Source organism: Oculina patagonica, chromosome 1, assembly GCF_052425735.1.
Source record: "Oculina patagonica isolate OP01 chromosome 1, crgOcupat, whole genome shotgun sequence".
NCBI classification, from domain to species: domain Eukaryota; kingdom Metazoa; phylum Cnidaria; class Anthozoa; order Scleractinia; family Oculinidae; genus Oculina; species Oculina patagonica.
In genome coordinates this window covers 39,349,899-39,410,846 of record NC_135758.1, presented here as the reverse complement: position 1 = coordinate 39,410,846, position 60,948 = coordinate 39,349,899, and the positions used below count along the sequence as shown (strand labels likewise).

General features: G+C 39.1%; 4 protein-coding genes across 4 annotated transcripts in view; 2 read left to right on the top strand and 2 right to left on the bottom strand.

Annotated features, from left to right (window-relative positions):
* The first annotated feature begins 11,114 nt into the window (after positions 1-11,114).
* Positions 11,115-24,226, top strand: LOC144629977 (melanocyte-stimulating hormone receptor-like). Its single transcript, XM_078488240.1, has 2 exons — positions 11,115-11,698; positions 23,205-24,226. The coding sequence occupies exons 1-2, from the start codon at positions 11,172-11,174 to the stop codon at positions 23,599-23,601; spliced, it is 924 nt and encodes a 307-aa protein (XP_078344366.1). The 5' UTR covers positions 11,115-11,171; the 3' UTR covers positions 23,602-24,226.
* LOC144629968 (ZZ-type zinc finger-containing protein 3-like) lies at positions 19,451-43,298 on the bottom strand. Its single transcript, XM_078488229.1, has 13 exons — positions 42,325-43,298; positions 40,974-41,034; positions 40,065-40,142; positions 38,888-39,035; positions 36,122-36,254; positions 35,521-35,641; positions 35,028-35,129; positions 34,436-34,531; positions 33,259-33,399; positions 31,904-32,002; positions 20,528-20,563; positions 20,324-20,424; positions 19,451-20,041 (listed from the first exon to the last, which is right to left on the bottom strand). The coding sequence occupies exons 1-13, from the start codon at positions 42,906-42,908 to the stop codon at positions 19,879-19,881; spliced, it is 1,863 nt and encodes a 620-aa protein (XP_078344355.1). The 5' UTR covers positions 42,909-43,298; the 3' UTR covers positions 19,451-19,878.
* Positions 43,299-52,979: 9,681 nt separating this feature from the next.
* Positions 52,980-57,411, bottom strand: LOC144629958 (uncharacterized). The gene is made up of 4 exons (XM_078488219.1): positions 57,268-57,411; positions 55,967-56,037; positions 55,393-55,544; positions 52,980-54,625 (listed from the first exon to the last, which is right to left on the bottom strand). The coding sequence occupies exons 1-4, from the start codon at positions 57,281-57,283 to the stop codon at positions 53,284-53,286; spliced, it is 1,581 nt and encodes a 526-aa protein (XP_078344345.1). The 5' UTR covers positions 57,284-57,411; the 3' UTR covers positions 52,980-53,283.
* The window catches only part of LOC144629948 (meiosis inhibitor protein 1-like), a 4,631-nt gene continuing 1,022 nt past the window's right edge, over positions 57,340-60,948 (top strand). Inside the window, exons 1-2 of the mRNA XM_078488209.1 lie at positions 57,340-58,878; positions 59,298-60,948. The exon at positions 59,298-60,948 is cut by the window's right edge and continues 1,022 nt beyond it. Coding sequence (XP_078344335.1) covers positions 57,495-58,878; positions 59,298-60,948 — 3,035 coding nt within the window. The 5' untranslated portion in view covers positions 57,340-57,494. The remainder of the gene's footprint in view (positions 58,879-59,297) is intronic.

The following is a 60,948-nucleotide window of genomic DNA, read 5'->3' as shown; positions in this document are numbered from 1 at the left end:
CTGATATATAGTACAGCCTTTCCTAAACTATACGGATCTCAAATAATGATAAACTTTTATGCGATAACTCTGGTATATTTAAACTCTTCGCTGAATCCCTTTCTGTATTGTTGGAAGATCAGAGAGGTGAGACATGCCGTTAAGGATATACTCAGTAATTCAGGCTTTTGTAAGTTATGTCGAGACTGAAGGACAATAACTCAGGTGAAATTGTGAAAAGGGAACGGTTGAGGAGGCAATCCAAGTCCATTTAAGTCAAGACATGACAAATAAATTACAGTGAAACCCTATGTACGGTCACCAGAGACTGAAAAACAAAATAACTCAATTCCAAGAAAAGTGAAAATTGACCTCGAAAAGGCAAGTCAGGTAATTTAAATCAAGACACAAATCGTTTTAAAGTAAGAGTCGTTACTAAAATCAGAATTAATTGTCGTTTTAAAACAATTGCTATTGCCTTTTTGTCTCTCTCTCTCTTTCGAACATAGCCGTGACAAAAAAAAAAACAATATTCAGTTTGATATATAAATTATTCCAATATTCAGTATATTTGGCTGACTGGGTCTGGAAGCCACAATGGCTGGTCGGCCAGTACTACGTATTTTATTTCTTATAAGTATATTCAACTGTAATTTGTAAAGGCAAGAAGAATACAAATAAAAGATTGTTGTTGATTGTTGTTGATGACTAGTCACTTTTAGAAGGACAAATTAATAGTAATGCAAGAGGACTATGGAGGAGTATTGCTGGTTCGGCATCTTTAAAATAGCTCGCAAAACATTTTTCCCCACAGAGTAGGGAACAAAATTCTCAAACATCAGACAGTATATTTTATATCTCAAGCCAGTGTTGGTAAATATAACGAATTCTGGGCCGACCCAAATGTTTCCTCAAAATTCCTTTCGAAAGTTGTGCAAGAAAACCCTGTGATTCTCTTTGGTCTATTTTAAAATTAAGTAAAACGAACTAAAATCTTTTCAACTTAGCTTTGCTTGTAGTTTTTGTGACCATCTGTGAATAAGTTTGTTCTAAAATACGTTTATACTAATACTCATACGAACACCATTTTCATTTTTCTTTCACAAAGAGCACTCGAGTCATCAATTTTATTCTACCACCCAAGAGTTGTGCCTTTCCTAAACCTTTATTCATTTTTTTGAATTATTATTTATACAAACAACAAAAAGTACTTTCCAATTTCCAGAATATGTCAAGAAAAGCGCAACCGAAATGTACATAATCATAACTCTTTCCTTTGAAACAACAATGCGCTTTCTTACTTACCATTTGTCATCTTCAGAATAACAATACAAGACCAACCATAAAAAGTAAACATGTAATTTTTCGCTTCGTGACTAATTTTTGTTTTTTTGTTAAAAGTGAGCTTTCCTTTGTAGACGAAGGAAATTTTACAAATGAGACTAGTGAAAAGCATCAGTGATTCGGGCAACATAAGCGCTGTTTCCTATATACCAATTGAACATAAGATTCGTTTATCTTCTTAATGGTTTCTGAAATGCCAAAATTTAAACTTTCAAGACAATTCGATGAAGACAACAATGAATCACAAATTATTAAAAACACCACAATTGAGGGATCCTCTAAAATATATGTCAAATCAACATTGGCGACTTCGCTTAATTGACTTTTAATATTTTTTTCATTTCCCGAGTAAAGTAATATTCAAGTTACTCAAGTCAACGTTCATCTATTTTTATCCGCTGGTCCTATTGGCTGTAAGCTGTACAGCAGATGTCATACGTTTCTTAAAATATTAACAGCAGCTTTCCTTCGGCACTTTAATACAAGACCTTGAAGCCGAGAAATCTAGTGTTTCACGCGTCTTTTGTTGAATCCAGCAGATTGAGGTCTTGTAATTGCAGTTGCATCATGTTCAACTGGTACCCACTGCAAGCTGGCTTTCTGACCTCTGTGTTGGACTTATTGTACAGCCAGCGGCAGTGGTTTCATTTTTATCTGCCGTCTACCATCGCTGGAATCTTTGTCGAGTTGGTGAGCTTCTATGGCATTCCTTTGGCACACTGATGGCAGGGTTTACAGTTGCAACTATAATTGCAATCAGCGTAGACAGACTTCTTGCACTGCTGTTGGGCATCAGGTACCGACAAGTGGTAACCATGAAGCGAGCTCGCTTGCTTGCTGCACTGTCTTTACTTGTTTCCATTGTAAAATGCGTGCTGCAACAAATTAACATTTTCCCTTTCCTCGTTTACAGCGCTGTATTGTGGTTTTTGTGGCTAACAACATCGAGTTACTGTTATGTGCAAATCTATCTCGTTCTTCGAAATCACATCCAGGCTCAGGTTACACTGCAAGGGCAGCCAAATGCAATTTCAGCGTTAAACTTGTCGCGATACAAAAAGACAGTGTCCACTACTAAGTGGGTGTTTGCTACAATGATGATTTGCTATTTTCCGTTTGGTTTGGTTATGATTTTTACTGCAGCCTTTGATAGTCTACACGAATCTCTAGTAATCATAACCTTTGTTGCAATAACGCTGCTTTATTTAAATTCATCGCTGAACCCCATACCGTATTGTTGGAAGATGAGAGAGCTGAGATATGTAATTAAGGAAATTCTCAGAAATTCTGGGTTTTGTAAGTGATGTCGAGACTGAAGGAATAAGCAACTGAGAAAAACATTGTGAACAGTGACTCAAACAAGTCATTAAAATCAAGTCAAATTATGAAACGTCGAGTTAATTCAAGTGAAGCCTTTTGAACCAAATCAAGCCAAATCATGTGACTTCGAGTCGACTTAAATTGCGTGACGTCAAATCAAGACAATCACGTGACCTCGAGACAATGCAAGTCAAACAGTCACGATACAGTGAACTCCCATGTAGCGGATATATCGTCTATTATGAGCACATGAAGTAACACAGACAGAAGCTTAAGATCCCACCCAAAACTTCAACTATTACGTTTGTCAGCGAGATTTTCATTTGAGTGTTGAAAGTGATTTGCATTTTCTTTGGTTGTGCGTTATAATGCATTGTGATTGGTTTAAAAAACTCGCGCCACTTTCTCATCCCATCAGAAGTTAAACCAAAACCAACCGTGACTCCCACACGTTTTCCTGCCCATCACACCAGCTTCATGTATTTGCTTCGAGTTTTGCGAGATTGGTTTACTTGTTTGTCTGTGTCCTTTGTGATTGGTCAGAGTGATTGCTTCGGTTTTGGGTTTACGACACTCAATCGAAAATCTCGCTCTATGGTTTCAAAACCAATTCATCTCACTTCAGCTTAAGAAGACTTCTTTATTCTGTTTGTTTATAGAGGCCGATGAGCGATAAAAGTCGACACAAACCCCGAATATGAACCTGCTGGATATGAATCTTGCGATAGTTGACGTCCAACTTTCAAATGACTCTTGTTTTGTTTGATTTGGAAACTTCCCCAAACTGCTAATACTAGTCCGAAAAAATAGCCTAGTTAATGCAAACAACACAACGTCCTTGCGAATACCAAAAATTTGATCTGGTTTGACAAGAATTGATGTATAGCCAAACGAAACTAGTGAATTAGCAAAAACAACGACCAAAAGAGACTGAATTAATGGATTAACATCATAGTTTAGCAGTCAGCAAAAAATAACATGGCTGCACTCTAACAGCGAGTACTTAAAATAGCGATAGTAAACAAAGCGAAGAGGTTTATTTTCCTAGTGATTCTTAGTTTTTTGTTGTTGTTTGTTGGTTTGTTTTATCCAATAGCTTACCCGCAAACGGCAATATTCAGCTTAATCACTGGTCACTTTTGGTGGGGATACGTAATTTGTAAATACCCTTTAAAGCGATAGGAATACCGAAGAAAAGCTATAATCCGAAAAACTGAAAAAATGATAATCAAAAATAAATCTATTTTACAATTGTACCATTGTTGCCGCGGAAACTAAATGTGAAAACATGAATTCGATCCAATTTTTAACAAAACATTTTTGTAATAATTATCTTTTAGGGGGCGTTACTAAACACCGGAACGGAACGGAATGGACCGGAATGAGGCGAAATGAACCGGAATGAGCCGGAATGGACCGGAACGAGACCGGAATGGACCGGAATGAGACCGGAATGAGACCGGAATGCACCGGAATGAGCCGGAATGGACCGGAATGAACTGGAATGAACCGAAATGGACTGGAATGAACCGGAATGAGACCGGAATGGTCCGGAATGGACAGGAACAAGACAGAATGAGACCGGAATTGGCTGGAATAGAACTAAATTAGACTCGAATATGCCAGCAAATGTTCTTTATACATGTATGCTAAATATAGCTAAAGGATTTCAAAAACAATTCTTTTTTCTATTTTTTTTGTTGTGGGTTAGGGGGATTAAGCTGCTTTTGCCAGGATGTTTCTGATTATTTCCCAGTCACTACTTCCTGAGTATCCGTTCGATGGGTAAGTAACCACTTCATTGAGGAAGTGTCCGCGGTGGGCCTGGGTATAATGAAATTATGGTGCATAATGTTACAGAAGTAGTTAGCGATTCTATAAAATCGATAATTCTTTAGGTAAACTCGATAATCTAAATAATTGACCTTATAACAAGCTTTTTAAACTTCTGATCTTGGAAAACACGGCTGTTCGGCATCGGCACCTTTCTCCTTATGTCCAGTGTTCCGAAACAAACAAAAAGAAATTAAGTCATTTAAATAAGTTTAGTCTCCAAATTTCCCTCAGTTTCTCTTTTTTTCGCGGTGACGAGCTAAGTTTTTGTTAGCTGAGCTTCATTTTCAAGTTTTTCACGCTCAAAGTTTATGTCGTCTGTCACAGACGGCATCGACAATTTTTTTGGAAGACAATATGCCCGTTCTATTTTTAAAAAAAAGCGTTAAAAAAGTAATGAATATACTCTTACTAGGGGAAATGTTCGGAACGTCAAAGGCTCAAAGTCAGCTTCAAAAAACTCGAAGCTACGATTTTTTTGGCCTGAATACCGCAACTGTCACGCTAGAACGCGAAACTATTTTGAAGTAGTTCGCTGGCCAATAACACCGCATGTAGATTTTGGTGTCAAACAATATCCTTGTAAAAGCGACTTAATCCCTCCCAACCCACAACAAAGAATTTAGAAAAAAGTGAAAACGTAGAACTGTTTGAAACTGAAATTGTGAGTCTCATTTAGTTCTATTCCGGCCCATTCTGGACTCATTAAGTCTCATTCCTGTCCATTCTGGATCAGTCCGGTCTCATTCCGGTCCAGTCAGGTCTTATTCCGGCTTATTCTGGTCTATTCCGGCTCATTCCGGTCCATTCCGGTTCATTCCAGTCCATTTCGGCTCATTCCGGTTCATTCCGGTCAATTCTGGCTCATTCCGGTTCATTCCGGTCTCATTCCGGTCTTATTCCGGTCTATTCCGGTCTCATTCCGGTCCATTCCGGTCTCATTCCGGTCCATTCCGGCTCATTCCGGTTCATTTCGCCTCATTCCGGTCCATTCCGTCTCGTTCCTGTGTTTAGTAACGCCCTCTTTTAGGCCATGCAACAAAAATCTCTGATTCTGTTGTCTATTAATGAAAGAAAGACGAAAACGAGCCTAAAAAATTCCAATCCTCTCCTTAAGATGCTGTGACTGACCATCAGTAAATGTGTTTTTTCACTAATGCGTGTTGATTACGATAACCATTTTCATTTTCTTTAACAAAAGCAGTTGAATTTTCAATCTAATTGTACACTGGAGTTTTTTTCTTGTCAATACCGTGACGTGAATATATTTTTATTAATGCAAACAACACAACTTCCTTGCGAATACCAAAAATTTGAACATTAATTTTTCAACAGTGACATGAGCATGAGACAAAGAAAAATTCTGAGTCCCCGACGGAAATCGAACCCATGGTCTCCCAGATACCGGTTGGGCGCTCTAACCAACTGAGCTTCGAGAGACTCGTGGTCAGCTGGGCCATGTAAAATTTGTTGTGAAAAGCGCAAACGAAAGGAAGATTATCATAAAATTTTCTTCTGAGACCAGAATACCTTTTCAAACTTAACGTGAAACGTGTTATTTAGCTCAAACTGAGCTTACATTTGCTGGGAAAATTAAATTATGAAATTCCGTAGTGATTGAATTTAAGAACCTCGGTACCTTTTGTTAATGATTTCAATACTGTCAAAACTCAAACTGTGATGAAAAATTGCAAAAGACAATTATGATAAACTGCGAGTTAATAACCAAAACAATAGCCTGAAGTGTTGGGGTTTTTGGAGAGCGAGCACCCAAATTAAAAAATGCCAGATAACTGTGTTAGTAATGGTAATGGTAATCTTTGTTTATCCACGGGTAAAATTCGACAGCAAGATACAGAGTTGCGAAAAAAAGTAAAATATAACAAAAACAAAAAGCTGCTTTCCACAAATGCTGTGCCTTAGAGTGTTTGTTTTATCAAGCCCTGAAATTGTCCAAGGGACTCTGCTTGTGTTACATTGCAGGGAAGACTGTTCCATAACACCGCGCCACTCTAGTTAAAGCCACTTTTGTAATAGTTAGTGCGCGGTAACGGAACATTTAGTTTATATCCAGAGTCCCTCAGGTCGTATGCGGTTTCACGTTCGTTCTTCTTATGCCCTTATGCCCCTGATGATTGTGCTTGTGCGTATCCCCAGCAAACACCAGCCTTTGTGGAATGTAGTTAAGTACAGTACTTACCCACTTATAAGAACCCATTTTTCCAAATTTAGCCTAAACGGGTTCTTATGTAAATGGTGCTTAGTGGAATTTTAGGCTACGCAGGTTCTTAAATAGGTTCTTATTTAATGAGAAATATATTATACACCTGTGAATGGTAGAAAGGTGGCATGTATATTAATTTAATGCCAAAACAGGCCTGGCCTTTAGACAGTACAGTATGTGGCCATGACCCATTTTAGTAGATATTTTAATTCTCAGTATCAGGCTAAAAGTTGATTTAATGATATATATCTAATGAAATATATACATATAGAGCGATTTTACTTCAACCGTGAAATAGCTTCTACTCAAATAGACACTATTAAACACTAATTTCATTGTTTCTTTTGTTTAGTTTTGACTATTTAGCACTAATTGATAGATTTTGTTTCACGGTTGAAGTAAAATCGCTCTTTGAAGATTTTTTTAGGTTAATTTCTATAAGAACCTTTCTATAAGTACCTGTTTCAAATTTTAGGCTAAATAGGTTCTTATGTAAATGGGGTCTAAATTGATATTTTTAGGCTAACAGGTCAGTCTTAAATTGCAGGTTCTTATAAGCGGGTAAATACTGTATATACAACTCCATCACAACTGTGGAAAGTACTTATTCTCCCGAAGGGTGATTGTTCAGATCATGAAAAACATATACTCTGCATTTCACTTTGAGAATATAACAGAGAACCAATAAAATAATTAATTTTAGGTTTGGAGTGACAATAATCATCAGTCTTTTGCCTCAGAATTCTATTGGATGTTAAACAGCAGATGTGTTTATACAATTTATAAAATATTGACAGCTGTATTTTCTTTAACTCCAAAGCATAAATTTACCTTGATGCTGAGTAAAGTGGTGTTTAAAACACTTTACGTTGGATCAACCTGGTTATAAACTGATCACCAAAGTACAATAAATAATCTTAGGCGGATCCTGTGGACGGACATACATCATGTTTAATTCCTCACTTTTAACTGGCTTTCTTTGTTACCCAACTTTGGCCGTACACCGAAACTCTTCGCAACTTTCCACTTTGATCCTGGTGGTATCGGGTATAAATATTGCATTATCCATAACAGCAACTCTTGGAAATGCATTGATCCTCGTTGCTCTTCGCAGAGAATCTTCTCTTTATCCGCCTTCCAAACTATTTCTACGTTGCTTGGCATTTTCAGACCTCTGTGTTGGACTTATTGTGCAGCCAGTGGCAGTGGTTTCCCTTTTATCCGCCGTCTACCATCGCTGGGATCTTTGTCGAGTTGGCGAGTTTCTGTGGTATCCATTGGGCATATTGATGGCAGAATTTTCACTTGCAACTTTGACTGCAATTAGCGTGGACAGACTTCTTGCTTTGGTGTTGGGCATGAGGTATAGACAAGTGGTAACAATCAGGCGAGCTCGCTTGCTCATCGCCCTGTTTTTGTTAATGCCCATTGTTAACTGTGCATTGCAATACATAGACTTTTTCGCTTTCCTCTCGTTCGGCGTTGTAATATTGCTGTCATGGCTAATAACGTCGATTTACTGTTATGTGCGAATCTATCTCGTTCTTCGAAATCACATACAAGCCCAAGTTACCCAAGAACAACAGAAAGGAATTTCACAGTTAAACTTATTGCGATACAAGAAGACGGTGTCCACTGTTTTGTGGGTTTTCGCTACAATGATTATCTGCTACGCTCCGTTTGGTTTGATTTTGATTGCTAATACAACCCTATCAGAGCTAAACGGATCTCTGGTAGCCTTGACCTTTTTTTGCAATAACGCTAATTTATTTAAATTCATCGCTGAATCCCATGCTGTATTGTTGGAAGATCAGAGAGGTGAGACATGCAGTTAAGGAAATTACTCAGCAATTTAGGTTTAGGTCGCGACTGAATGACAAAATACCTTTGGTGAAATTACGGAAAATCACTAAAAGAGTAAATAAGTTTTGAAAGTACGAGTCATTAAAGTTAATTGACATCCCTTGTATGGCGCCAAGTCATACCAAGTCAGATTACGTGAAAAAGAAAGTATTAAAGAACGTTAGCGACTTCCTCTATTGTATTTTATTATACATTTTCCATTTTTTGAATAAAGAAATTTTATTCAATGTAGAATGGCAGATTTAAGATTTTCTATTTAAGGTGGCTCCATAGGGTTTCTTGACCGCGCGAAGAATGGGTACGAAAGGGCGAGCTTGAAATGCCGGCAAATCAAAACAAACATGGCGGCTTCACGCGAGCGTGAAATTTTCGGCGAGAAAACGCGAGACTTGCTTCCTGCCAATGAGACAACACCCGTGCTTTCCTGTGTTGAGCAGATAAAAGAGTTTACAACACCCTAAAAAGGTGTTTACAACGTCCGCGGTGCTTCTGGCCGCTTTTGTGAAGTTCGTACGATCGAAAGCAAAAGAGAAAATAAAGAATAGTCTTCGCGATTGTGAGATACTTCTAGCAGAATTTCAGAGATTCTGCTATATAAAGGATTAAGGTATGTCTCTAATTAACCTTGGGGTTAACAGATATTCGCACAAAAACCGACAACAACGGGAAACGCTCGTCTTTACACATCAACTGGTATGGTTCAAAAGTTCGCGCATGCTCAAATAGCGATCTTGGACAATTTCTATTCTGATGACGTAACTGTTATTCGGGCGAAAAATAGAAATTTTCCCCTTGTATTTACTAGAGTTTCCTTCGGTGAAATTCCTTAAAATTTGGCATAGATGTTATACCTTTTCAACTGCCCTTTTTGCCGTTTTTTTAAAAAAATTTATAAGCCAATTTTTTTGCTTAGTCAAAAAAACACAAAATAACCAAAAACGCAAAAACGACCTGGACAACCCCTACTTTTTTTGTTTTTAAAAGTTATTTCTCATTAGATTCAATCCGTTGGGGGAATTTCAAAAATTTTCACCGAAGAAAATTAAAGAAATTTAAGATCAAAGCCATAAAAACACCAAAAAATAGGTCTTTTTGAGTAGATGTAGCTCAAAAACAAAGGCCGTTATTTTTAAAAAGAATAATGCACAACATATTTTAGTCCTTGTTTTTAATATTTCGGCAGCTTTTATTTAACTAGTTAAAAAAATAACGCGAAAATGATATCTTGATGGGTATCACTTGTGCGCGCGCCGTAATATCTCAAAACCCTATGGAGCCACCTTAAAGATATATACCAAATTGAAGAAACGTTGACCCTGTAAAAGGCTTAAGGCGAGAAAAAATCAGTACATTGGAGGCCCAATTTTACTGCCTTAAATGTTTTCAATGAGCTTGAAACTTGCAAGCTTTATCAAATGATGACAAACCTCGAGTTTGTCAAATTTTACAAAAAATTCATCGAGCGGTTTTTAATTTATTATCACTGTTGAAGGCATAGACCAAATTATAAACAAAAATGGCAACAAGAGCACCTGAACGCACGCTCATCAAATTCTTTTTTCTCGCAATCGACCAAAGCAATCCCCACCACTGTTTTACACACGATTTTAAACGAAATCAAACTACCATAAGATGAAATTGCAATTCACAGGCGCGTCGTTTTCTTTAGATATTACCCCATTTTCTTGTATGTATGTTTTTGACTGCTTTTATAGCCCCGAAAACTTCGTCCCCAAATATTTCGAAAACGCTCTCATAGAATTTGTTCAAACTTTGCCAACATCGAGGCAGCTATGTGTGGTATAAGCTCCTTTGAGCGATGTTCGTAAAAATCTCCTGGTGAAGAGTAATACGAGCGAAAGTAAAAGACCTAATGACGTCATTTCGTCGCTATGGCAACTCCGATGTCAATATAACACTGATCATAAAAAAATTTCATCTTTATCTAATACAACTGTGGTGATCGTTTTTCGATAGCATTGTTAATGGCGACGTAGTTAATTCTCAAACTTGAGCAGTGTTACCCCTAAAGAATCCAGTTGAGCCACCTTAACATCAGATGGAAATCGGTCTCCTCTCTAACTTGTGTATGTTTAAATGAACTCAGTTCGTCTCTTTAACTGGGAATGATTCGAAGGTTAAGAATCTACAACTTCATAAAAGAATTTGGAAGTCCATTTTTCCCTAAGGATAATTACTCAGATCACGAAAATCAATATTATCTGCACTTTACTGTGACAATACAGGAGAGAGTCAATATTATAATGAATTTTTAAGAGGTTTGTAGTGCAGAAACCGCCAAGGGTGATTACCCAGATAATGACAATACAGCATAAAAGTCAGTAAAATAATCAGTTTAAGGTTTTAAATAATTACAATCGCGTCAATGTTTTCACTTCTAAATTCTATTGGATGGGAATCAGCAGATGTGTTTATACAGTTAATAAAATATTGACAGCTTTGTTTTCTTCCACTCCAACACACAAATTCACCTAATGCTAAGACAAGTTATGTTTTAAACGTTTTCAGTTGGATCACGCACATTATAAACTGATCATTGAAAAACACTTTATAAGTTTTAAGACGATTCTGTGATCAAAGTTGCAGCATGAGCAACAATTCAATACAACCTGGTCCTCTTTGTGACCCAGCCATGGCCGTGCATCTCAACTCTTCGCAATTTTACACTATGATCTCGGTGGTATCGGGTATAAATATTCCATTAGCCCTAACAGCAACTCTTGGAAATGCGTTGATTCTCGTTGCCCTTTGCAGAGATTCCTCTCTCAATCCGCCTTCCAAACTATTTCTACGTTGCTTGGCACTTTCAGACCTCTGTGTTGGACTTATTGTGCAGCCTGTGACAGTAGTTTTTCTTTTATCCGCCGTCTACCATCGCTGGAGGCTTTGTCGAGTGGCTGAGATTCTGTGGTATTCCATGAGCATATTAATGGGTGGATTTTCACTTGCAGTCCTGACTGCAATCAGCGTAGACAGACTTCTTGCTCTGTTGTTGGGCATCAGGTATAGACACGTAGTTACCATGAAGCGAGCCCGCTTGCTCGTTGCACTGTTTTTGTTAATTTCCATTGTAAGCTGCGTGTTGCAATACACGGACATTTTCGATTTCCTCGTGTACAGCGCTGTAATGTTATTGTTATGGCTAATAACGTCGACTTACTGTTATATGCGAATCTATCTCACTCTTCGAAATCACATACAAGCTCAAGTTACCCCGCAAGGGCAGCAAAATGGAATTTCCCCGTTACACTTGCTGCGATACAAAAAGACAGTATCCACTGCTTTGTGGGTTTTTGTTGCACTGATGATTTGCTATGCTCCGTTGGGTTTGGTTTTAATTGTCAATACAACTCAATCTGAGCAAAACGGATCGCAAGTAATCATTACCTTTTTTGCTTTAACTCTGGTTTATTTAAATTCATCGCTGAACCCCTTTCTGTATTGTTGGAAAATTCGGGAATTGAGACATGCAGTTAAGGAAATACTCAGAAATTTAGGTTTCTGTAAGTTATGTAAAGACTAAAGAACAAAGTGACTTTTGAAAAAATTCCGTGAGGCAACTTTGAAAAAAGAAAGAAGGATTTAAAAAGACAGCTCATATATAATGAGTTTTTAAAGTCAGTTTTCCATTTTGTAAATGAAAAATTATATATTCATCGCAGAATGACATGTAAATATTTCAAAAATTAATCATTTACCTTAAGGAAATGTAGATATTGGCTGTGGTCACATTTAGGCTTCTCACTATAGTTAAGACGGGGATAACTATAGTTAGCTATTTTGGTAATCATCATCATCATCATCATCACTTTGTTTACCCTCGGATTTGAAGAGTAGCTTATACAGCTAATATCTCCGAGCATTTCACAGTAAGCACAGTACAACGGGCAAAGACCAGACCACAACACCGGGAACTCCATGCGGTAAGCGGTAATGTGACCGCTTCTCTGTTCGCCCTAACTATAGTTAGAAAATTTACCCCTCGGTGATCCAAAACAATACAGACTAACTATAGTTATACCCAAGCAGGTTTCATGGGATAGTCTTAAGTTTACAAGCGAATAACTAATCAGAATGAACAGCTTTTGCCAGTCAACTTTATTTACATTTAACGGACCAACAACAAGGGCTGTTATGAACTAATTTTAATTCGAAATTATCCAAAGGCTAATCAGAACTAATTGTAGTTAACTGCATTGGTTGCCCTTCACAGAGAATCCTCTCTCAAACCGCCCTCCAAACTATTTCTACGTTGCTTGGAATTTTCAGACCTCTGTGTTGGACTTATTGTACAGCCAGTGGCAGTGGTATCCCTTTTATCCGCCGTCTACCATGTCCAAAAATATGCTGATCAGATCTCTCAGTAGATCCTACGAATAGCAGCATTATCGTTCGCGGTCCCTTGCAGCTTTAGTCTTACTTTTACATATTTTTGGACCGTAGATCTTTTCAGATCCGATATGCTGTGCTTTTATTTAGCATGGTTTTGTCCATGCGCTTAAATGTTCGGAATGGCTGTGCCTACCACATTTAAGTTATTTTGCTTTGCGAGACTCCATCGTGACACTTTGAATTCCTTGTCCCCCGAAACACGTGATGTGGCAGCGCGTGATTCGGGGGACAAGTAAGTTCAAAGTACGGAACTTGATACAGTGTACGGGTTATTGGGCAATTTATTTGCGTTGGCCTTTGGGCTGGCGTCATTTAGATTCGCTACACCGCGCTGATGAGTTCCAATAAGAACGAAACAGCTGTCCGCGGTTGCAATCCTGCTGTATCGGTTCCAGTCGTGGTGTTGTCTCGCAAAGCCTATTTTCACGTAGTATGATCAGCCTTGCTTGCAGCTGTTTGTTAACTCTTTTAAAAATCGTTAAAATAAGAGAACTTAGTATGGCTGGATGGACTGCTGTCCCTCCAATCCATAGTAAGCTCTCTTATTTTAGCAATTTCTAAAAGTGAACCATACCTATGCGTTTAAACTAATAACTCTCAAATTTGGTTGAGTTACTAATTTTTGGATGCTCTTTCAGATGACGGGCCCAGTTTTTCAGTGCAATCGATATTGAATATTCGTACCCAGTCCCCTGCTCGTTTTGAACATGGCTAATTTCCCGATATTGTGGTACACGTGTTTGTGGGAACAAACGATATTGCCCTTGCAAAACTGCTGTTGTTGTCTTGTTTTTAAAATTAACTTCCAACTGTGTTGTGCACACTTTCGGTTGCGAAATACCAAGCTAGGAAACTAGTAGAATTGTGCTTTAATTCACGATCAATGGCTTCATAGGCCGTTTTACGGATATTGACTTTGCCTCCTTCGCATCCTATAATATATATTTTTTCTTTTATTATGGTAATTGAGAAATTATCACAATAAAAGAATAAATCATTTTAATAAGCATTATAGGATGTGAAGGGGGCAAAATGCCGCATCCGTGAAACGGCCTATGTGGTTTTGCCACACATGTTAGCTTGCAGAACAGGCGGTTTATTTTGCGGGTCGAAGCGCGAAGTGCGAGTTTTTACCCCGCAAAAAATAAACCGCCTGTTCTGCAGGCTACACACTTGTTGGAGGAGCGTGCGGATCCAGTGCCACTAATCCGGCTAATGTTAAATGTGTCGTTGTGGGAAGTTGCAAGAAAAGTATCCAAGGCCACCTGGGTACCTACCGTGTTATTGGAGACTCTATTAGATTGTGAGGCGAAACTCGTACTCTCTCGAGCAGGTAAGCAGCTTAGTATATGTTTTGTATTTTAAAATAATTGGTCAAATTGTTTGTGTGATCGTTGACTTTATTTGCGTATTCCAATTATGAACAGCTTGGTTTTAAAAAGAAGTTCCCTTTAATATCGGGCCTTGTCGCTATGCACAATCTGATTACAAAATCCCGGTACTGTGTCACACATTCTGCATGGTCGTCACGCAAAAAAAAAAAAAAAACAATCAACCCTGTTCCCAAGGGAGGAAAAAGAGAGAGGCACTGGAAACGAGGCTGGTAAAAATTCAGAGAATCTTTACGCATTTGGTGTTTTACAGTTGTCTGTACAGTAGCCTGCGAAGAACGGGGCTATGAAGTTTTTGTATGCGCATTTAGAAAACGAGCGTTTTCCAAATGCGCACCCAAAAACTACGTAGGTTACTATAACCTATGTTGTCTGGTTTGTCACGCTGGTCGTATCCAGAAATGACAGAAATTTTTTAAAACATCCTGCGAAGCGGGTCTGTTGGGTAAAAAGCTGTAGTATATCAATTTTTTCTCGCAGGGGTGTTTGATATCGACGAATCTCACCTTAAACTGACTATCGGCGGTATTTTTCCTACAGTTTGTTAGGTATCTATTTGCCCAAGATGCGAATTAATTTATTGGAGGCAAAGATAACACAATCGTGTCAGGTGGAAAGAAATAAGGAAAACTAAACTAAGGATGATTATCATTATAAATATTATCCTGTGTCGCACCTTTTTAGAGTAAGAAAAGTGACCGAAAGCAAAGAGTTTTTTCATTGTTAAAGCAAAATTTCCACTATAACTTGCTTTATAGCCTTTAAATTTAGCGTTTTCTTTTTTTTTTTTGAGTCGTTTTTCTTTACACATTGTACAAAACCCGTCCCCCACCTCCCAAGTCTTCAAGGGGTGCTTGGGTACCCTGTGTCTGTGGTTAATATGTAACTTGAGAACATTCGCCGACAGTTTATGGATTTGTAGAATGAACGCATTTACGTTACCACTTCTCGGCAAAATAGGCTCGATAAAGGTAGGAAAATGTGCAATTAATTTAGTTTACTATCTATTCTTCGATTTTTAAGGAAGATTTATCTCGCCGTGGTGATTTATAAACTGATATTTTCATTGCGTGCATTGTCGGACCTCGCCAAACCGCCAGATGTAATTTGCAGAATTTGTAACTCAAAATATTAAAACGTGCTAAGAATGTTCATTTGAGGCTTATTTTTACTGTAAAATATAATAAATGATTTCGCTCGGTTATTTGGGAGACTAAAAATACTATTTGACGGGGAATAAGACCCAAAGTCGAACTTTCTAGATCAATCTGTGCGATAACAATCGCAACATGAAAGGTCAAAATGTCAAGTAATTAGCTCAAGTGTCAAGTTTTCAAGCCGCTCTCGATTTTTTCCGTTTTATTTTAATACCCAGGCTAGTTTTTGGATAAAATCGAAGATGAAGTGATACTTTTATTCAGAAAAATAGTTTTGACAGCCTAATCCATGTACCAGATTGACTTTTTGGCTCACGAAGTTGACCTAAATTTAAGCGTGATGCAACATGGCCGAAGCTTATAATTTTGAAAATTTGATAAAAATTCAGATTTAAATTTTATTCGGATCTGAGAGATGATATTTTAATACTATGTACCAGCCTTTTCTGCTACGGATCATATTTTTTTATGCTCGCCTTCGAAAAAAGTGGTATTTTAGAGCCGAATTTGGCGCTTCGAGCGGCCAAATCCGAAGAGTCGTCTCGACGAAAAAAATAAAAATCGAAACAATCTCAGAGATACATTTTTGAAACAAGTTAGTAAAACCCTATATCCTGACAAAGTTTGATAAAATCGATTTTATTTATCTTGCATATGTACAGGCGATCCTAAGAGCAGGACCCTCTTAAGCGCTGGCTCTTAAAATTGTGTAACTTACTGATTAGTTCTAGCAAAAGACTTAGCAAATCTGCTGCTTAATTAGACAAGAAACGGATGTACAGCGGAAAAAATAGCTCGTGCAGTTATTGCCTCTTGCTCGATGGTGTATCAGCAAATACGTCGACCAAAATAGAGGTTGATGTAATAACAATGTAATAACTACCTTTTTACCCTGTATATGTCTTTATTGGTGTGGTATTCTTCCCTTTTTGTAGTCGGCATGGCCGGACTCTAACAGCAAGTATTTACTACAAAGCAATAGTCATAGCAAACTAGCAAAGAGGTTTTCTTTTTATGGTTTGCTTTTTTATTTTATTTCAGAGCTTATACGCAAAAAGAAATATGTACTTGTCGTGGAAAAGAAATAAAAATCCAGCAAAGTTGCAGGTTGGACAAGAATTAATGTTACAGAGTGAAGAAAAATAGATTGGGCAGAACCCCAGTAGACAACCAGCAAAGTTGCCAATGATGCATACAAAAATAAAACAGCTTCTTACGTATACTAAGCGATGAAAAGCGCTAAACGTATTTACTAATTGGTCTGGCCACGATATTCATTTTGCAGTCATTCTTTTAGGCTTATGGGAAATGGAAAAATGTTGTTCGTCCGGCATCTTAACTTTTTATCAAAGAGTGAAAAAACAAAGGAAAAGATAAAACAGTATATTTTATAACTTAAGTTGAAAAAAATGTAATGAATTCCCCCACGGTCCAAAACGTTTCCTAATAACTCCCTTCAAAAGTCACTCACTCACTCACTGCCCATTATGCCCATTGGCACGTAGGGCAGCAACAAAGTTCTTCCACTGCTGTCTGTCTTTGGCCAGCTGTTGGATGGTGTTCCAGCTTTGGTTTAAGGCCGCGGGGGACACCTTGGCTCATCATATGCATTCATTAAGGTATGCGGTCACTGACATCGACCTCGAGATACACATTGGGCGCGTGCGCGTGATTTGACCTGTCTAAATTTACTAACACTTGCGAGCATGTGTAGTGTCTTCCACTAGTATCGGCACACGTCTTTTCGCATTTTCACCTGCGATCATATTCTCTCCTTGGCATCGGTCGGACGTCCAGCGCCGATCGCTCTCCACTTCCGTGTGTGTCGGGGCGAGGTGGAAACCCTCTTGCACTTCCCTTCTCCTCTGGATCAGTGTGCTGTCTCCTTTCCGACTCTCACATCATGTTTTTCCCTGCACTCGGGCATACCCCGTGCACACCAAATAAAAGATAATACAATCTTTTATCATTTCTTTTTCTCTAAGAGCTATCGCACCCATAACAGCTGAGAAATAAACGTTTTAAGATGAGGTCAAGCAAAATTCCTCATGAATTTATTCATTGGTCCCGCGACCTTAAGCCCCTCAATTCTGTCAATTCTGTCTCTACTGTACGTCGCCATGTATTCTTGGGCACCCTTCAAAAGTCATAAAACAAAAAAACCTGTGATTCTGTTTGGAATTTTTAAAAACAAAGTAAAACCAACCAAAAACTTTTCTGTTTACCTTTCCTGTAGTTTTCGTGACCATCTGTGAATATATGTATATTTCAAATGTATTTTGGCAATTCCTTTTACAGCAGCACTTGAATCCCCAATCTCTAACTGCCAACCCAGAGTTTTGCCTTTCCAAACATTTATTCTTATTTTTGAATTGTTATTTATATAAACAACAAAATGTACTTTCCAATTCCCAGAATATGTCATGAAAAGCGCAACCGAAAGGTACACAATTATAACTCTGTCCTTCGAAACATAAATGGGCTTTCTTACCTGTAATAACAATACAAAACTGACAATCAAAAGGAAATAGTAATTTCTGGTATGATATGAAATTTTGCTCTCTTGATCAAAGTGTGCTTTCATTTGTAACCGAAATTAATTTTCCAAAGGCGACTCGCTGGAATCTTTGTCAAGTTGGCGAGCTTCTGTGGTTTTCATTGGGCATATTGATGTCAGCATTTTCCCTTGCAACTTTGACTGGAATCAGCGTAGACAGACTTCTTGCTCTGCTGTTGGGCATCAGGTATAGACAAGTGGTAACTATCAAGCGAGCTCGCTTGATTGTTGCACTGTTTTTGTTAATATGATTATCCATCGTTAACAGCGCGTTGCAATTAACGGACTTTTTGGCTTTCCTCTTGTTTAGCGCTGAAATGATGTTGTTATGGCTGATAACGTCGATTTACTGTTATGTGCGAATATATCTCGTTCTTCGAAATCACATACAAGTTCAAGTTACCCCGCAAGGGCAGCAAAATGGAATTTCACCGTTGAACTTGCTGCGATACAAAAAGACAGTATCCACTGCTTTGTGGGTTTTTGCTGCACTGATAATTTGCTATGCTCCGTTGGGTTTGGTTTTCATTGTCAATGCAACTCAATCTGAGCAAAACAGTTCCCTAAAAATCATTACCTTTTTTGCAATAACGCTGGTTTATCTAAATTCATCGCTGAACCCTTTTCTGTATTGTTGGAAGATAAAAGAGGTGAGACATGCAGTTATGGAAATACTCCGAAATTCAGGTTTCTGTAAGTTATGTCGAGACTAAAGATCAAAGTAACTTTGAAGAAATTGTGTAAAGAAACTTTAAAAAAAGAAATAGGGATTTAAAAGGACAGGTCGTTTCTAATATATAAGGCTATTGACATCACCTGAGCCATGTCAAATCAAGTGAAAAGTAAACTTTCACTTGGTGGTTTTGCTTCTAAACAAATTCTAATTAAAGAAATATTTAAATATAAATATTAAAAAAATGATATTTCCTAAAGGAAATGTAGATATTATTTCGTGTAGCTTGTTATTAAAGAAAATCAATTGTGTTTCCAAATCAGGAGTTTCTCGAATGATCACTTTCCTCATACATTGGATAACATCTACACCATGAAATCAGAAATTCAGGCTCCCAGTAGAATTTAAGGTCATTGGATACATATGGATACCAGACCACTGCATGTTTTGGGCCGCGTGTAACCTGGCTTACTTTGGCTTTTTAAGAAGCCCACGTTTTTTAAAATTGGTGTGTTCTTTGGCCAGCTTTCTTCTTTGTGAGGAGCCACGATTACACATCTGATCATTTTAAAGTTTGACAGAAGCTGTTAAGAACAGTCATATAGTGCAGAGACAGAGAACTGATGGGAGAAACATCAACACGTGACTTGTAATACTGATATAATTCACATCTTTAGTTCCTGAAGCTATTCAGAGTCTCTTCAGATTTGTTTTATTGTTTAATGTCCTTCTTTTTTACAGTAAGACACAGCTCCACAACGATAATATTAAAACAATAAATAAATACGAGTTAAATATGACAGGGTAAAGCTACTGTATTGGAAAAACCTACATTCGAAGCAAACACATGGCTTCTTCTCACCTGACAGTAAAAAGAAATTAAGTGTTTTTTTGGTTTTTCGTTAAACGAGCTCTTTAGGCGATTCAAAAAACCGCTACAAATTCCTCTAGCTAATCAGGACCAACATACTGTATTGTCAACCAATCAGGATGTAGCCAGACCACGTGACTTGGTTTGCCCGCGGTCCTCTTGCGCTTGCACCAGCTGCATGTTTCTTCTACATTGGCAAGGAGCAATTACTTAAATCGCAAATCTTTAGAAATTGAATGATTTTCTCCTTGTGCTAGCTGGCAGAGGGCAGGAAATTAGTATCGAGATAATTATAACCGGCACTCGTGCTTCCTCCACTGAGTCCAAGATAGTCACCGTCCACAAAGAACATGGAATTTCTATTTATTGGTTCCAGCTGATGTTCACTCGTGTGAGAACCTACGTTTATGTTTCCTCTGTAAAGTAAAATAAAATGCTATCAAGACAGTTGCGCTTCCAAAAAGTTATGTACAAACACGACTTAACAATTTCGCACTTTTTCCACATTTAATACGAATACCATTAAAATATCCTGCGAACTACAACCCCCTCCCATCGCTCAAAGTCTTGTTCAGGGCGAAACCGTGTTGGTTGTAACGGTTTTACACTGAAGAAGGGCTATGCCCGAAACATTTGTGTTCGTAAACTACACAAAATGACTTGCCCCTGCATATTATAACTGAGCTGAGAACACTAACCTTTCGGCACACTCGGTACAGAAATCAACACTTGCGTCCTTCGAGCAGTCATTACAGTGCCATCTTGTGCCTGATATCGGACTTATTCCACAGCCATCGCACTGCAAAGTAAAAATACCGCCATTTAGTTTCTTCCCAGCGATGCAGCCGAAATTTCATGGTCTTTCCTTTTAAACTAAAAAAAAATTAACTTCTTTGTCTTACCATGTAGCCATTGTGCTGGACCGCTTCCTCAGTTTTCTGTAAATTAAAAAAATAACTGTCTGAGAAACACACAAAAATTCATGATTTTATTTAGACACTGTTTTCCGCGGGACATATCGCTCTGCAACGTTACGGTAAAGACCGGGTCTTTGAGAGTGGACTAGAGATGACGACAGCTGGAATTCTTGAATTCGGTATTGTACGCTCTTCTCGATTTTTTTTTCTTTTTTTTACTATAAATGACTTCTAACCGTCATATATCGGGCTCCCTTAGTATCCTGGGTTTAGTTTTTGGTCATGTTTGTTCTATTGGAGGATGCCTTCAATTGTCATGACCATATATGGTAAGTCACGTGACCAAAACATTAAAAAAACCAAAACGCACACAGCTTACATTTTTCTCCGTTAAATCAACACCACAGGATGGATTTGTTAAAATTCGCGTTACTGAAAAAACTATGACGACATTAAGTTTTTGTGACGTCATTACTTTTAAAACAATGTAAATTTCAACAAATCTATGCATTGCGTGAATCATGATCTCTATCTCCTTGCTAAACGCTGGAAAACCCTTCTCCTCCAAAGGGCTTGAAAATTGACACAAAACCAAATAATTAATGGCAATTTTGTAGCAATTTCGAGCTACATTTTTTGGTTCAAGAGAAAGATTTATGCAAGTACCGTAAAACCGAATAAATTACACACCAGGCATGAAATGTGTTTGAAACTGACACTTAATGTGAAATGCAATAACAAGCACGTTTAGGTGAAATATCTTTTGTTGAAACGTGTTTATTTTAAATATGTTTCGGATTTAATGTGAACACAGCTTTAGTTTTTAAATGGGTTTTAGAATCTAAAAATCCATATAAAATTGTGGAAAGCACTCATTTTCCCCAGGGGCTATTATTTAGATCATAAAAAACGACATGTTAATTTTTTCACTTCACCTTGTAAAAGCAGCAAAGTAACAGTATTCCTGTGACGCAGGTTTGAAAACTATATTTTATGAAATCATATTTTACAAAGATTGTATCATAAGCACTTTTGACAGCCAAAAGGTTTGCATTTTTTTGAACGCTTATATCTTCTTGAATTTCGCCGAGCTCTTTAATTATATGGAGACACTTTGTTTATAGCATGAGGCCTTCTCTATGCAAAGTTGTATGCTAATAAGGGAAAGTGTAAACAATAATGTTAGCAAAGATCGTCCTATAATAAGTGGTTTTAGGTTTTGAATGACAGTATTTTTCCTCTGGAATCTATTGGATGCGAGAGAGCAGATGTTTTTAAGATGACATCCACCAGCAAGTCGAGTAATATTTATTTTTAAGTTAGACAAAAATTGAGTACCAGAATAATTTATATTCCATTGCGTTATTTCCTGTCATTTACAAATCTTTGGTGTTGTGAGAAAATATGTCTTTTGATAAGATATTTGAAGCAGTAACACAAAAGCTTGCAATAAGGTGTAAATAATTTTGGTACATAATATTATCCAATACTTGCTCAAAGTCCTGGCGGATTCCATCTTAACAATTTATTAATATTGACAGATGCATTTTCGTCAATTTTCGTCAACTCCAAAACACAAATGCACCTTAATATTGAAAACCGTGGTTTTCCGTTGGATCAAGCAGATTCCTTTTTGATCACAAAAGTACAGTTTATAAGTTTTAAGAACAACCTGTGCTCGCAGCTGGTGTCCAATTATTCATTTCAAATTGGCTTTCTTTGTGATCCAACCTTGGCCTTACATCGAAACTTGTCGCAACTTTCCCCTGTAATAACTCTGGTATCAAGTATAAATACTGCGTTATACACAACAGCAGCCCTTTGAAATGCGCTGATCCTCGTTGGTCTTAACAGAGAATTTTCCCTGATTGTTATTATTTAGATCGTGAAAAGGGACATGTTCTGCACTTTACCTTGACAATAAAGCAACATGACTGAATATTAATTGGCTTCAGGTTTTGAATGATAACAATCATCAGTATATTTGCCACTGGATTTTACTGGATGTGATGGAGCACATGTGAAAACGTGGTGTTTGAAACGTTTTCCGTTGGATCAAGCAGATTATAAACCGTTCGTCGAAGTCCATTTAATAGGTTTTAAGAACATCCTATGGTCGAAGTTGCAGCATGTTCAATTTCTCAGTTGAAGCTGCCTTTCTTTGTGACCCATCCTTGGGGGTACATCACAATTCTTCGCAACTCTCCACTTCGATCTTGGTGGTATCAGGTATAAATATTGCAACATCCATAACAGCAACGCTTGGAAATGCGTTGATCCTCGTTGCTTTCAACAGAGTGTCTTCTCTCAGTCCGCCTTCCAAACTATTTCTACGTTGCTTGGCATTTTCAGACCTCTGTGTTGGACTTATTGTGCAGCCATTGTCAGCAGTTTCCCTTTTATCCGTCATCTACCAACGTTGGAATATTTGTCGAGTTGGTGAGCTTTTGTGGTTTTCATTGAGCATACTGATGGCAGGATTTTCACTTGCAACCCTGATGGGAATCAGCGTAGACAGACTTCTTGCTCTGTTGTTAGGCATCAGGTATAGACACGTAGTTACCATGAAGCGTGTCCGCTTGCTCGTTGGACTGTTTTTGTTAAGTTCCATTGTAAGCTGCGCTTTGCAATACACTGACTTTTTTTCTTTCCACGTGTACAGCACTGTAATGTGGTTGTTATGCCTAATAACGTCAACTTTCTGCTATGTGCGAATTTATTTCGCTCTTCGAAATCATATCCAAGTTCACGTTAATTTACAAGGGCAGCCAAATGCAATTTCACCGCTTAACTTGTCACGATACAAAACGACAGTGTCTACTGCTATGTGGCTATTTGCTGCACTGATTATATGCTATGCACCGTTTGGTTTGGTTTTGGTTGTCAGTGCAACCCAATCCGAGCTCAACGAGTCCCTAAATATCACCACCTTTTTTGCATTAACTCTGGTTTATTTAAACTCATCGCTGAACCCCATGCTGTACTGTTGGAAGATCCGGGAACTGAGAAATGCAGTTAAGGAAATACACAGAAATTTAGGTTTCTGTAAGTTATGTTGAAACTAAAGGATTTAACTCTTTCAGTGCTAAAGTCGACTTTTGTCGACATTTGGAGGAGCAGTCAATGAACCACTTGTGACGTCATTAATTTAAAAGTCAGCAGATTTTGGTGATAAGCATCTGATAGAGCTAGGTTTGACCTTTTCAAAGAACTATTCACTTTGCGTATCGGTCGTATCCTAACAGAGCTAATCGAGAAAAAGTCAATCACTTTTTAGTGCAAAATCGGTGCTTGAAAAGGCCAAAACACCTGTAAAAGATCGAGGTCCTCTTGACAGGGTTTACCAATGTTTTTATCAAAACTTTTTTGGTCTAAAGGAAGGACGAATACAGTAGAAAGAAGTGGAAATAACAAAGCCAAGAGAAACGAAAGGAAAAGGAGCAAGAAAAAAAATGGAAACGATTTCGCAAAAAAAAAAAAAAAACAAGTCCAAATTTTGGCTTATGCGCATGCACCAAAGTACATTTTTGTACATTTTTTAATGGAATCTTCCTCAAAATCTTGCTGCATTGTGGAAAAGTGCTTTTTAAGTAAAGTTAAGGGAAATCCAGGATCGTAGCATCAAAAATTCAGTTTAACGGTAAAAAAAAAACCCAGTTTTTGGAGAAATTCAGCACTGAAAGGGTTAAAGGAACTTTTTATGGATTTTAGCCAAATTCAGCATGGCAAATGGCCATCAAATTTGACGAAATATAAAAATAACCGTTTTAAACAGTAAAGGAACATTTCAATAACACAGCAAATACAAAAGAAGATACGGATGGCCAAAAGTGACGAAGATTGAAACGGATTGCGATATGGGTTTTGATATATTGTTGGGCTGAACAGTTTTCAAAGTTAATCTGGTTTGCTTGTAACTTTTATAACGTCTGGGAGACACATTTAGTTGCAATGAAGCTACAGGTTTTGTCATTTTAATAGATCTATAGAAGTACCAAAGGGTCTTGATAGCACAAGTGTTGTAAATTTTCATTGGTTAGTTTAAATAAGTTTGCTTTTCATGTTTATGTTAATTTTTAAAGGCTCAATATTGAATAGGCTGTTACATATATATTAACGATCATTCTGTAAACTTTAGCTGAAACTGTAGCTGATGACCTACATCTATATCTACATTTAATAAGTTGATAATATCTTGTAAGACATCACATCAACTATAAATAAAAGCCAAAATAAATACCAAATATGTACATATGCATAAATTAGAATAGCAGGATAAGTAAATAATAATTCTTAATTACAATTTACTTTACTTATTTCACATGCTTCCCTAAATTTAATTTGGATTTTGGACCCTCTTAGTGAGAAAGGATTCCATCCAGGACAAGAGGTTACCATGGATGCCGTAACGCTCCAGTTTCATTAGTAAGCGTTGGTGTGGGTCAAAGGTTTTCAAAACATCTAACACAGCAGCATGAATAAATTTGTTTTGTTGTTGAGAACTTGCAATGTCATGAATGGTAATTATTAATTGAAGTTCTGTAGGTCTTTTTGATCTGAAGCCATGCTGACAATCTGATATTATGTTATAATGATCAAAATGTTTCAACACGTGGCTGTTAGAGGGGTTATATGGGTCTGTAGTTGGAAGGATCGGACTTTTTCCCTTTTTAAAGACACCGCATAAATTTGCCGATTTCCATATGAAGTAATAGATTTGTAAGTTCTTCTTTAATGCGAGTAGAGTCGGCTTTCTTTCTTGATGATGTTTAAAACATCGAAACTTGTTCCGGAAACTGAACAGCGTTGTTGTCCTTTTAAAAAAATCTATAGAAGTAATTTCCTTGCAAACATCAAGTTTCTTGACTTCTTCTTAACTCAGCAGTGACACAGTCCCTTTAAAGGACAAGTCATTTATAACAATTTTACTGACATAACCTGCGCCACGTCAAATCAAGTGAAAAGAAAACTTTCACTTGGTGGTTTGCTTAATTGTACTTTATAATTCATCGCTGAAACCCATGCTGTACTGTTAGAAGATCCGGGAATTGAGACATGCAGTGAGGGAAATACTCGGAAATTTGGGTTTCTGTAAGTTACGTAGAGACTAAAGGACAAAATAAGGATTTAAAAGGACAGGTCATTTATAACAAGTCTACTGACATCAGCTGCGCCAAGTCAAATCAAGTGAAAAGAAAACGTTCACTTAGTGGTTTTGCTTTATTGCACTTATGTTTTGTTTTCCAAATTGTAAAAGAAGAAATAGTTATTTAGTGTACAGTATGTGGCCCTTGGTCCGGACGAAGTTTCGATTGAGAAGATATATCAAACACTCGAGGAAGTGTTTCATCGGCCATCCAAACACCTCGAATTTCGTCAAAAATACTCCGCTTCGCGCCGTATTATTTTCTTCACGGTGTTTGGATATATCCCGATGAAACACTGTCTCTCGTGTTTGATATATTACATGAAAAAAGACGTGATCTGCACCTTGCCTTGACAATACAGCATAGAGTCAGTAAAATAATTAGTTTTAGGTTTATTAAAACCTAATTTGTTGTCATTTAAAAATGACAACAATCGTCAATATTTTCACCTCTGAATTCTATTGGATGGAAATCAGCAGATATGTTTATACAATTTATAAAATATTGACAGCTGTATTTTCGTTAACTTCAAAACACAAATTCACCTTGCTGCTGAGAAAAGTGTTTTTTTACAAGAAATTAGTTAGATCAAGCAAATAAGACACTGATCTTTGTGGTTTTAATTTGAGAAGTTGTAAGAAGATCCTGAAGTCGAAGTTGCAGCATGAACAATTACTCACTACAAGCCGGCTTTCTTTGTGACCCAACGATGGCCGTGCATCGAAGCTCTTCGCAACTTTCCAATATGATCTTGGTGGTATCGGGTATAAATATTGCAACATCCATAACAGCAACTCTTGGAAATGCGTTGATCCTCGTTGCTCTTAGCAGAGAATCCTCTCTCCATCCGACTTCCAAACTATTTCTCCGTTGCTTGGCATTTTCAGACCTCTGTGTTGGACTTCTTGTACAGCCAGTGGCAGTGGTATCCCTTTTATCCGCCGTCTACCATCGCTGGAAACTTTGTCGAGCTGGTGAGATTCTGTGGCATTCAATGAGCATGATGTTAACAAATTTTTCACTCGGAACTTTGACTGCAATCAGCGCAGACAGACTTTTCGCTCTCTTGTTGGGCATCACGTATAGACAGGTAGTAACCATGAAGCGAGCTCGTTTGCTTGTTGCACTGTTTTCGTTTATCTCCGTCGTAACCTGCGTTCTGCAACACACAAACCTTTTTGCTTTTCTTCTGTATAACGCCGTTTTGTGGTTTTTGTGGCTAATGGCGTCGATTTACTGTTATGTGCGAATCTATCTCGTTCTTCGAAATCTCATTCAAGCTCAGGTTACTCCCCAAGGGCAGCCAAATGCAATTTCACCGTTAAACTTGTCACGATACAAAAAGACAGTATCCACTGCTTTATGGCTTTTTGCGGCAATGATGATTTGTTACGCTCCGTATGGTCTGGTTTTAATTGTCAGCACAACCTTATCTGGGATAAACGCATCTCTAGTAAGCATGAGCTTCTTCACATTAACGCTGCGTTATTTAAATTCTTCGCTGAACCCCTTACTGTATTGTTGGAAGATGAGAGAGTTGAGACATGCAGTGAAGGAAATACTCAGCAATTTAGGTTTGTGTAAGTTATGTCGAGACTGAAAGACAAAATAACTTAGATGAAATTGTGAAATATCATTTAAAAAAGAATCACGGGTTTAAAAGGACAAGTCATTTTAGTCAAGTGACTTCACCTGTGCTACACCAAGTCATGCCAAGTCAGATCACATGAAAAGAAAGGCATTAACGAACGTTAGCGGCTTTACTCCATTGTATTTTAATATATAATTTTCCCATTTTTGAATAAAAAAATTTTATTCAATGTAGAATGCGGATTAATTTTCACTTAAAAACATCATCATCATCATCATCATCACATCCTTTATTTAAACACGATCAGATTTTAAGCACAATGCTTGTGTGGTCGTATAGAATACATAATTGTCCTCAAAGACATGTAGATATTATTTCCTGTAGATAACTACAAAATAAAATGCATTCTGGTTTTATCTAATAGATCAGTTTCTTTGTCGAAAAACAATTACAGTTGGGGTTACACTTTTAAAAAAGCCTTATGTGTCACGAACATGTGTATAACGGAAAGGAATATTAACGCAGAAAAAAATTTCCAAGTTGACCAATTAAGGGTTATTTTCTGGTTTAATCTAAAGGATCATGCATTGTAGGGTGACTTAGTTCTGCTCTTCTTATTGCTTAATGGCACATCCACCTCAGGAAATTAGATCATCACCCTTCCAGTTAAAGCTCGGTTTTCAATAAGGGCCGCTCTTCAAAGGAAAGGCACTGGTATAAGAAAGTGATTACCCATGAAAACAAATATTATCTGTAGTTTACTTTAAAAATACAGGAAAGCATCAATATTATAATTAATTTTTAAAAGGTTTGTGGTGCGGAAACCGCACGCGCCTTATGGCTTTTACAATTATTATATTGATAGCAACAATTCCTTCAATACAATCTAGAGCTTGGAGCAGGAAAAGGTGGTGCTTAAATGGTTTTCTTTGGATTTACCAAAGATTAAAAACTGATAACCGAAGTACATTACTTAGCGAGTTTGAATTTAATTAGTTTATCTATAACAAGGAATGGGGTAAAGGATCTACAACACCATTAAAACTGTGGAAAGTACATATTTTCCCCAAGAGTTAAAAATATATTATCTGTAATTACCGCTGTTAATACGGCAGATATTCACTAAAATAATTAGTTTTAGGATTGGAGTAGCAATCATCAATATTTTTATCTCTCAATTTTATTGGATGGAAATCGGCAGGTGCGTTTACACACACAATTTATTGAATTTTACAGCTGTGTTTTCTTCGACCCCAAAACACAAATTAACCTTAATGCTGAGAAAATTTGGTGTTTTAAACGTCTTTCATTGGATCGAGCAGATTATAAACTGATCACCGAAGTACATTTAAAAAGTCTTAAGAAGATCCTGTGGTCGCAGTTGCATCATGTTCAATTTTTCACATCAAACTGGCATTCTTTGTGACCCAACTTTACATCAAAACATGTCGCAACTTTCCACTACAATCATTCTGGTATCGGGTATAAATATTGCACTATCCATAACAGCAATCCTTGGGAATGCTCTAATCCTCGTTGCCCTTAACAGAGAATCCTCTCTCAATCCGCCTTCCAAACTATTTCTACGTTGCCTGGCATTTTCAGACCTCTGTGTTGGACTAATTGTGCAGCCAGTGTCAGTGGTTTCTCTTTTATCCACCGTCTACCGTCGCTGGAACCTCTGTAGATTTAGCGAGCTTATGTGGTACTCACTGAGTATATTGATGGTAGGATTTTCACTTGCAACTTTGACCGCAATCAGCGTAGACAGACTTCTTGCTCTGTTGTTGGGCATCAGGTACAGACAAGTGGTAACTATGAAGCGAGCTCGCTTGATTGTTGCACTGTCTTTGTTAATGTCCATTGTAAACTGCGCAGTGCTTTTCGCAGGCCTTTTCGTTTTCCTCTTGTACTGCTCTGTGATGTGGTTTTTATGGCTTATAATGCCGATTTATTGTTATGTGCGAATCTTTTTTCTTCTTCGAAATCACATACAAGCTCAAGTTACCCCACAAGGGCAGCAAAATGGAATTTCACCGTTAAACTTGTCGCGATACAAAAAGACAGTGTCCAGTGCTTTGTGGATCTTTGCTACACTAATTATCTGCTACGCCCCATTTGGTTTTATGTTGATTGTCAATGCCAAATTTGACCTAAACGGACATCTAGTAATCCTTCATCTTTTTTGCAACACACTGGTTTATTTAAATTCTTCGCTGAACCCCTTTCTGTATTGTTGGAAGATCACAGAAGTGAGACATGCAGTTAAGGAAATACTCAGCAATTTAGGTTTCTGTAAGTGTAGGTCAAATTAACTTGCATAAAATTGTAATCAAAGTCTCTTCGAGATGTCGACGTTTTTGCATGAAGTATGAATCGAAGGTTTATCCTGTGCATTGTTCTTCGAACTTATCATTACAGTTTCTTTGTAGTTTAGTTTAACAATTTCCTATCTTCGCGGAGGAAATGCAGCCATATAATTTTGTCAAAAATGGCTCGTCCGCGCCGGGTATTTATACACATATTCCTTACCATTACACAAATAAACAGTGCAAATTTCACCGAGATCTGACAATTCTATACTTTAAAATTGCAAGGACCTTTCGAGGCAGTCGATTACGGCAGCGAAATTAGCAAATGAAACAGCAAAATATGCGTTCGACGCTTTGTTTTTGCGACGCCATCAGTTGAATTGTTATAGCCGGGTAGACCGCTGTTCAATGTGTTCAAGGCCGTATCGTTACGATTGCTCCACGAAAAAGCACGAAAAAAATACGGATATTTCCGACTACTGTCGGAGAAAACATTGCGCATATAATTGGGGCGTAAACAAATCGTTACACTCAAGCTGCGTTTTGTCTAGGCTCTGCGAGGGTCGGATATCAAGACCCAGGATTAAACAAAAGCCATATATACAGTGAATGCTTTCGAATTATATTTGAAGATGAAATACGAAAGAATTTTGCTGTCTTTGACTGAAATTCCACTCGAACTGCGTAGATACGATCGCATGTTGTAAAGCCGATTCATGCAACATTGCTGTCATTCACTGTCAACGCGAGGTCACGTCCCTAACGACCTAGGCTGATGACGAAATAGAGTTGCGCTTGCATGTAGCGACCAAATTTGGCCTAATTTTTAACCGCTCCTATAAAGCTAAAAGAAGCCCCCATCTCTTGCATTTGTTTTAACTTCAATAATATCTTTGAAAAGAGCGAGTTTTTTGGTATGGTTTATTTTTGACGTTTGTAATTTTTAAACGATGTAAGTGCTGACTCGTCCCCAGTCGTCTCTTATTATATTCCCTCCGTGTTGAGCAGTCGACTCAAGACCGACTCAAAAGACGACTGGGGACGAGTCAGATGTAAGTGCTAGTGCTAGTTACGCAACCCATTGTTTGTGCGACGCTTTTTATAGATCGCCTTTCATACACACGTGCGTTGAGATAAGAAAGCTGACATGTCACTTTTAAAATTGTTATATAACGTTTGTAAATGTGACAAGTCACGTTTTTTTCACGAGATCGCAAGTGATCACCCACAGCGGAAAGTAATCCCTTGAGAAATTAAAACCGTCCCTTGATAAATTAAAAAAGTCCCTTGAGAGTTTACAAATATGTGGTTCCAAATTTTGTCCACATAACCCCTATTCTACGTTTTTAGCTTGTCAACAAGCAAAAACGTTGTAAAAACTGAATTTTGGAAGGCAAATCAAGTCATTTAATTCAGAATTAACAAATTCTAGTTTAGACAATACAAGACACATTGTTTCGGTACAGCTAGGAACTGAATTTAGGTTCTTGTGGGCAATGTCGAGACTGAAGGACTAAGCCACGAAGAGATTGTTGAAAATAAATGACTTTATAAGAAAGAAATAGCAGGTCATGCCATTTACTCACTCATCACGTGTGTGACATCACATGACTGCAAGACAAGTCCAGTCAATTCAAGCAAGTCAAAGTGGAACTGCTTGTTAAATCCTTATTTTAACTCCTGTGCCGTGAACATCTCGCTCTTGCAAGCAACTCAATATTAAGACACAAGCTGAAGTGCGCGCCAAGAACTTTTGTCTCATGTCATATGAACAAAATAATGAAAGTTTATAAAGGACGGCGTCTTGAGACGCAACTAAAAGGCTATAAAGTGTACCTTATGGTTCTGAAGGCCGTTATACCGTAACGCATAACGTTTACATATTCTTGGAAGATTGATACTTCGGGAAGCTGAAATAGATACCGTATATAGGCAGATACAGAACCGGCAAAGCATCAAAATAGGTATATATACAGAACCAGAGCTATCATTAATTCGATTCCTGATTAAAATAATTTTATGATCCGTCCATCGGTACTTTGCGGTAGAAACTGAAACCCACTGTAACAAATTTGCAATTTCAGCAATTGCACATCTGTTTTCTTTTCGGCCAGACGTTGCAGGGCAAACTGTCTTAAGGCAATGCAGGAAATCAAGAATTACCTTAGAATCATTTTACGAGGTCACAAAGACGGAAGTTTTTGTTCATAAAGTTGCCTTTGAATAATGTACTGATGGGCAAAAAAATTAAAGTAAGCAAAACAAATACATTGCGACTGTTAATTTATCATGATGAATATTACTGCGATACCTGAAACTCTGCAATCTTTTGTCTCTTTAATCTCTTGAGCTCCAATAGCTCTCTGTATTCCTCTGTTTCTCGCAAATCAGCAGGTACAGATTCCTCGTCCTAAAAGAGATAGCAAGCACTGCATGTAACAGCTCGAGCAATGAATGCAATGCTGACAGCGATCATTTCATTTCACTTTCGCAGTTCACATATTTGATTTCATATATCAATCAATCAATCAATCAATCATATAGTCACCATTAAACCAGAAGCTATTCACGGTCTATGTTTTATCGTCCACTTTGTGACTAAATGAGATCCACCCTCCGTTCTATTTTTTTGATATAGTCACGAGAAAGTAAATCAACAAAAACCCTTTTCCGTCGTTATATCAATAATTAAGGCCCTTGGTCTATGGTATGATTATATATATGCCCCGGCAGGCGTGTTGCTTAGTAGCATGACGTTTATGGGTTAGAGACTGTTGTGAGTGTTTTGTTTATGGGTTAGAGATTGTTGTGAGTGTTTTGTTTACAAATATACACGCACGCGCTGGCCGCACAATGAACGAGAAAATTTTAATACTTCGAGTTCATTGTGAGGCCAGCGAACACGAACGGACAGACTCTAACTCTTTTAATATAAAATCTGAGTACACTGCACGCAATCCACGACTTAACGAACTTCAAACAATAATGTTCATAAATAAGAAGTTAGCAGTACATAATTACACGGGATTAGATGAATAATATAAAATTCACAAATAATCGTACAGAAATAAAGCTTAAAATGGTTCATAAAATCGTTCATCAGCTGTGGTCGTTCGTAAATACGGTCAGAGGGAAGCTTGTTCAAAGCAAATCGATGGCTTTCACAATCAAGCAACAAGCAAGTCAATCACACACAAAAATGTATTTGTTGAGCGTCAGATTTACCTTTGAAAATGGAAGAGCTTCAGGTTGTTATTCTCTTCGATTTTGTTTAATATTGGATCGTTGATTATTTGAGGAATATATTTTTCTTCGAATATATTTTCTTCCACTTCTGCAAGCCTTGAAGCTGAAGACATTTTCAATAATGCACGATTTTTGTGCATTATTGTCCATTACGCACTGTCGGAGTTTGCCGACGACAGGTAAAGGAAAAATCACGTGATCTATTTTAATCAATTGCGCGCGTGGATTTTGGACAGTGAACGAAGATTGTATATTAACACCACCATCCTGATAACGTCAAGCTCGCGTGACAAATTTCGTAGTGCTCCTATCGTTTCTAATTGGACAGTAAGAATCGGAAAGTCTTCGAGAACTCTTTTGGGACTTAACGACGATTTGCGAAAACGAATCTTAGTCCTGAGGGTGCAATGATTCTCTTACCGACAGATATCCAGCCGTGTCGTCCGTAGCTACACTTGATATGTCATCCTCTTCGTCCATCAGAACTTTAGGTCGATATGAAGGAAAGAACGTGGAATTACGAAAACCAAGAGTTTGGTAGTACTGGGATGACCGTTTGTTCTGCAAGATTAAAAAAAACCGTTTGTCAAACAGAAACGGTTTTTTCACGTTCTAATTGAAAACTACAATGGGCGTCAAAAGTCCTTGAGACAGTTGGATGAAATTGATACTAATTTAAAATTCCCGTTTTTTCACCTTTAATCTGCTGCCGCTTCTGAACCACTCCCCCTCCCCCCTTTTCAATGTTGTACTCAAACGAGGCAAGTCTTGCAGATAACAAATACAACATTGTTTCGGGGGGAGGGGGTTATATTGAAGGGGTGAGGGGTAAAATTTGTCCAAGGTACTCAAAAAGTGCCGACTGTCTCAACACTTTTAGCGCTCATTGTATACAAGCATAGACTGTTTACAGATTCTATTTTTCAACCCAAAAGAACGCCTCGTGCCTCCCGTTTTGCGCTGGCGTCCAATTCTATCGTGATTTTTTTTTTCGCGATCAGTGATTGAAAAAAAGTACGAGAAAAAAGGGGGCTGTGATCAGACTAGTACAAGCATTCAAATGCTCTTCTCTGGTGACGTAAGTTATAAGCCAACAACCAGCAAGAGGACTTTAAGGAAACGTCGCGAGAAGTCTTCTAAATTTTTCTGTAAAGTATGCAAGAATTACGAGGGTGCACTCACTGATCAACAGAATAACCTTTGAACAACAAAAGTGAATCGTAATCAATAGTTTTTAATATGTTTTTTGTCCAATAAACACTGTCAAACTTGAGACCCTACTTTTTCAAGTTCTTTTTCACTTCTTCCTTACCAGTCTGTAACCACACCACTGTTCAACGATTTTCATGACAAGAACAGTGCATTTTGGCAGGGCAAGGCCACTATTTGTAGATTTCCAATTAACATCAACTCCTCCATTGGATTTTCAAGTAGAACTTAATGTCAGTGACACTGCCTCTTTAATGCCGGTATTAGCCCTCTACCCAAACTACCTAGCCCCTAGTCCCGTGAGGTCCGTTGAGTTACTGAAGAAACCAATTCTTCCCTCTCCCCCACCTTTCAAACCCTTTTCTTTCTATACATTTTTTACACTTACCCTTGCTCCTGGCCGGGGAAGGTTGGGTATACGTCCTGGAACAGGTAATCCTGCTTTTGCTAATTTGATGAAGTATTTCTGAACACGGCTAGCAACCTTAAGGTACAAGAAAAATAAGTTATCATTCTGGAACAAAACATCAGTGTAAGAAGCGATACAAACCCATAATATTTTGTTCACTTGACTTTTTCTGTGCTTTCAATTCAGGATTGAGATGTGTTTGGTAGATCACACTATTGATTGTTTACTTTTGTTTTACAATGATTTTAAAACAGTCATCAGAAACCATAGCTTCATTACAAGCAAATATGTGTCCCGGACGTTAAAAATTTAAAGATGCAATCAAACAAGATATCGCAATCCGTTTCAATCTTTGTCACTTTTGGTCATCCGTATCTTCTTTTGTATTTGGGGTGATTTTGAAATGTTCCTTCACTGTTTTAAGACTTTATTTTTTATATTCCACAGAATTTGTATTGGCCACCCTGCAAAAAAAAATCTAGATTTGGAAAACTTACCCCTGAGTATTAGTAGCTAAGGATGTGACTATTATCTACTGAGACTGCTACGATAAAAAGGACAAAAAGGAAACCTGTTTGAAAGTTCTGTTTCCCAAAGCAGCTGCGATTTTCTCCCATCTCTTAGCTTCCACTTCCTCCTGCGGGTAAATCTGCAACAGCTTTTCCAGTTTAGCCTAGAGATGAAAACAACACCTGGTCAGTTAATTTCTAATGATTGGAGTGCCAAACCTAAGATACAGAGAGCAATGAAGTTAGCCTAGCCATGTCATTATCCTGGTCAGAAGTGTCGTGTTGTTCCTAAATTGACCTTCATGCATTAATGGGTTGAAAAATTGTGGGCAACCTGTCAAAACACTGACGGGAACTTGTAATGCACTAAAAATTCATTCAGGAGAGGAGTAGAAATACTACTAGCCTCTTAATGGTCTGAACCCTGGAGTTAATCTTCATGAGCTAAGTGATTTGCAAACAAAGTTTCTGTCTGTCTGTCTGTCTGTCTGTCTGTCTGTCTGTCTGTCTGTCTGTCTGTCCCCTGCCTGTACTAGTCAGTAAAACCAGTCAGACCTGTTCTTCAGTTGTCCATGGCTGATTGAATGTCACTGGTTTTATCGCATCACAGGGACGACCTCGCACCAGCTTTCCACTTGTTAACTCACTACTTCTTGGAGTGATAACACTTGTAAGGCTGTGGAACAAATAGTGCAATTAACATTTATTCCATGAGCACGGTTATAAGCCCCCCCGGTTATAGCCCCATCATTCTGGAAACAAAAAAATACATCCGGTTATAAGCCCCCCCGGATATATAAGCTCCCCTCTACCGGATGACAGTACTGAACAGAGCTAAATGTTGCTTTTTTGTGCGTTTTTAACTTAAAAACGTATTTCGATCAACACTCCCGAGGCCCTTCTCGTTTTTTCGTTTTTTTCCTTCCGCTTATAAGCCCTCCCGAATATAAGCCCCCTCCGCTTATAAGCCCACCCAAAAACCCTTACGAAGTTGTATAAGCCCAGGGCTTATAACCGGAATTCTACGGTATGAGCTCATATATCCCTTTTCATTGTCACTCACAGATCCCAACAATAAGCTTTACAATATTGCAGTTAATTAATCATAATTTATTAAAACTTAACACATACAGCAAGTGTACAACATGACACCAACCTTTCTCTCTCCAATGGCTTCCCTTGTTTGCTTGCTACAAACTCTCCTCCAAAGACACTATACACATTGCCTTCTGCAGAGGTGGCAGATGCATTTTCACTAGTGTCAGAAGTCTGTGTTGAAGACTCAGTTGCTAAAGAAAAAGAAATTGTAATTTAGGTTATTATGATGGTACACATCAATGATATTTAAAAAATCAACAGATAGAATAAGGTCTGCATAGAAATACATAATGTTATACATTTATTTCATGACCTTGCTCTCAATTTAAACTATTCACATTCCTGTACATCCTTAACAAAGGATTACTGCCATGAGTCCGAATTTTTCTGAAAACAATATTTTTTCAGATCTAAAGCTTTATTGTACAGTATTTACAGTTAATATTTTAATTAAAGCTTTTGCAGAATGTAACAGGATACTGAAGACTCAGGTTCTTAGTATAAGTAGGGAATAGCTGTAGTTTGCACGGTCACGAATGGAGACTGGGACTAGCACATGTGCTAGTGTTGATGATCTCTTGCATCAGGGATTAGGCAATTGTTGGTTTTAAGTGCAGATGGTTTGTTGGGGCTGTCGTCCGCTAAACCCCTAGACCCCTAAAGTGCTATGGTGTAAACTTTAATAGTCAATTAATTAATTAATTAATATCAAACACCTGACCTGACCGTACGCCTCAGGTACGCGGAGCATATCTTTGTTACTTTCATGTGAAGATTTCAAAGGTATATAATTATTAGTTTCAGAAAACCCTTTGCTCTCCTTGTGGTACTATTCTTTGGATAGCAAAGTACCGTAAAAACCCGCAGATAAGCCGCACCTTTTTTCCAAAAATTTTCGCTCGATAGCGGGGGTGCGGCTTATCTGCGGGAACATTCGGAAAAGGTGCCGTAAATTTCGGAACTGATGCTAATTTTTGGAAAGTTATGTAAATTAATATAACATAAAACTACAACTAAGAGAGTACCGGTCATTGCTTTTGCAAGTTTGACAGCTCCTATACTGTTTGCAGTGTCGACAATGGCATTTAACTTTAACAGTAATATCGATACTTTAGGCCATCCCCTTTTTTTTCTCTGTTTAGCGTCGTCCGACCGACCCAGATTTTCGCGTTTTCAAAAAAAAAAAAAAAATTATACAGAAGGTATAGAAGGCAATGACACATTATTTTAAATAATGTTTCATCCTTTTTACGCTGTTCTTGTTTGAGTTTAACCACGACGTCGATTTTTCCTTCCTCCATTGCCGCCATGTTGACTTTGTAACCATGTCTTCTTGTTTCTAGGCTCCACGGACATTATGCTGAGGTACCGGGCCTCCTAGTTCCAGACTCCTTATCCACTTTTTTTTTTGAATTTTTTTTTTTTAATTCCGACCGACCGACCCAAAATCAGAAAACACATACGACGATAAACGAAAAAAAAAAAGGGGATGGCCTTACGAGCGAGAAAATACCACAAGTATTCACGAGTAAGATGGCCAATCGTTACTTTCTCCTTTTGCACCTTTGATGGAAATTTGTCGAACTGATTACGAAACTCTCTTCATGCAACGAGTTTATCTCCAATAGATGGCTCCCAAATCTCTTTAATTTGTCGATATGATAGCCACGAAACCCATCGCCATCTTGTTTTGCTTTACGTTCTCGCCCTAGTCCCACATTTTGCGTTCGATCAAATGCCTGGTTACTAAGCTACGAACGTTCAGCAAACGCAAGTTCTTGTTGTTGTGACACAAAAATCCATAGTAAAACTGCATTGAATGAAGAAATACCTGTCAACAAATGCCAGAAGATCACCCATAATATGTCAAAGTTGGTTTTCATTATATTAAAGAGCTCAAATTGTGGGTAAGACTAAAGTATTTTCTGTTTCAATGTTCACTGAGTTTACGTTCGATGAAGAAGACTTCCTAAAGACTCAACTTTGGATTTTCTTTGATTAACTTTCAAAAAACTTTTTTTCCAACATTTGAGTTCTTAAACTCAGGGTGCGGCTTATCTGCGGGTGCGGCTTATCCGCGGGTGTTTACGGTACTTTGCGCCAAACGCATGCGCAGATTAGACTACGTTATATTCTCAGGAACATTGCGTGCATCGCGTGTTTGCGGTAGGATTCCTGCAGACTCCGTGGCACCAAATTAAAACCGCAAATTAATTAAATTAGATTTTGAGACTTTTACAGCGGTTTCGTAATTAAGCATGCAAAAACTTGCACCGTGATTTTCGGCGCAAAACTCCTAATAACCAGGAAACAAATATCCTAGCTGTACTGCGCTTTAAAAAACCTTTAAAATGTTTTTTTTGGTTTGATTTGTTCTTTACTTTTCGAGAAATGTCTTTCGAGCAGTTAAAACCATAAATTGATTAAATTAATTTAAAAGTGAAAAAATTGGCTTAATTATTGAAAACAAAACAACCGCCTACGATGTCACGTAAAAAAACAAAAGTATCATGTTACAGCACTTGCAAGAAAAACAAAAGTATCGTGTTACCGTTGCAAAGATATGCGAAAGGAACACCCGGGAAGGAACACAAGTGGTGTGTCAACGTCTAATTGAAAGTAAAATAAATCAAATAAACATGAAAAATAAAACATACTTTCAATTGATCGACTCCATTGCATTCTGCACTGTCCTTTGAGTCTCTGAGTTTACATTTAGTAGACTTGTGACCGTGCTTTACGTAAGTTTTAAAAAAAGTGCTACATTATCTATCTCTCTGCATGCCTTGCCTGCATAAGACAATCCATCAAGTATACAATGTACCTTTTCCCAGGTTGCTTGAGGAAGCTCTAGTGAGGTGCGGATTGCTCAATCTCTCTCTATCTATTGCACTCAGAGACACAGTATACTCCTCCCAAGGAACAGAGGGAAGCTTAACAACCTTCTGACGAGATGGAAGATCTAAATGTTCCTAAATTAAAAGCAAAATTACATGAAAATTGTGTGTTTCTCTGATTCTAGACTATGTTATTGCGGTTTTCAGTGACATGCGAACTCTGAAATTCAAAATCCAACTAGCGATCGTGTTTTACGCTGCCGTCAATCATAATTTCGGCGACTGCCAACGAACCATAACAATCAGAAACAAACAAAATGGATTGAAATCTACCAATCACAACTGACGGACGTGACCTTTTGACCCAGCTGAAGTAACTCATGTTTCTCAAGAGGTCCGCTAAGATGATTGACGGCAGCAAAAAGCGTAAACCGTTGGTCGAGAATTGAACTTCAGAGTTCGCATTTCACTGAAAACCGCAATAATATTATTCTGTTGCAGAAGTAGTGAAATAGTATTTTCTTTCCAAACAAGTCAAAAAATTAAAATATGGCAGTAATGGAAATAGTTCAATGCCTTTATGGTTAGATAATAGGGTTATTCAGTTTCATTGTAAAAAGTATTGAGACTTCCATACATTGTAAAATGCATTTTTAAGCACATTGTTATTGTTTCAATTATTAAAACGGCTGTGGATTATTGGAAGATGTAATCTCTTTTTAATGATTCAGTGAGTTATGTAAATGAAATGAATGCAGAAACTTGAGAGCTTTTTGCATGCAGTGCAGTATACATTTGATTGTGATCTACCAGACAGGTGTATGTGTTACAAAACATTTTTTTAACCCACTGATGCCCATAGTTTTTTTTGCAAATCCTTACCATGGAGTAGCCACAGGTAAAAGAGGGAATTTTTCTCCAAGTTTTCACTCACATTTCTAAGCATTTTTGTATATATTTTGACTTCAATAATAAAAGCTGATCACTCTGTGTTGGGTATTACTGGAAAGATCTTTTCTTTCTGTAGAGCTTGAGTATACCTGACGTTTTATTTGGGCAAAGCTGATGATGTCAGAAGTGGAACAAAAGCCATAACATATCACTACCAGTTTGACTGGCCAGGTGTCAACAGGTTACTTATTAAGTACTATTTTCAAACTTTACCTTATTTTGCAGCTTCTCCACAAAGCCAATAGGATCCTGAAGAGCTTTTGCTTGCTGTTCATATAGAACATCAAGGTCCTTTCAAATAAAAGAAATGCAAAAAGTTGTAAACCTAAGAACATTTTGAGGTTTTTTTAAAATATAGCCTTGGGAAGCCCCTTTGATGTCAAAAGGTATCTCATGAGACATCACTTCTGAGTTTACAAGATGGAACTTTCATTTGGCCTATTTGACAGGTGCTTTACTCTGGTTTCATTAGCACTAAAAGACTAGGAGTACTTCCCCTGCCCTTTGGATGGGATGCTAGTCCAAAGAAAGGATACTGTAAAATTCCGGTTATAAGCCCCCCCCCCCCCCGCTTATAAGCCCCCCCGGTTATACATGTAGGCCCATCATCCTGGAAACAAAAAAATACATCCGGTTATAAGCCCCCTCCCCCCCTCCCCCCGGATATAAGTCCCCCTCTACCGGATGACAGTACTGAACAGGGCTAAATGTTGCTTTTTTGTGCGTTTTTAACTTAAAAACGTATTTCGATCAACACTCCCGAGGCTCGTTTCGGAACGTTTTTTTCCTTCCGTTTATAAGCCCTCCCGAATATAAGCCCCTCCGCTGATAAGCCCACCCAAAAACCCTTACAAAGGTGTATAAGCCCAGGGCTTGTAACCGGAATTCTACGGTACCCCAACATCAGATTCACAAGCACCCATTTATACCCATGGGTGGAAAGAAGCACTCTGAGAGTAAAGTGTCTTGCCCTGGATCACAACACTATGACCCTGCCCAGGGCTTAAATCCAGGCCCCTCACTACTAAGGTCACAGTACCTCTCAAACAGAATATAACAGTACTTTCATTTACAAAACAACTCTGCTATATTTTACTACATTTAAAAGATTACCAACATTACCTTTACAGCCTGACTTCTCTGTGATTCCAAAACCAACAAGGTTTGTAACAGCAGATGATAGCTAGAACAACAACAACAACAACAAAACGACTCTCTTCATGTACAATGTATCCTTTAAAGTAAAATCAGTTTTTATGAATGCAAGCTGTGTCTGAAGCATAGTACATACATGTATGCACATGAACAGACTTATCAAGTATGCTATTTAATAGCTGGCACTCTTCTTGCCTAAGAAATCAGAGAAACCTTGTTGTGCACCTTAGCCAACCCTCCCCCAGGGGAGGGGGGTTGAACTCCTTACAGTGGACTATACAAGGAGGCTCCACCTGAAAAAGGTACCATTTTTCAGGCTGTAGGTATATAAAAAGGTGGCGTTTTAAGGGTTTTTACAAGATGGAGTATACGAAAGAGTAGGGAAAACTGCCATTTAGATATTTAAAAGGACCTTTCAAAATATCTCAAACAGACCCACCGAGTGGTTGATTCATTTAAGCATTTCAAGGGGATATTCAAGTGAAAAATTAAAAAATGAGATGCAGTATCCCATCTTTAGGTATATGGAAGGGGTACCATTTTCCTATTGAATACATGAAAAAGGGTTAATACTCTTCTATCAAAAAAAATATATATAAGGGTAAGGGTTAAGACCCCCAGGCGGAGTGTACCTGTATAAAATCCCCCCCCCCCCCCAATCCCTTCTCCCCAGATCCATTGTCAATGGGAGATACAGGTTACTTCAAAGCCCAGGGAGGTACTCCCTAAAATTTACTACCAGTGTGTGCCGCTGAGTCTCTGAGACTCTGAACCTGTTCCAGAGAAAAAAAGCTGAATTTGCGATCCTGTTCCAGACAAACATTGCAAAATAGGTACCCTGTTCCAGACAATATCCGCAATGGAAATATATGTAGATAGATATAAAAACACAAGTGTATTATTTATCACACTGCGCTCACTTGACTTTGTCTGTGGCTTGGAGATAAAGCAATGAGAGGAGCGGAGTTTCATAGCTAAACTCGATCGTGTGTAATCAGGATTTTTGGGCAAAAAATCAACCCTGTTCCAGAGTCAAAAGGGTGATTTTTATACCCTGTTCCAGAGTCAGATAGGCAAAAAGTATACCCTGTTGTGCGGCACATACCCGTATAGCCCTTATATGGGAGTACCTCCCCGGGGCTTCAAAGGAGACATTGTACTTGACTAAGGCTAGGGCCAAAATATCGCAGTCTGATAACTACAATCAAGATTGCATGTCATCAGTGTAGCTTTTTAAAGCACAAACCTCAAACATCTATTTCATACTGGGTACAATGATCACTTTCTCAGGCATTCCCCTTTACACAAAGCTACTTACTGTTTATTATCTTTTAGTGCTAAGTGATCAGATTCAAAGTAGAACGGTTTGTAATGATCCTCTTCATCTTCGTCCAATACTTGGTCTTGCCACAGGTTAAGATCTTCGGCAGAGGATTCCTTTACCAGCCCACTCACTTCCTCTCCTGCCCTTTCAGCAAATGCCTCTGTCTGAACTAACCTTGCACTGGAGGCCTTGATGCTACATGGAGTTTGTTTCATATTTTCAGCCTGGCTTGAATGTAAGCCAGAACCTGAATCATACATGCCATTGTTTGATCCAACATCCACATCGACTTCATCACCTTCCTTCTTTTCATACGTTGCAGTTTCTATAACAGTGCCTTGACTCGAATTTTCACATTTACTTGGAGACAAGCCAGAATCATTATCATACATGCAGTCGTTTGATCCAACATCTAAATCAACTTCAACGTCTTCATCACTTAAGTTAGTTTCTGTTTTAATCTCATTTTTCATCAATCCATCGTTCGTAACTGTTTCTCCAAATGCTTTTGCTGTTGAGCAAGGGTCTAAGCTTTGCTTTCCTTCCTCATTTGCTCGGCTTGTTTCATTAACTTTCATATTGAACTACGTAGTTCTATACAGTTACTAACCTGGATTCCATAAAATCTCAGCTATTCGTTTTAACAATTCTGTTTGTGCGTGTTATCACCATCATAATCATGGCCCAAATACTTGTGGCAAACTTTACTGTTGTATAAATGTTCTGTTTCCACAAAGAGGTCCTTCACAAAAACCAAAGCGCCATTCAATTGCAAAGAATACCGTGATAATAAATGTAAAATCGAACGGTTCTTTACGTTTAAGTGCCAAATAAATTTCGAATAATGACTTGTCCATAAACACGTTTTATGCACATGAAGTTTGGTTCTTGCTCTTTAGGAGGTTACTTACTGCTAGCCACAAAATAATATACACTTGCGTTCGGCCAACTCGTCCGCCATCTTTGAATTTACCATTATTGAGCCCACTATAGTTCAGAGGTTCTCCTTTGAAAAACATATTTGTCATTTAGAACCAATCATAGTGTAGCCGTCAAAAAAATATAGGCATGCAAGGCGTGTAAGAGTAATCTTTTTTGTGGATGGCAATAAATTACTACGTTAGACTGTTGGGTATTGGATTTTATGGAGTGGGGAAGTTTGAGTTATCGTAGCATAAAAACAAAGATTTTCTTGGCCCCAATTTTCCTAGCTTTCGAATACAGCTGCTTCTTTCGTGAACGCTCAAAGCGGCGGACAGGGGCAATGAGTGGCTTCAGGAGCCCATTGTAATAGATTAGGCACCTCCTTTTAACAAAACGCTTATATTTAGAAAAGAATATAAGAATAACCTCCTTCTGAGCAGTTCTTACTTTATAATTCTTAAAGCTGCAGTGCATAATTTCTAATTTCCCGGTAGATGTTTTGAATCTGCCAATTCAAGGCACGACGGCAAAAGGTAGAAAACTGAAAAGTGGAGTAAATACGTCAGTTACATTAAGCACAGCTTGTACGGGTACTAACGTGTCTAACGACGTTCTCGATAAAACCAAGAATTTGATAAATAGGTCATTTTACGATATCGATGGAAGGGGCTATTTAAGTCAGTAGTACTTTTGATCTAGCAACGTATATTGGCCCAAGACGGGCAACTGGGTGGGGACATAAGGTCATTACTCAAGTGGACCACCCATGAAAGAGAATAAACCGACCTTAACCCAGTATGACCGGCTTTATTTTTTAGCGGTAAAAGAGGGAGACCAATATAAATTCACATCAATGTAGTATAATGCAATCTCAATTGAGCATTTAATTTGAACAACTCTTTATTGACTTACAACATAGACACATATCTAACCGATATACTTTATATTTCCAATGAACTTAATTTAATTTTATAAGCTGAAGCAATTGTTAAACAATGTTATCTGTACTCAACCTCTTCCCAGGGCGCTAATGAGGTTGATCTGTGCCATGTTTGTTCACTTGGTCAAAAAATTTCAAGTCCTACCGGCAAACACTTGTTTAAAATCATTTTCGATTCGGGTACCCATCGACAAACAATATCAACAAAATCGGAAAAGTTTTACACCTTCTGCTGCGCCGTTTTTTGGCACCGTTTCAACTTAAATCGCACCGATTACTTGCCGAGGATGACTCGATTGTTTCCTACCGTTATGCGCAAATCAAATCAAAACATCAAAATCCTGGGCCGGGTAACCAGAGCAATTGACACTTTCTTGACCCCTATATTAGAATTGTGATATGATTTTGGCAAATTGCAAATCCTAAACTTCAATGTAGGCGTTTTTGAGGGGCCAGCGTTGAATAGTTTTTGTTCGCGTATTTGGCCTTCGAGTCACCAACGCAGAGGAGGGAGACGAGAGAACGTGCCAGGGAGCGGGAGGATTTCGGTATTTAGATAAACACAGAGATTCTCTAGTTTGAATTTCGTTTCGGCAGTTACGCGTGGCCTTGTACAAAATTTAGCAGTCCCTTGGCATCAAGTATTAACTAACTAAGGGACAGGTCATTATTTAAAACTAGGTTTAAACCAATAACCACACTCGTTAGAATTGATCTTAAAACGACTCAATTTATAGTTCCGATCATTTTTAGCGACCTTACGGTTTTGAACGACTTTCACTGCTGTTTTCCTGTCATTTTGACGGAAATACGGCAGGCCCAGTTTTCCAGTGTCCAGAGTTTCTAATAGGCCCCAAATTTCCCCTCCAGTCATGGCCCGAGAGACACGTGTTAAACGCCAATTCAGTCATGAAACCAGATCTAATTAACTAAGACTTCGTTTAAATATAATATCGGCTCTAAATGGTCTACTTAAAATTCGCTGCTGAACATTAAATTCAGTAAATTACTGTGCTGAACAAGAATCCCACGCTCTGGCTAACTATTTAAAATAAAGGTCACGAGTGTTACGAATATGGAGCGTCTCTTCTTATAATTCCACCTCAAAGCCATGACGATTCTGCAAAAAAAAGAAATATAACCATATCGTTATAAAAAGAAAATGAAACCATAAGATGGGGGGTCTTCACGATAAGTTTAACTTATAAAAATCCTTTTACTTTTTCCTATTGAACTCTGTATCGTGACATGTAGGTAAAACTAAGGTCTGCGCTCGAGCCTCGCCGGGCCATAGTTGCTGGCACTTCTCCGTTTTCTGTAGCATGGAGGGAATTTCTACTTCCCCTTCGTCGCAGGGTTACCCCTTCATTTGTCGGTACCTAGCTGGAGAGAGAACTGTGCATGAGAGTAAAGTGTCCTCCCAAGAAAATAACACAGTGACTCCGGCGCGGGCTGGAACCCGGACCGCGCGATCCGGAAACAACACAGACCATCGCGCCCACCTGTAACATGGTATAAAGGCATATAAAGACGCCGACATATTAATGTACATATGTATTGTTTCCTAACCTACCTTCTTGCAGCGTTGCTTGTTCTTCCCCTATGTTGCAGTCGGTTTGAGTGCCTTTATCGACATTCACTATAGCTTGCTCGGAATTCTTCGGCAAGCTACTGTCGGTTGTCATCGTAGACAGCCCCGTTTCAACCGAAGCGGACTTGGAAGCCCCGCTGTCCAACCCGTTCGACGTCGACCCAGAAAAATCAGACGAAGAATAATTGGGAAAATCTACAATTGGGTGACGATCGTTTAAGATTTGACGCACACGCGGCCATGTTGCTACTCTAGAGTTTCGTGAGGTCACTCGTGCGGGGGCTGTTTCTTCCTTTTCTTGGATAGTCTCTAGGACTACATGGCCTGTTTCCACTGTATCACCGGCTGCGAAAAAGACCGGGGCATCTACCGCAGGAGGGGACCCTGGAATAACTATATGGGAGGGATCATCGCCTAGAACCCAATCCAGTTTTAACGTGGCCTTGTTGATGGCGCGGTTCTTTCTAGCTTGGCCAGTCTCAGCACCTTCGCCTTCCTGAGCAGGGTCCCCGGACTCTGATTTAGAAGTGACTGGATTGGTTTTGCATAGCCCGAAAACTGTTGAAAAGAACGGGAAATTAGAATAATACAATCGATGGAGCATGTGCTGATTTTGGCAAATCATCGTTGAAGCATCGTTGGCAAAGTTTTCGTATTTTTACTGTCAGGAGCCTAGTGAGGGGCTGATAAAGGGGAAGATTTGAAAGATGAAATGTTCCATTTGTAACGAGCGTGGGACAGAGAAAAAAATCTGAGTTCCCAAGGGAATCGAACCTATGGCCTCCCAGTGCTATTTAGGGCTGAACAGTGACAATTCACCAGTTAAAACAGGTTAAAAAACATACACTTTATACGAGAATGATTGTTTTTCTCTGTACTTATAAACCTGTTTAAGACCCTGTTTAACCTGATTTCTCAATAGACCCAACCACTATACAATAACCATTTCAGCCTGTTGCCAAAAATAAGGGGTACTTATGCGTTGGTTTCTCTCTGAGCAGGGAGTATAGGAAAGTGCAAAACACAACATACCTGATAACAACTTTTTGATTTCCATGCGAAACTTTGGGCTGCAGAACAGGTAACAGATCACATTTGTAACGCAAGGAATGCACTCGATCATGTCTCCCACGTAACCGGCAAAAAACGAGGGAGTGTACACGCGGAGCGACTGCAGGATAACCAGGATGGAAGAAGGCAGGGTGCAGACTGCGAAGACTACGGCAATCAAGACGAAAACCTTGAGGGACTTTTTGATAAACAACAGGACATGTTTGCTTCCGGCGGAGGCCTTGAGTCTTCGGTTGAGATTGTGGTAGGCGACGAAGTAGGCGACCAGTTCAATCACGAGGGGGAGGGTGTAAGTGGCGACTGTCACGGCAATTCTGTACCCCGGGGCCCACTTCTCGGGATCGCACGCCACGAAGAGAACACCCACGCGGAGGATCAGAGAGGTGATAACAACACTCAGGAAAGCCTGCAGGGTAAATAAGTTAGAAAGGTATTATGGGCACGTCAGTGGCACATCTAAGGTAAAGGTAAGGGTTTAAAAAGTGCAACACACACCCAGGGAGAGACAGTCTAGTCCTAGTCCCCGTTTCGAAAGCGTAGCCTTGCGTGACAGAAAGAGGTTCAGCACCGGAATAGGAAAAGGGGGACCCTGAGATCTGTCTAGTTATCGTTATTGGCCTGACAGAGAGGGCAAAACTGGAGTAGAAATGCGAGCGAGGGTAGGATTTTTCTTGACGAGAAGTCTCTGCACTACCAGGAGCGAGGATCAAGGAAATTTGTTATCCAATCGTTAACACACCACGTATGGACTTCATTCGTTCAGATATACATCTGCAAAAACGTCCTTTAATGAGTTTAAAGCTAAAGTACGCCAAAACTTCTTTCGGACATTTTATTTATTTATTTTCTTTATCGGAAAAATTAGCTTCTCTTGTAGCTACACTTAAAATCCGAGAGGTGAATAACTGGGTGATGTATGATATATGTAGGGAGGAGATAAAAAGCAAAGCGAAGCCTACGCACTCACCTTTTTCTTGACTCCTGAAATCTTTCTTATGGTATAGCACAACGACGGTGAACACACAGACATAGACCTTTCCAAACTGATCAGCATCAGGGACAGTGAAGAAGCAAACCTGGCCGCTCCCTCTACATAAAGCAAGATCTTGCAGACTGGTCTGCTCAGTACAATCTCAAGGTTCTTGATCGCGATAATGGAGCAGGTGACACACAGATACAGCACGTCTGCTGCCGCCATCTGAACAATCAGGTAGGTGCTGAGGTCGCGGAACGATTTGTTCTTCAGAAATACCATGAAGAGAAACGTGTTGGTGATAATTGTGATTACAAAGATGAAGACGTAGAAACCGGTGACGATGTGTTCGAACCACCTCTCATCGCGGGATGCAGTGGCGATTAGAAATCCCTTCATCCCTAAAACAGAAAAAAACTAAACTAAGCACGCGCAAACGCCTTGCACGGATCAGTTTGGATGATCCAAACTGATCCGGCAGATATTAGTTTAATATTGGCGTATCATGCCGAAGTATCAGAGCTTTTTTTGTTTGGCAAGACACTGGAAGAGTGTTCAAAAGAATGCACCCAGTTTCCCGGTCGCGGAACATTTTAACTCCACCCAACACTCTCCGGCAGATGTCGTAACCAGAAGGCTTACACAATCTACCGGATCCAGCAACCGCCACTGATCTTTAAGCCCGGGCCAAAAGAGAATGAGATCGAGTTGATGACAGTTCAAAATCTCGCTCTCCTTCGACCTAAAGGCCTTTCTTCGACCTGAAACTCACATGCACCCTCAATGACTCTTATGCGCTCTCATCGACTTTGAACGTGCGCAAATTTTTAATGAGAGTCAATAACAGTTCTCTCTCGTTCAGCACAAGTTGATGATCGTAGTCGATTAAAGGTTAAGAAAACTCTCACGAAAGTCAACTCTCATTAACTCTCCGTTTCGTACGGGCCTTAAATTAAAATTGGAATAGCCCTGCCGAATGGCCTTGAACACTGGATCAATTCCATTCCCTGTGCACTCTGTACGTGCTACCAATTTCTGTGCGCCCTTGAAAATTCAAATGTCTCTCGCGTCTCTCGCGTCTATGTAATGTTCAAAAATTTCTTTTTCGGGCGAGAAAAATCTTTTTGTCAAAAATCTTTTTGTCAAATCGAGTTTAGTATTCTTTTTGTTAAAGAAAGGATATATTCCTATCAGGAAACAACTAAAAATTACGCGGTGTTTTATTTTGCCTAAACTGAACAGCGGATGATCCCAACGTCGAACCTGGCCAAATCTCTTTATTTCCAAGTATCTGAATTTATTTTTGTGTGTTTAGACTGCGTAAAATTTCAAACGACCAGTGCCGTAGCCAGCCAAATTTCTTACCAAGGCAATATCAGAAAAAAAGAACACTTTTTTTTATCAAATTTCAAAAGAAATTTTACTGTACGAGCTAGAAGTTACAGATAACATTACACAACTATAAAATAATCCCAAAATTTAACTTCACGGTTAAGTCGTAAAATTATTCTTAAATCATGATTTTTTACGGAAGTATTCTGGTGGCCCTTACTCGATGTATGTGTGTTTTTAGCACACCAGAAAGTGGCTTTGTAATTAATCGTTTGTTCTCACGTTCGGCGTCTCCATTCTATTCTCGATAATACTAATATCCCTACAAAAATAATCATACCGCGCGGCAAAAAGTGTTGTAAAAGTAGAACTGAGCCGTGGTACATCGAAAACGATTCCACTGAAAGCTTCATATATCCTTAAATTTTCAGACGCAATAAAACACTTTCCGCCATTTTACAAACAAGAATGTGACAATTTCCTTACCTTCGCTGTGCTGATCCCCTCTGATAAACGTAAAGCTATTGATGTGGATTTTCCAGTTTGATCTTTCTTTCCAGTTAAACGAACGTTACATCATGAAAGAGCAGTGCTTCGACCTCTAAAACAAGTCGTCAACAAACTGGTAGAAAACACTGCGGTCTCTTCAAAAGTGACTCTTTGAGTATGCCAAATAGCCAATGAGAGCTACTTGTGGAAACCTTAAAGTCTCTCACCTGGTTTACTTAAGAATGGGCGCAGTCTCTCTAGTTTATTTGCATTGACGTACTTTCCTTTTCGGTACGGAGGTCCATTGTTTTGACAAACATATGCGCTTAATGACCTAATAATATTTCAATTCAAGTATCTTTTGAAAGCCATCAAACAAAACATTATCACTGAGAAAAAAGAGAAGAAATTATAAAAAAGAGGAAAAATTTGTAAAGGCGTAATGTTCGCCGTATCTCTTCTCGCGCGCGAGAAACACGCGAGAATAACATGCAATGGAGAGCGCGAGTTTTACACGCTGTTCGAGAACAACACCTTAAGCCAGTTTTTGAACACGAACTTTAACCAGGAACACTGGAACAGGTACACATCACAAAACGCTAATCACTTAAAATTAAACTTTAAGCTCCTAACTACAGATGGCGTAGTACACGTGTAAAAAAAAAATGCGAGACAAAAATATTTAACTCACCGGGGTAGGGGATTGTAAAAAAAAATTAACGGTGGCCCAAAGAGGATTTCATAGAAGTTAAAGGAGCTACGTCACGGTCAACTCAACATAATAAAAAAAATTGGCAATTTTTTTCAAGTTTGTTGCTCATAATCCGTCTTGATCTTCCTCAGTCGAAATCATCCTTGTTTATTTTTGAGTTTTTAATATACAGTCGAAGCTCTCGTAAGCGGACACCCTCGGGACGCGAAAAAAGTGTCCGTAACTGGAGCTGGCCGCTTACGAGAATGGTTCTCGTAAGCGGCCGCTAGAGGTGTAGGGGAAAGATGGCCGCTTACGGGAGCTTGCCCAGCTAACAATAACCGAACGAACGTGGATGACGACAAAACAAGCACTAAAATGTGGTCCTGTAATTACTGTAAAATCATTGTCACAAACGGCGACGTGAATTTGATTGATAATATCAGGATACAGAGGTTGTAAGTAGGATTTTCTTTCGGGTGTCCGCTTACGGGAACTTAAAAACAAAGAAAAAGTCTAAGTCGTAATCTCTGAATGTGTCCGCGGCCGGTTACGGGAATGTCCGCTTACGAGAATGTAAAAATACAGAGTTTGTATGGGAGTTAAAACGGGGTTTCGAACAAGGTGGCCGTAAGTAGAGCTGTCCGCTTACGAGAGTGTCCGTTAAGAGAGCTTCGACTGTACTCCGTTGCTGTTTTTTTTTTTTTTACCTTAATAAAAAAACTATTTTGAGTTTTCATTCAATTTGAAACAAATCAGAATATCACTTAAACAACTTGACATAGCCCCTTTAAAAGAACTTGTATAACTTTCAAACGCGCGTGGTTACCCCTACGTTTTCGCATATACCCAGATTAAGAAAGTGTTAGACCCCATCTTGGTTAAAACTATGGCTTAACTGCAGAATACCCTGCCACGCCGAAGCTATACCTAAAACATTGGCTACGCGGCTACGTAGCCACATAGTATGAATATATCTCGTTCTTTAATCCATGAGCCACGTAGCCGCTGTTTTTCAGGTATAACTTCGAAGTGGCGGGGTAAACTATTTACACGAGTAATTTATTTTGATTGCGTGCAAAAGTTATTAAGACTTTCCTTTTTTTCTTTTTGACAAACCAAAGGAGAGCTGCCAGGGACAAAAGTGGCGCCGTTGGGATGACTTTGCTACAAGTTTTAAAAAATGTAAATGTTGTTTATAATGGTCATACACTTAACTTCATATCTTTTCGAGAGATAGCCAGTTTACAGGCATAACATTGTTAAAAGTCCCAACTAGCAGGAGGCAGTCCATTTGGCTATATACAAAGCGTGACCGAGGATTTGAACTCGTGCGACCGAGAACAAATCCAGCTAACAGCAGGGTGGAGGGTTTGAAGCCTGGACCTCCAGATTACAACACCAGCACCTTAACCACTAGGTCGCGCTGCTTTCGACTGCTTGTGTCACCATTTGTGATGTATTTTGAAGATTTTATATCTGTTGTTGTTTTGTGCATGTAAAGGCAAATTCTCGAGAAATTGAAGAAATATACATTTTTCGTTTTTCAGAAACAATGCTGAGTCAGCAGTATAATTTTAATGCTTTATTTTCAAATACGTTGTGCTTTTACTTGTCGCTACAACTAAAACTCTTAATAAAATCAAGCCCTTGGCTTGTTCTAATATAAATCTCTTTTATACACTCTCTTGTCTAGTCAAGTACTATTTATAACCTTTGTATTACTTTAAGTTCTCTCTTATTAGATGAACTACAACTGATCAATGTGGCTGGAAAAAAATCACTAAGCTTGTTCTAGCATGCATAACAGACAAGTTAATTTTCAACGGTTTTTTTTGTTTACATTTTGAGTCACGAAGCAAAGGGAGTCCATTTTGGCGGGAAACTAAGACAACACTTTGATGTGAAAATCGTGGGCTAACAGAGTAAGTTCATCTAAAATATAACACCATGTCACACGCAACGAATTGTTCCGCAGATGTTTCAGCATGTACACATCACCGGTCCCTCTTAGCTGGCAGAGCCTGGGGCACGAGGAACAAGTGGCTCTGGGGACACATGATTTGATTGGCTAGATTTTAAACAAAGAGAATTTAAACCCAGCCAATCAAATCAACAGTAGACAAATCCTTAACATCAAAGGGATTTTAAAACGGTTGATTTGAATTGCCAAATTTAAATTATCTCCGTAAAAGATATAGCCAGTCAAATCATGTGTCCCCAGAGCCACTTGTTCCCCGTGACCCAGGCTTAGCTGACTAAAAGAGGCAAGCAGCTTAGGGACAAGAATGAGCATGTACCCTGAACTGCGACAAGAAACCACGCATTAAATGTCTCTGGCACCGAGGGTATTTGGCATGTTGTTGTTAGTGATAAGCAACTTTAAAAAAATCTGTTGGCAAAATTTTTAGCAGAATACCGTAAAATTCTGGTTTGCCCCCCGCTTGCCCCCCCCCGTTGGCCCATCTACCTGGAAACAACATCCAATTGCCCCCCCCCCCCCCCAGATTGCCACCCTCTCCCCCAGCTGTGGTTTGCATTTTGGCGTCGAACGTTTCCCCCTCCCAATTCACCCTCCCTGCCCACACAACCCCTTACGAAGTGTTGCCCAGGGCTTATGCCGAATACGGTAGGCCATTTTTTGCCATTTTTTGATAGCAAAACAAAGAGTTTGTATTGGAAACTGACTGTTTGGTCGGGTAGCAGCTCAAGTATGACAGCCAGACAAACAGTTGCGTGTACTATGTTTGTTTGCCTTGTCTTGGCAAGAAGAAATATTTTCAATCCAAGCAGATGACATGAACATAACGTCAACATCTCAATAATCTGAGAACAAACAAATGTATCTTTCTAAACTCAACTCAAGTGTTAATAACTTATGTGATCTCTTACGTGGAACTGGTGAAGAAATATAGCATTACTGGCACCGTTAGAGCAGTCAGTCAAGGGTTCAACATGTTGGCAGGTGAACACTCTGGAGAAGGTGTATCAAGAGACCTGGCTGTGTAAACCACCATCTTGCTACTCTCCAACAGTGCACCCCTGTCACAGAAGCTGTTGTCTCGGAGGTTGGAGTAGAAGGAACTGTTTGGATGTGGGTGACGTTTGCAGTATGAATCATCTGTCTGTGAGGGCGTGTTCCTTGTCAGATTGCCCTCTGTGTTGGTTGCTTGATGTTTTACAGGGGTCAAGTATCTGGCCATTTTCCTGGTGGAGGTCTTGATGACGTGGTCAAAAGCTTGACCATTGAAGCTCTGGAGTGCTTCCAATCGAGCTTTCTCCAGGCGTGTCAGGGGCTTGGCCTCTACTGGTGTAAAGCTTTTGAACTCCATGGTACTGGATTCAGAGGAAGCCTCCGGAGGGCTCTGCTCAGGAATTGGGCTCATCCCGTTCATAATTTTCATGTGATCTTCACATGCTTTGACATGAGGGGCTCCAGTGGCTACATTCTGGACATGCATCATGGAAGCATCTGCAATTTGATTCAGTTTGTTTGACTCACAATCTTCTGTCTTCATTTCACTGTCCCTGGGCCCAATAACTTGACTTGATTCATCAATTAGCTGGCAGTCTGTTTGGGAAGAAGACTCGGCAACACTTTTATTCGACGTTGTCTCAATTTCCATACCACTATCTTGTTGGTAAGCGCCACCTTCATCAAATGTTTCCATGGCAACTGGCTCCAGTGAGTCTTCGAGGAATTCACTTTTCTTAACTGATTGACAGCCATCATCGGCTGTTACTGCCACGCCCTCAACTGTTGGTGGACTAGCCTTGTTGGACTTCCAAACATTTTCCAGACTTTGTCCTCCAAAACTCTTCAGAGCTTCTAACTGAGAAGCTTGAACCTTGGTTAGTCGAGTGCCTTTGGTAGAGCTTCTTCGTCGCATTATGGCTGAGCTTCTTCTCCTTGATGTTGACTTTCTGGTTTGCCTCCCCTTGCTAGTAGATTTTCTTTTTTCTATGGATCTCCTTCCCAAACTTTTCTTGGTATCCGTCTTGACAGTCTGACCGTTCTTAACACTTGAGCGGTTGGCTCCAACTTCAGGTCTTTCAATTCTGCTGTTGTTTTGTTCTTGTTTTTCTACATTTCCTGCTGTTAGTGTGCTCAGAGGGACATTTCCAAAAGCTTTCTGTGCTTCAAGTTTGCATCTCTCTAATCTAGTTATTCTCTTTTTGGCTGGTTGTGATTCTGATTTCTTCCTTGTGACACTAGCTTTGCGTTTTTCGCCAAGGGAAATGTTCTTGAATGCTTCATTAGCTTCCTTTCTGGCTATTTCCATTCTAAGGAGAAAAAATAAATGATTACTGAAGGATATAATATGATTTAAATTCAATAGAATTGCAGACACTTTAATTATAAGATTTGGGAGTTTCAGAGGTCTAATGTTTGGTGCACTGTGCATTCAAATAGCTTAAGGGACTGGGTACAACACCGTAGGTAAAATCTGCATATTTTTTTTTGCTTGCCATAAGGCCAGTGCTTATGTTGGGTACAGTTTCAAGAAGCAATTAGAAGTATTTCTACTCCCCCCACCCTAATTCTTGATGGGATGTGCTGGGCCATTACAAGGTTATCCCCCACCATTTATTCACGGGTACCCAGAGTCCAGCACACTAACCATTAGGCCACCTGCTTCTCTTAGTATGTTGTACTCCAGATCAGGAGGTTAGGGTTGGGCCTTGACTGGAGTCACTGTGTCAAGTTCATATGCATGTCACCTTACCCTCACATTATTTCTCTCTGGAAGTATTATGCCGGTAGGTACCAGCAAATTGTTAGCACAACCTAAGAAAAAATTCTGCGGGTAACCTGTCATGGACTAGCATCCAATTCAGAGTTAGCTGCGATACTTTTGGTAACTTTACGCTACAGAACCTGAATTATGAGAAATGCAACGTTCAAAAGTTGACAGATGGTTGACTTTAATCTGAAATCAATCATTTACTTAGCCTGCGAGAGCAGACAGCTTTTTCGGGTGAAACTCAACTCGAAAAAAACTGAGCCTGTGTTATAGTTTGCTCTGAGTTATTGAACAAAAATCTCTTACCGAGTTAGTCTTCTAACAGAGTCTTTTCCTGAGGTTGCATTTAATTTAGCTGTTGCATTCAGCTTTGCCTTAAAGCTTTCCTTCTTCACAACCATTGACTCGAACCGACAGTTCCCAAAGGCAGACAGTGCCTCAAGTCTTGCTTTCTCTACCTGTTTGTTGTTGACAGAAAATAATTCAATGTTAATTTCTTCACTGTTTAATATTAACCTCAATCAAACAAGGATCAGCCATCATGTATATATACATGGTGGGGAGTGGGGATGGTGCAGTGGTGAGAGCTCTCACCTCCCACCAATGTGGCCTCGGTTCGATTTCTGGACCCAGCTGCTTCATATGTGGGTTGAGTTTGTTGTTGGTTCTCGTCCTCGCTCTGAGGGTTTTTCTCAGGGTTCTCCGGTTTTCCTCCCTCCACAAAAATCAACACTGCTAAATTCCAATTTGATCGAGAACAGTGGATGAAGAGCCACCCTTTGGAAGTGCCACTGCAAATTCCCATAATTATTTCTTTTTATCATTAAACATGCAATTCTGTGTTTTTTTTAACCCTGTAGACATTTTATACAGCTAGTACCTTTGTGAGTCTTTTCCCTGATAATGTGTTATTAACAGGAGGCACATTTTCTTGTAGCACTGGATTTTCCCCTGCAATACAGGACAATGAAATCATGCTCATTTCAGGTGAAATACAGTTGAATCCTGATAACCTCCCGCTACCCCGAACCTTTTTCGATTTCCCTCCAGGTCATTTTTTTACTTATTTTGCCCTTGATAACATGAGCTCCAATAACTCAAACATGATTCAATTTCCCTTGAAGGTTCAAGTTATCCGGATTCGACTGTATGCAACTTTATACTGTTGACAGTTTGTCAAATAGTCCCGATTTTTTTTGATAACATGTTGGAAGATGTTGAAACATATTGGCTACAAGTTTGATTCAAGTTGGCAAATTTTTATCCAACATGTTGCAATATAATACCTTCACGAATAATCCTTCTATCAAATTAGTGCATTAGGGTCAACTTGAGTTTTGAACATTTAATGACACCATATCTTTTGCTTATAAGAGTGTGAGGATAAAATAAAAAATAAACGCACAACGTTTCGACACCGAAACGTGTAGACCCTGGAAAAATGCGGTCGATTTGTTGAATAGGCATGGTATAGATAACAAATTAGTTGTAAAGCTGGGGATTGCACTCATAATTTTGCTTCCATGTAGAAGGAAAAAAATGCCACTCAGTTCCGGCAGAGAATTTAACTAAGCTAAGTTCAAGACATTCCCGAACTATCTCTGGCAAAAGAATTCGTTATAAGCTTTAGCTTAAAGGGGCATATAACACAGCTGAAAAAAATTGAGAAATAAATTTCGAAAAATCATAGCAAGACTTGAATCAAATTTTGTAAGAATTAGCTTGGTTCTGCTTATAAATAAAAATTAAATTTATCTTTTTATATAATTTTAACAGTTGAAAGACCTATTGCCCGTTGATACTTTTACAGTCTTACAAATTTCAGTAAAATAATTCGGTACACTGTTCAGTAGTGTTATTTTAGTGTACTATGCAATACGTACAGTGTAGTGTACCGCGGGCCGGGTTCGTTGAACTTCGAATTTCGCTGAGACTGTCCGGCCCGTTTTACCCGTGTTCTGACAATCTATGTAGTTATAGTAAAATTGCTTTCTAGCATAAAGTCAAATTCATGTTTTTGGTAAACCAAGACCAAAAATGTTTTGTTTTGTTCGATTATAATTCTGAAAATGTAGCAAGCTTTATATTGTGCATTGTTTAATTAACACTGCTATAAACGTTTTCATCCACCTATACTGCTATCTTTTTCGTGCTGTAAATTCTCACATAAATACGACTCACCTCCATCAGATGCCATAATACTACCACACAATATTAAACCACAAATGTTTCAAATTATGGACTCTAAAACGATAACTTTTTGTGATTTCGATCGATCTACGGCCGTTAATTTGAAAATTTCCCTCCAAAACTGACAGGTAACGCACCTGCGCGGAAACAGTTACCGCGTTTCACTAAGATCGCGGGCTCGTATACTTCGCTTGAAATCCTGCAAGTGTCGCTGCAAGATGGAGCTGGCCGAAAACTCTTTGAGTTTCTTCACAACAAATCACTCAAAACATGACTCTCAATGGAGAATGACAGGAGCAAACGTTTCATTTGTTTGCGTAGCGTGTTTGGTCGAGCTGCTGGAAAATCTGGACGTTCTTCACCTTCGAAAACGCAAGGCCCTCCGAGAAGTTGTTTTTCTTCTTTCGAACGGGTCAAATCTCTTAGAGCTTCTCTCCCAAAATGCGAGAATCACCTCTCATCTTTGTGGTATAATAATAGATCTGTTATCCTCAGAGAACGAACTTCTGATGAACACAGCAATCGAAGCTCTTGACATCGTAACGCTAAAGCTACGATCAGAAAACCTCGTGGCAGAAATTGTGGAAAAGTTGGAAACCCAGATTATGCGATTGAACAATTTGCACAAATCCTATCCTTTTGTTCTGGCATTGGGCAGACTTTTAAAATCGATTCCAGCTTTATCTCAAGTAATCGCTATGGATTCTTCAAGTCTGGTGGAATATTTGCTTTCCAACATGCTGATTCCCGAAGATAACATCAAGGCAGCTTTTCTTTTCGTTCTCGTGCAGATTTGCTCGAACGATGACGCGCTGAATGGAATGAGTTTGCAGATCAAAGAGAAGATATGCAAGCAAACATGCGCTGTTATCAACTGCTCCGTTAGCATGGATACTCAAGCGAACGCTCTCGGAGTTTTGAAGCTGTTTGCTTCACAACCAGATGTGCTAAACTCTGTTTTGAAAACCGCAAACAAGGGCACATGTGACATGCTGGAAAGCTTGAAGAAATTGATGTTGTCGCCAAACGAAGCAATTCAGATTGGAGCTATACAATGCATCACTCAGTTATTACGAAACGACCCCGTAGAAAATGATTACACAAGAGCATTCCTGACCAGTGGTATTGGTGAAATGCTGCTGGAAGACTTGGAATGTTCCAATGACATAATCCTGGGTTCAGTGTTTTGTTGTCTGGACCACATGGCGAGAACGCAAATCTTCTACACCGAGGGTTACTCCGTGTATGGCATCGAGTCAGTTATCGTTGGTGTATCAAAAGCCATCAAGCTCAAGAACCATGAAGTAATCAGGCAAGCCATTCGTGTGTTAGCACTCATTTTATCAAAGCAACCGTCTAATGTCCAGCTTTTTTCAAATGAAGAGCTGTGTAAGAAGTGTGCTAGTGTCCTGTACGAGTGTCTCAAGTCTGCAGATCACAAAGTGCTGACTCAGGCAGCAAATGCAGTGGTACATTTTCTGAGCATCACTCACTTTCCCCCATCAATGGAATTTGAAGCTGTTGTTCCCCTTGTGTCAACTATGATAACACATGTGCATAAATTCACCAAGCCAAGGATGCATTTTAGAAATATTCCTAAAGGTAAGCCATACGAGACACGAACCCTGTATGACACCAAGTATCCGTACAACGCCTGACCATATTAAACATATTTAGACTCTAAGAGAAGCAGGCGTTTGTGGGGAGAAGAGAAGAACGTACGTATAGACCTTTAATACGGAGCCACCTTTTGTTTTTTTTTTTTCTATTTTCCGACTTTCCTTAACAACATCCTGCCCCATCTAGCCTGGACTTTTAAGTTTCACAATTAAAAAAAAAAAAAAAATCCAATTTTATGCACTTATAACCGTAATAAACAGTGGAGTGTTAAGAACAGACCGTTATGTATATCAAATGAAACTCAGTGGTAGGAAAATTAAGTCAAAGGGGGGGGGGGGGGCGCTACTGTTCAAGAGGTGTTTATTTAAGTTTGTTCACAGTAAATTCTTTCAATTACTCAGGGGCACTTGAGGGATTTCTGTGCGCTCTGTTAGAGGTCATCCAGAAATGTTTCCAGTTTGTTAAAGAGTACCGAGATCGCAAGCCATCCTATGCAGCCTTACTAACACGGAATAAAGCGTCAGTTTCCAACGAGAATGAGGCACTTGATCAGTTCCTGGAGTCGCTGTGGAAAGCCATCGATCAAACATGTGTCCCAGCCTTAATGGTGAACTGCAAAACAATTGAGAATCAAGCCGTGTTTAAGAACTTTTTTGAGATCTTTCACCTCTCGGTGTCTCCACTAAGTACTTGCAGGGACGTTTTTGCACGAAAGCTTGCATCAGGGTCCTTTATTCGACTGTCGCTTGAGATCAAAGAGAAATTCTGTGGAAGTGCAGAGAGCAGAGAGCTTGGTGATGCGATTGCAAACTTCTTGGCAGAGCTGTGTCTCGCGCTTGGCAATGCTACTGACAAGATCCAACTTGGAGAATTGTTGAAGACAAGCAACATTGTTGGCATTCATTCCTCGACCACGTGCTTAAACCTGCTGACCCAAAGCTCGGTAAGGCAAGGCACTAGCGAGATCATTGATGACCCACTCTTCAGCACACAATGCGCTTGTATTGAACTGATGTATGTATCATTTGCTCATGGTGATGAAAATGTCCCAGTTGAACACCTTATGACAAGTCTGCACAAGTACCTCGTCTTGCACCCGGATGTCAACATCTTACCTCGTGTCTCATTGAAGCATTTTTTGTTCCTCTGGATGGGATCTTACAGCAGGTTAAGAACATTACCACTGCCAGCAAAAGTCGTCGAAAGCATGAAGATTTCTCAAGAGATTCTGCAGCAAGGTTTGGTGAAGTTCAAAGCAGAGGAGTTTGAATCTATTTACATCCACGATGTCCTCTTTGTCTCCTGGATATTCTCATGTAAATCATTAGCGCAGGCCTTCGGACGACAGGTTTTGATCTGCTTTCTAGAAACAGAAAAAGCACAGAACTCTTCCAATGACGCAGACCTCCACCAACTTCTAGCATCCAACACTCAAAGCTTTCGCACATTTGTCTCACTCGTTGATTGTACCGAAGAAGCCATTGCCAATCGTGTGGTGACCGTTCTAGAAGCATTGATCAGTGGAGATTCAAATCCCTCAGCAAACATTAGCATGTCCCAACTAAGTTCAATAGCCATCCACTTAACAAACATCTTTCACAAGCTTTTCCTGGGTCACAAGGCTAAGCCTCTTCAGGAGCACTCGATTACTGCTATGCTGAATGTAATGACAGCAGTCCAAATGAAGATCCCGTCATTTGACATCAAGCTTTTGTACCATGTTATTAACTTGTTGACATCTACTAAATGTTACCAAACGGTCGCAGTTTCTGCCATCAATTACCTGAACGTTTCATTGGCTTGGGACACCAACAGAGACGGCCAGAGGGTAGCAGCGGTGCTTCTATCCAGCAAGGCATTCTGCAGCCATGTCCAAGAGGTTCTAAATGCCAAACTGGTCACAGATGTTGGGCAGCAAAGGGATTCCATGGATGATGTTAATCTACTTGCAAGTGTCTTGGTTCTCATTTCGTCTCTTGCAACCTCTCAGACGCTGACTCACAATGACATTCAGGATGCATTCAGGATTGACAAGAAATGTATGATCAAACT

Bases quoted from the DNA above. Each gene is read 5' to 3' on its own strand.
- LOC144629977 (XM_078488240.1), top strand. From the start codon at position 11,172: ATGAGCAACAATTCAATACAACCTGGTCCTCTTTGTGACCCAGCCATG. The intron at 11,699-23,204 runs GTACAGCGCTGT...CCACGTGTACAG, and splicing joins GACATTTTCGATTTCCTCGT to CACTGTAATGTGGTTGTTAT.
- LOC144629968 (XM_078488229.1), bottom strand. From the start codon at position 42,908: ATGAAAGTTAATGAAACAAGCCGAGCAAATGAGGAAGGAAAGCAAAGC. The intron at 39,036-40,064 runs GTAAAGTTTGAA...CTTTTAATTTAG, and splicing joins TGGAGAAGCTGCAAAATAAG to GAACATTTAGATCTTCCATC. The intron at 20,564-31,903 runs GTATCGCAGTAA...TTTAATTTACAG, and splicing joins AAAAGATTGCAGAGTTTCAG to AAAACTGAGGAAGCGGTCCA.
- LOC144629958 (XM_078488219.1), bottom strand. The intron at 55,545-55,966 runs GTACTAGCTGTA...AACAACAAACAG, and splicing joins CAGGGAAAAGACTCACAAAG to GTAGAGAAAGCAAGACTTGA. The intron at 54,626-55,392 runs GTAAGAGATTTT...TTTTCTCCTTAG, and splicing joins TCTGTTAGAAGACTAACTCG to AATGGAAATAGCCAGAAAGG.